The 72,089-nt window shown below is 38.6% G+C and overlaps 4 protein-coding genes and 3 non-coding genes across 7 annotated transcripts; 6 read left to right on the forward strand and 1 right to left on the reverse strand.

Moving 5' to 3' along the window:
• Positions 1-17,507: 17,507 nt before the first annotated feature.
• LOC111879750 (SNF1-related protein kinase catalytic subunit alpha KIN10) lies at positions 17,508-22,453 on the forward strand. The gene is made up of 12 exons (XM_023876187.3): positions 17,508-17,607; positions 17,742-17,815; positions 18,382-18,570; positions 18,649-18,833; positions 18,927-19,109; positions 19,199-19,330; positions 19,543-19,728; positions 19,809-19,898; positions 19,991-20,074; positions 20,771-20,905; positions 20,997-21,248; positions 22,036-22,453. Exons 3-12 carry the CDS (start codon positions 18,384-18,386, stop codon positions 22,147-22,149), a joined length of 1,548 nt encoding a protein of 515 aa, XP_023731955.1. The 5' UTR covers positions 17,508-17,607; positions 17,742-17,815; positions 18,382-18,383; the 3' UTR covers positions 22,150-22,453.
• Positions 22,454-43,205: 20,752 nt separating this feature from the next.
• On the forward strand, positions 43,206-49,441 carry LOC111879745 (ARF guanine-nucleotide exchange factor GNOM). Its single transcript, XM_023876180.3, has 3 exons — positions 43,206-43,416; positions 44,007-44,813; positions 45,603-49,441. The coding sequence occupies exons 2-3, from the start codon at positions 44,070-44,072 to the stop codon at positions 49,188-49,190; spliced, it is 4,332 nt and encodes a 1,443-aa protein (XP_023731948.1). The 5' UTR covers positions 43,206-43,416; positions 44,007-44,069; the 3' UTR covers positions 49,191-49,441.
• A 1,604-nt stretch (positions 49,442-51,045) lies between these two features.
• Positions 51,046-54,839, forward strand: LOC111879756 (vesicle transport v-SNARE 11). The gene is made up of 6 exons (XM_023876190.3): positions 51,046-51,204; positions 51,373-51,494; positions 52,597-52,655; positions 52,739-52,927; positions 54,213-54,383; positions 54,477-54,839. The coding sequence occupies exons 2-6, from the start codon at positions 51,401-51,403 to the stop codon at positions 54,627-54,629; spliced, it is 666 nt and encodes a 221-aa protein (XP_023731958.1). The 5' UTR covers positions 51,046-51,204; positions 51,373-51,400; the 3' UTR covers positions 54,630-54,839.
• A 7,150-nt stretch (positions 54,840-61,989) lies between these two features.
• Positions 61,990-62,062, forward strand: TRNAA-UGC (transfer RNA alanine (anticodon UGC)). Its single transcript has one exon. It is a non-coding gene; the product is annotated as a tRNA-Ala (tRNA).
• Positions 62,063-64,930: 2,868 nt separating this feature from the next.
• Positions 64,931-65,003, forward strand: TRNAA-UGC (transfer RNA alanine (anticodon UGC)). The gene has a single exon. It is a non-coding gene; the product is annotated as a tRNA-Ala (tRNA).
• Positions 65,004-67,926: 2,923 nt separating this feature from the next.
• TRNAA-UGC (transfer RNA alanine (anticodon UGC)) lies at positions 67,927-67,999 on the forward strand. The gene has a single exon. It is a non-coding gene; the product is annotated as a tRNA-Ala (tRNA).
• Positions 68,000-68,777: 778 nt separating this feature from the next.
• On the reverse strand, positions 68,778-71,661 carry LOC111879754 (pectinesterase 31). The gene is made up of 6 exons (XM_023876189.3): positions 71,234-71,661; positions 70,942-71,046; positions 70,787-70,864; positions 69,599-69,786; positions 69,323-69,496; positions 68,778-69,043 (listed from the first exon to the last, which is right to left on the reverse strand). The coding sequence occupies exons 1-6, from the start codon at positions 71,471-71,473 to the stop codon at positions 68,881-68,883; spliced, it is 948 nt and encodes a 315-aa protein (XP_023731957.1). The 5' UTR covers positions 71,474-71,661; the 3' UTR covers positions 68,778-68,880.
• Positions 71,662-72,089: the final 428 nt, after the last annotated feature.

A 72,089-nucleotide genomic window follows, 5' to 3' on the forward strand; every position in this document is an offset into this window, starting at 1 on the left:
AGCAAATGTTAAGTGTACAAATTGAAGTAATATGGTGGCTGCTCTTGATCACATTCCACCGGTTCAAAGGCGATGTGCTCCGATTACCACCATGGCTACATCCTCTGACGCCAATCCCCTCCTTATCTTGTTGATTCCTCTTTGCCCCTTCTAATGTTGGAATATCCCTCTTCTTGTATAAATAAAATCCTTTACACCATCAACATACACAATAAAGATAATAAAGATGATCTCATGCTTACCAATTTTGATGTTCCCGCTCACTAGTGTCTTAACGAAAACCAAATCAGGGTTCAAGGTTAACCTATATACAATGTTCAAAATTGTTTTTACTTAAAGTATTTGTGTTCTTGGTCTGATATCAATTCTCATAAAATTATCCATAAATAGTTCGGGTGAAGTGCAACCTAAATGGACCATGTTGGGTCGGGTCAAGTATATACCAAATAAGTTATGGACTTAGACACCTTATCCAACATATATATATATATATATATATATATATATATATATATATATATATATATATATATATATATATATATATATTTATGTCGACATATGGATGGTTGGGTTGAGGCTGCCCGCGAACAAACCATGTATGGTTGGGTTGAGACTGGAAGTCAACATACTTGGTGTTTTGGTAAAATTACACAAGTACTAATCAGCCAAATTGAATGAGAGGTTGTGATGTTCATATTGTATAATGGCAAGTAGTAAAAGAAAAATGAAACGATTGTTTACAAGGAAAGCCCTTGATCCTTGCTAGGATCTTCGGCATAAAACATTGGGAGGTGATAATGATCACCTGTCTTGATGATTTTATTGGTATAAAGTAAAGATTACAATGAGTTCTTAGTAAGAATGAGTAGAGAATTTCGTAGAGTAAGCTTAAGCTAAAGAACAGTGTCTTGTGTGCAGATTACAAGTGTCAATTTATAGTCTAATACAACCAACAAGATGTCCGATATTTTCGGGATCCTCTATGACCAGCTTCATGAACGTTATTTAACCAAGCATTCTGGGTCTTTAGTATAGTTGAGATGATTCTTCGTTAAGAATTGGTCTTCCCTTAACTACTTCTGCACACGTGTTAGTTAATAGACAAAATATGACCGTTATAAATATTGATAAAAATAATAACGGCTACCCTCGCCATACACCATAAGTACTCCCCCACTACGGTCTCGTATAGTCACCAACTGACGCTCGCAGTCGATAACAGCTCCAAATCGGCTCAATCAGTCCATGCCCACGATGACACAGACATCCCCTATCGCAATCGATACCAAATATATCGGGAACTCAACACCGAAAATCTCGAGTACACATCCTCGAATCACATTGGTAGCAAAAACTGCTCGCTCGTCAGCTATAGAAACTCGCAGAGGTCGACTCAACGCCTCTCATTGGATACTGATGTGCCGACTAAACGCTAATGACACGAAAGATCAACTCGCACCCGAGTCAAATAACACCAAAGCAGGTAAAGAGTTCACAAGGAAAGTACCTATGCATACTACAATATAAGCATAATATCTCAAACTCAGTATAAGTAAATAAAAGAATACATACCAGCCACGACATCGGGCGCTGCACGGACCTCTTCCGCTGTCAACCGAAAGGCTCTCCCGCAAGCCTTCGGTGCCTTGCCTTCGCTGGCCGGACCTCGGTAGCTCTAGCAGCAGGTGCAGATCCCTGTGCTGATCCCTGAAGCAGCTGTGGGCACTACGCCTTCCGATGGCCAGTCTGGTTGCAGTGAAAGCAAATCGTAAACCACTTGGGGTAATCCCTCGCGAAATGCCCCTCCTTGCCACACTTGTAGCACACACTCGCTCTACACACCCCCTCATGGCTCTTGCCGCACTTCCCACAAGTGCGACCCTTCTGTCCTCCAGATCTCGAATCAGCGGGCTTCGCCCGCTTGGCTGCCGGCTGAGACTGGACCGACTGCCTATCCCTACTCTGAGACTCGGCCTCCTCCCTGGCCTGAGTCTCTAACCCGATCTCCCTCTTCCGAGCATTTGCCTGGAGCTCGAAAAATTTATGGTATATCGAGTTCGCCACGAACTCACAAATGTCTCTCCTTAGTATGCTCAGATATTGGCTCATACGTGCCTGATCAGTCGACACGTGCTCAGGGAAAATTAACGCCCTCTCATGAAACATCCTCGTAATCACTGTCACAGACTCAGTTCCCTGCTTAAGGGACAAGAACTCCTGGGCCAAACGTTCCCTCTCCACAGGGGGAACATACTCATCTCGGAACATGGTGGTGAACCGCTCCCAAGTCACCGTGGTAAGCTCTACAGTAGTAAAGTCAGCCGTCACAAACTTCCACCAGTCCTTCGCTCCTAAGCGAAGCTGGTTCAGCGCGAACCGTACCCTTAGATGCTCCAGACAAGAACATGTGTAGAAGCATCCCTCAATGTCAGAGATCCACCTCATAGCGGCTATCGGATCTTGAGTCCCATTAAACTCTGATGGCTTTGTGTTGCTGAACTCCTGGTACAGCAACGAGTCACCCCCCTGTGGCCTAGCAGCGGCGATGGCTGCGGTGGCCGCAACAACAACAACATCGGTAAGAGCAGCGTACCGCTCATCAAATGTCTCAATCAACGTGGTCTTGATAGACCCAAATGTCTCTGATATCTCAGCTCGAATGGCTGCAACCACCTCATCATGAATCATCCTGCGAATTTCATCATCGCTAACACTGTTGCTCCCTGGAGTGTGGCACGTACTCACAATGATGTCTCCGAAACACAACACAAAAGAAATCAAAGACTCGCTCAAGTATTCTCGCACTCGATCACTCAACCCTACTTGTTCCTTAGTACCCTAAGGATTCTTACTTGGACTTCTCACTGACCTAGAGTTTCGAGTAGTACGGGCCTTATACTACCTTCCACACCACATCAATATTCACCCTAAGTCCTCTTCCTAGGATCCCATATCACAAGTACTCTATATCTTGCTGAAAGCAGGCTACCTCCAGTAGACCTCTCATAAGCTCCTCTCTGCTACCTACTCACACTCGAAGTAATTCACAGTAGCAGTAGCTCCTAGGCTAAGGCATAAAAAATCAGGCCACTCTAGTCCTAATTATGAATACCTAGCCTACTCTAGCATGCATAACACATTTCATAATATCTCATAACACATAACGTAAGGGTATTTTGGGAAATCACCGTTCGGGCGCTGGCTGATTGACACACTGCTCTTTTCTTCTCTTTTGAATCTTTTACTATTTTTAGAAATCGTTTCTTTTTTAAAACTTTTCTTAAATCCTCAGTTTGAGTTCAGAAATGCCCAAAGGTGTATCCGAATCCCTCAAACCAAGGCTCTGATACCAACTTGTAATGACGCGAAAATTTAAAACAATTTTTCATTTTTCAAACATAACATATCTCATATAAATCATTTCAAACTCAAGTGTATCAATGTTATCACGGTAAAACATATCCCAGAATCTCAATTACAAAATCCTCTGTCAGTGTGTACAAATCATGCCGGCACCTTCCCACGATCCTCGCTAGTACCTGAAACACATATCACATAACATGGTAAGCATAAATGCTTAGTGAGTTCCCCAAAATACCATATACAACACATAAGCCACTCGAGGTTATAACTTGGTAAGACCCTCCGGTCAATGTGTCTCAGTGGGACCCTCCAGTCCCGTAGCTCGTTGGACCCTCCATGTAACAACTCAAATTTTTCAAACAAATTTTTCATTTTTAAAACATAATATTTTCCATTAAAACAAGGCATAAATAGTTTAATTATTCGGTCAATACAATTATTCAAACTCCCAAGATCCTAAAACAATCTTCGGTGTGTATCGATCATGCCGGCGCCTTCCCACGGTCCTCGCTAGTACCTGAAATACATACATACACAACAACTGTAAGCATAAATGCTTAGTGAGTTCCCCAATATACACTTACACACATACGCCTTTCCAGGCCCTGACCTTCTGGTCCTCAATACAACGCCTTCCGGCCCATAACATAATCGCCTTCCGGCCCATAACATATTGCCTTCCGGCCCACATATCATACATAGCACATATAACGCTTAACTTACCACATATAGCATACATATCCATATAACACTTAACTTACCACATATAGCATACATATCACATAACATATTCGACCTTCCGGTCACACAGTCAAACCCTTCCGGGTACAGTATAGTGAGAAGACTCACCTCGTAAGTGCTGAAAGCTAGCAACTCCTGAAATCACTCGCGCACAAACCAACGAGCTACAACCCTCCTATAACATTACATAACTCATTAACACTCATATCAGCTAAGTGTGACTATCCCTAAGAAGTCAGACTTAGGTCAACTCTGGTCAACGGTCAACGGTCAACTCGACTGGACTCGGCGAGTACCATGGCGACTCGGCGAGTCTAGTCGTCCTCACAGATTCCTGAATATTCCCTTTCTACTCGTCGAGTATACCTCTCGACTCGACGAGGTCCTCGTGGAAGAATCGCGGGGCTACCCCGACTCCACTCACCGAGTCTGATGAACAACTCGGCGAGTCCCAGCACATCTTCAAGCTACTCGCCGAGTCTGAAGAACAACTCGGCGAGTCCATGCCATGCAGACGAGTAACTGCTTCCTGAGATAGGTCTCGTCCCGAAGTACACATGCATGGGACCTTCTGGACCTCTAAAGGTCCTAATACAAGACTATAATCGTGGGGTAACAAGGCATTTCTTCATCAAATCACTAAATGGGTTATATAAACCCTAATTTCATAAATACATCAAAATAACAGATTTGGTCCGAGTTATTACCTGGAAACGCACTCTCTGTGTCCCCCAAATCTCAGAACTCAATCCTCCTTGATATCCCTTTAGCCGAATCCCTCTTCTTCTTGCCTAACCAATTCTTCCAAGTTCCAAAGCTTTCTCCCTTGCCCTAGGCGTCCACAGCGATTAGGGTTTCTCTCAATTGACCAAAAGACTGAAAATGACGGCCTAAGAGGCGTTAAATACGATCCAAACTGAACGGTTAGGGTTTCTGCTGAACAGCGTCGACTCGCCGAGTCCATATCTGGACTCGTCGAGTCCAGTCGCGGACCCGCGACCAAGTCCGCGATCCTACTCGGCGAGTCTAGGCCCCAACTCGCCGAGTCCCCTCTTAAATCACCCCAAAAACATAGTTTTTAATAATACCTGAGATTCCGGACTGTTACAATTCTCCCCCACTTGGATTAGACTTCGCCCTCGAAGTCTCACTCTGCAAATAGTTCCGGATGCTGCTCCCGCATTTCGCGCTCCGGTTCCCAAGTCATTTCTGATCCCTTACGGTGTTGCCATTGAACCAACACCAGAGGTACTTCCTTGTTCCTCAGAACCTTGATCTTCCGATCCCTGATAGCCACTGGTCTCTCCGCGTAATTCAGGCTCGTATCCACCTGAATATCCTCCAATGGAACCACTGCCGACTCATCGGCTATGCACTTCCTCAACTGCGACACATGAAAAGTGTCATGGATTTGACCCAACTCCGCTGGCAACTCCAACCGGTAGGCTACCCGACCTATCCTTGCGATCACACGAAATGGCCCAATATACCGGGGCCCCAACTTGCCTCTCTTCCTGAACCGAATCACTCCTTTCCAAGGAGAGACCTTCAGGAGAACAAAGTCGCCGACCTGAAATTCAAGATCGGATCGGCGCCTGTCTGCATAACTCTTCTGTCGGCTCTGGGCAGTCAATAACCTTTGTCTCACTCGTTGAATCTGCTCTGTCGTCTGGAGCACAATCTCCGTGCTGCCCATCACTCTCTGTCCCACCTCTCCCCAGCAAATGGGAGTCCGACACCTCCTACCATACAATAGCTCGAAAGGCGGCATACCAATGCTCGAATGATGGCTGTTGTTGTAGGAAAACTCCGCCAATGGTAAATACGCATCCCAACTACCCCCGAAGTCTAACACACACGCTCGGAGCATGTCCTCCAATGTCTGAATTGTCCGCTCGCTCTGACCGTCTGTCTGGGGATGGTATGCGGTACTAAAATGCAATTTAGTACCCAGCTCCTCATGGAATTTCTTCCAGAATCTAGAAGTAAAGCGCACATCACGGTCTGACACAATCGAGATCGGCACCCCGTGCCGAGACACCACCTCTCTAACGTATATCTCCGCCAATTTCTCCGCCGAAGAACTCTCACTGATGGCGAGGAAGTGTGCACTCTTTGTCAACCTATCCACGATCACCCAAATTGTGTCAACTCCCCTAGCAGTCCTCGGCAATTTGGTGATAAAATCCATAGTAATCTGTTCCCACTTCCACTCGGGGATCTCCAATGGCTGTAACTTGCCATGCGGTCTCTGGTGCTCAGCCTTAACCCTACGGCAGGTCAAGCACCTCTCAACGAACCATGCCACGTCCCTCTTCATACAGGGCCACCAATATTCCTTCCTTAGATCCAAATACATCTTTGTAGTACCGGGATGGATCGAGAATTTCGATTTATGAGCCTCTTCCATCAACGTAATACGCGTACCGCCCACAAACGGCACCCAAATCCGGCCCTGAAACGTCATAAGGCCTCGACTATCCTTGACAAACTCTGAGATTAACCCCACAACCCGCTCTTTCTTCTGCATTTCTGGTCGCACAGCCTCAACCTGTGCCCTACGAATATCGTCCAATACAGAAGTCATCACGGTCAGTCTCAAGCACACATCTCGCAATGGAGTGCTCTCCGCCCTGCGGCTCAATGCATCGGCTACCACATTAGCCTTGCCTGGGTGGTACAGGATCTCACAGTCGTAATCCTTGACCACATCCAACCACCTCCTCTGACGCATATTTAGGTTGGGTTGATCCATCAAATACTTCAAACTCTTATGGTCCGTGTATATCGTACATCGAACCCCATACAAGTAGTGACGCCAAATCTTGAGAGCGAACACTACTGCTCCCAGCTCTAAATCATGCGTGGGATATCTCGCCTCGTGAGGCTTCAGCTGCCTCGATGCATAAGCTATCACATGACCCCTCTGCATCAACACTGCACCCAATCCCGAAATCGATGCGTCGCAATATACCACGAAATCTTCCATCCCTTCTGGGAGCGCTAATACCGGGGCTTCGCACAATCTCTGGCGAAGTGTCTCAAAGGAGGTCTGCTGCTCGGGCCCCCATGAGAACGTAACACCCTTCCGGGTCAATCTGGTGAGTGGCACTGCGATCTTGGAGAAATCCTTGATGAATCTCCGATAATACCCTGCCAACCCAAGGAAACTTCTGATCTCAGAGGGTGACTTCGGCACCTCCCAACTCATCACCGCCTCAACCTTGGCCGGATCGACCAATATCCCTTTCTGATTAACCACATGTCCTAGAAACTGGACCTCCCGCAACCAGAAGTCACATTTGGAGAACTTTGCATAAAGCTTCTCCGACCTCAATACCTCAAGGACCTCCCTCAAATGCTCCTCATGCTGCTCTCTCGATCTCGAATACACCAGAATGTCGTCGATAAATACGATCACTGACCGATCCAACATCGGCCTGCATACCCTGTTCATGAGATCCATGAACACAGCCGGGGCATTGGTGAGTCCAAAAGGCATCACCACAAACTCATAATGCCCATATCGCGTCCTAAACGCTGTCTTCTGGACATCTTCATCCCGTACTCTCACCTGATGGTAACCCGACCTCAGATCGATCTTGGAAAACCAAGATGCTCCCTGCAACTGATCAAATAAATCATCGATCCTCGGCAACGGGTAACGGTTCTTGACCGTTAGCTTGTTCAACTCCCGGTAATCAATGCACATCCGGTGTGAACCATCCTTCTTCTTGACGAACAAAATAGGTGCTCCCCATGGCGAACTGCTCGGCCGAATGAATCCCTTTCCCAGCAACTCCTGGAGTTGCGAAGACAACTCTTGCATCTCTGGAGGTGCAAGACGATAGGGCACTTTAGCAATAGGCGCTGCCCCCGGCACCAGATCGATACTAAACTCTACTTGCCTCACAGGCGGTACTCCCGACAATTCCTCGGGAAATACATCTGAAAATTCGCGCACCACCGGAACTTCCTCAACTGACTTCGGTTTCTCGGAAACCTCCCGCGTATCCATCACATACGCCACAAAACCTTTACAGCCCTGCCGTAGACACTGCCTCGCCCTAGCGGCCGAACAAAAAGCTGATCCCGAACGGGTACCCTCGCCGTACACCGAAAGAACTCCCCCTCTAGGGTCTCGTATAGTCACCAACTGACGCTCACAGTCGATGACAGCGCCGAACCGGCTCAGCCAGTCCATGCCCACGATGACACAGACATCCCCCATCGCGATAGGAATCAGATCAATTGGAAATCCAATCCCGAAAATCTCTAGTACACAACCCCGAAGAACCTCCGTAGCACAAATCACCTTCTCGTCAGCTATAGAAACTTTCAAAGGTCGACTCAACGACTCACGACTAACGCCGATATGCTGACTAAAGGCCAAGGACACAAAGGACCTACTCGCACCCGAGTCAAATAACACTAAGGCAGGCACAGAGTTCACAAGGAAAGTACCTACGCGCATAATAACATAAGCATAACATATCGACATTGAAATAAATACATGAATTACAACATACCTGCCACAACATCGGGCGCAGCGCGGACCTCCTCCGCAGTCAGCTGAAAGGCTTTCCCACGAGCCCTCGGGGCCTCGACCTTCACCGGTCGAGTCTCAGTAGTCCTGGCAACAGGTGCAGATCCCTGACGAAGCTGAGGGCACTCGGCCTTCCGATGGCCGGTCTGGTTGCAATGAAAGCAAACCATAAATCCCTTGGGACACTCCCTAGCAATGTGTCCCTCCTTGCCACACTTGTAGCAAGCACCGGTTCGACACGCCCCATCATGACCCTTACCGCACTTTACGCAAGTGCGGTTCTTCGAACCTCCCGTCCTCGAATCGGCGGACTTGATCCGCTTAGCTGCCGGCTGAGACTGAGCCGGTCGCCGGTCTGCCTGCTGAGACTCGGCCTCCTCCCTGGCCTGAGTCTCTAACTCGATCTCACGCTTCCTGGCATTCGCCTGAAGCTCAGTAAAAGTATGGTAAGTGGAGTTTGACACAAACTCCCGGATCTCCCTCCTCAGAACACCTAAGTACCGGCTCATCCGAGCCTGCTCTGTGGCCACTAGCTCGGGGCAAAACATCGCCCTCTCGTGGAACTTCCGCGTGATCGCCGCCACCGAATCAGTACCCTGCTTGAGGGTTAAGAACTCCTGAACCAATCGTTCCCGCTCCACCGGGGGAACGTACTCATCCCTGAACATGGTAGTGAACCCCTCCCATGTCACTGCCGCAGTCTCTGCTAAAGTGAAGTTCGCCGTCACGAACTTCCACCAGTCCTTAGCTCCCAGACGGAGCTGGTTCAAAGCGAACCGTACCCTCAGGTGCTCCGGGCATGAACAAGTGTAGAAGCACCCCTCTATATCTGCGATCCACCTCATCGCAGCAATCGGATCCTGCGTCCCATCGAACTCTGGTGGCTTCGTGTTGCTGAACTCTCGGAACAGCAATGAATCACCCCCCTGTGGCCTAGCAGCGGCCACAGCTGCGGTAGCTGCAGCGGTTGCAGCCTCAGTCAATGCGGCGTACCGCTCGTCGAACGTCTCCATAAGGGTGGTCTTGATAGACCCAAACATCTCCGGGATCTCAGCCCGGATCGCCGCCGCCACCTCCTCCTGAATCATCTGACGAATAGCCTCGTCACTCACACCGCTCGTACTCGCCCCGTGCCGCGGTCTAACCATGATATCTCTGAAATACAACATAAAACTATCAGAGATCCTACCGAGTATAATCGTACTCGACACGCAACCCTACTCAGTCCCAGATATCCAGGGATTCTTACTTGAGCCTCCCACTGACCCGGTGTCCTCGGTAGTACGGGCCCAATACTACCGACCACACCGCATCAATGTTCATCCCAAGTCCTCCTCCCCAAACTCCAGATAGTGAGTACTCTACTTCTGATATACTCTATCTACCCGCATACTGGCAAAGCATCACATATAGGCAACCTCCCTAGACTAAGGCATCACAAATCAGGCCACTCTAGTCCTATCATGAATACCTAGTCTTCTAGCATGCATAACAGTCCATATCATATAATATTGTAAGGTATTTTGGGGATCTTTTACCGTTCGGGCGCTGACTGATCGTACACACTGCTTCTTTCTTGCTTACCACAAAACCATTTACAAAAGTTTATGCCTTTATTTGAAAAGTTTCCTCAAATCCTCGGTTTGAGTTCAGTTACCCCCGAAGGTGCACCCGAATCCCTCAAACCAAGGCTCTGATACCAATTGTAACAACTCAAATTTTTCAAACAAATTTTTCATTTTTAAAACATAATATTTTCCATTAAAACAAGGCATAAATAGTTTAATTATTCGGTCAATACAATTATTCAAACTCCTAAGATCCTAAAACAATCTTCGGTGTGTATCGATCATGCCGGCGCCTTCCCACGGTCCTCGCTAGTACCTGAAATACATACATACACAACAACTGTAAGCATAAATGCTTAGTGAGTTCCCCAATATACACTTACACACATACGCCTTTCCAGGCCCTGACCTTCTGGTCCTCAATACAACGCCTTCCGGCCCATAACATAATCGCCTTCCGGCCCATAACATATTGCCTTCCGGCCCACATATCATACATAGCACATATAACGCTTAACTTACCACATATAGCATACATATCCATATAACACTTAACTTACCACATATAGCATACATATCACATAACATATTCGACCTTCCGGTCACACAGTCAAACCCTTCCGGGTACAGTATAGTGAGAAGACTCACCTCGTAAGTGCTGAAAGCTAGCAACTCCTGAAATCACTCGCGCACAAACCAACGAGCTACAACCCTCCTATAACATTACATAACTCATTAACACTCATATCAGCTAAGTGTGACTATCCCTAAGAAGTCAGACTTAGGTCAACTCTGGTCAACGGTCAACGGTCAACTCGACTGGACTCGGCGAGTACCATGGCGACTCGGCGAGTCTAGTCGTCCTCACAGATTCCTGAATATTCCCTTTCTACTCGTCGAGTATACCTCTCGACTCGACGAGGTCCTCGTGGAAGAATCGCGGGGCTACCCCGACTCCACTCGCCGAGTCTGATGAACAACTCGGCGAGTCCCAGCACATCTTCAAGCTACTCGCCGAGTCTGAAGAACAACTCGGCGAGTCCATGCCATGCAGACGAGTAACTGCTTCCTGAGATAGGTCTCGTCCCGAAGTACACATGCATGGGACCTTCTGGACCTCTAAAGGTCCTAATACAAGACTATAATCGTGGGGTAACAAGGCATTTCTTCATCAAATCACTAAATGGGTTATATAAACCCTAATTTCATAAATACATCAAAATAACAGATTTGGTCCGAGTTATTACCTGGAAACGCACTCTCTGTGTCCCCCAAATCTCAGAACTCAATCCTCCTTGATATCCCTTTAGCCGAATCCCTCTTCTTCTTGCCTAACCAATTCTTCCAAGTTCCAAAGCTTTCTCCCTTGCCCTAGGCGTCCACAGCGATTAGGGTTTCTCTCAATTGACCAAAAGACTGAAAATGACGGCCTAAGAGGCGTTAAATACGATCCAAACTGAACGGTTTGGGTTTCTGCTGAACAGCGTCGACTCGCCGAGTCCATATCTGGACTCGTCGAGTCCAGTCGCGGACCCGCGACCAAGTCCGCGATCCTACTCGGCGAGTCTAGGCCCCAACTCGCCGAGTCCCCTCTTAAATCACCCCAAAAACATAGTTTTTAATAATACCTGAGATTCCGGACTGTTACACTCCAGCCTGATCTAGCTCGTTGGACCCTTTAGTCTGGTCTAAATCGTTGGACCCTCCGACCCGGTCTAATATCACATAGCATACATAAATCACAATGCACGTAATCTCAAGCAAGCACATAACACATAAGACCCTCCGGTCTGCACATAGATACCACTCTAGGTAATTTATAGTGAGAAGACTCACCTCGTAAGATGTCTAGAAAACTCTCGTGCTCGAATCCCCGATCTAGCCTCCGCCTATCAAAATGATAACAACTCTAATCAATACACTCCTTACATTCTCCTCTCCAAGAATGGGTAGAAGACTATTCTACCCCTCCCCAACCTCTCTTAAATCAGTTTGACAAACCCTAAGGTCAACTGAAGTCAACTCAGTCAATGGTCCAACTTTGACCAGACTCCCTGAGTGCACTTGGGTGACTCGGCGAGTCCATGCGTGTCCTCTGACTCCTCCTAAGGCCTCACTCGACTCATCGAGCTAACCTCTCAACTCAACGGGTTACCATTGGTCACGAATCGTAGGGCAACCCGATCCGACTCGTCGAGTCCTCTCAAGGACTCAACGAGTTTCCTCTATGACATTACTCATTTGATCTTCTAGGGCTAGATCTGTTTCTCTAACTTATAGATCTGGCCTTCTAACACCCAAAAATCACGTAAAGGTCTGATCTTGGTGTTCATGCATGTTGTATCTTGCATTATATACCATAAAAACTGATAGCTTCATTTTATTTACTTCTTTTTATAGTTTATTTTAGCACATTTCATTCGCATTTTAGTTAATTTCCATGCATATTTTCCCTTTTGTTATTTTTATGACCATTTCGGGGTACTTTCTAGTTTCTTGAGCATTATTGCAGATTTTCTTGGAGACTAGCTGAGCGGGACTCTTGGGAGGCGATTGGGCTTGAAGGGAAATGGGGATTTCGTGCTTGATGGCTATGGAGGTGATTCATGGAGTGGACTTGTCAATTGCTTGAAGGCTTGGAAGTGTTGAACTTTAAATTTGAAAGGCACGGGAAAATTCTTGAGTGTGCAAGATCGATGTTTAGGAGTTTGCGGAAGTTCTGAGTGATGTGGAAAGACAAATTGGGCTCAAATTGAAGAAATATTGAAGAAAAATGGGCTAGAAGTTGATTGGACTCGAACTGGGCCAATGGATTAGTTGTGGGGGCCCAAGACTTGAAGAAGCCCAAAATACCCGTTAGAGCCCACGGCCCGCGTGGATTCCTGACAAGGGCAATTTCGGGATTTTGCTAAGAGCTCTATATTGGGAAGGTGGGTGTGCCTCTTTAGCCTGATCTTGAAGGTCCGAGTTTGACTTGTTCTCTCTTGGAGTTTGGAGTGCTTTTGAAGGCCAAGAACACCTCAAGAACATCTTGATTTCACCTCTTGATTATTGTAAAATGTTTGGTACAATTTTCTCTAACTTTGTTTCTTTGAGTTTAGCCATGATTGGCTAAACTAAACTTGGTTGACTTTTTGTTGAATCCTTTGAATTTTTGTTGAATATTGAAGAATCCATGAACTTGTTCTTAAATCTTTATGGAAATGTTTTGTGTTTTATCATGTTATCACTACTAGTATGTTTTCATTCATGAGTTTAAATGTGTTTGTGGTGATTAGTTGGCTAATTTCTTGATTGAGTAAAGGATCCTCAAATTAGCAAGCAACAAATGATTTTTGTGTTGTTTTTGCTTCGCACAATCATAAAAACATTTCCTCCAACATGGTGGTGAAAGCATTTGACTCCTCTTGGATTTGGTGACTTTTTGGTTCTTAATGCTAGTTGACTTTCACTAATTACATGCTATTTGGAATTAGTGACTTTGACTAAGGAAATTGTTATGAGTTTCTCTAGCCATTTCAACAATTAAGAAAAGTCTAGGTAATATCAAGCTCCTTGGATTACTATAGCCAAATTAAGGATTTAAATCAAAGTATTGCACCATTGGATTCTAATGATATGTTCATCAAAAGTCAAAGTGAGGAAACTTTAAGTCAACCATCTCTCCCTTATTGATTTTACATCAAACTCTTATTTTTGTTGCATTTGTCTATTTAAATCATAGTTAATTCTAGTTTGTTTCAAGTATTTCAAAACATCAAAACCCCCCATTTTATTTTTATTGTCATTTTACAAGTATTTTTACAAAGAGATTTTTCATAGAGTTATAAATTGAACCAATCTCCGTGGATTCGATCCCTTTACCACTATACATTATTTTAGTGTGTAATATTTAGGGTTATTATTTGTGTTGGCCTCGACAACCACCAGAAACCCCATTATTTCTTCCTAGCTTCAAACCCTAAGGTTTACTCTACTAAGGCTTCATACTTCGGGCTTTCTGGACCTAGAAGGGTCCAAATCTATAACATAAACTTGCAAGAGGGGTTTGAGGCACTCCAAACCCCAAAAATAAAGTGATTCAAGCCCTAATCCCAAAAATGGAATCCACACAATAGGGAAGAAAAGGGGTTCGATTTGATACCTCATAATGAAGCTCCTTGCTTGAATAACTCAGAACAACAACCTCCTCTGGTCCCTCTTGTTGGAACTCTTCTCCTCTCTTGCAAAATCACACCAAATAGCTCAAGATAGCTCTTTCTATCACTTTACACACTCAAGCTCGCTAGGGTTCTCTCTTTTGGAAAGGTAGTCGCAATTGAAGGCCAGAAGTGCCTTTAAATAGGGCTCGGGCCCGAAAATTTAGGGTTTCTATCAACAGCGCGGACTCGTCGAGTCGACTCACGACTCGTCGAGTTCATTCATTAATCTGAGTCATCAGTCTCGACCTTACTCGACGAGTTGAGGCGTCAACTCGTCGAGTCACTCTTCATATCTCAAAATAAATACTCAAATTGTCATACCTGGAAATCCGGATGTTACATGATGACGCTTGGAAAGAAAAAAATTTCTTCATGAGGCGCGATTCGGTTCCTAAGGGGGATTCCCTGCCAAGATCATGGGTTAAATTAGCTAGCCCGAATCTGCGGGTGTTACAAATTACATATATGGGACTTGTACCACATAGGAAGAAGAGAAAACCTTGTCCCACATAGGAAGAATAGAAAACATTGTCCCGCTTTATAAGATTTTTTCCTACTCATTTAATCAAATAGACTATCTAATGCGGTAAGCATCTTGGGTTTGGATTGTGGTGTTGGACTAGTCATATTGAGTTAGAAAAGGGTTGGATTTATTATATGTATTAATGGTTAAAGATAGGGCCTTGGAGCTCTTGGGATCTTCTTGAGTACATAATGTATTTTTGTTATTATAAATCTAAAATTAATTATTTAGTTAATTTTTATTTATTATATTATGTTAGTTAGTGAATTAACCGTGTGATAGTTTTAACAGTTATTTTCGGTTGGTGGTTTACAACCATCATTAGAAGCCCATGAATACATCAAGATTGACAGAATTCGGAGGCTAATGAAACACACATATACTCCACTTAAAATCATTTTTGATGCAAAATGGGAGCATGGTTGTTTTTGACATATTCAATATCTGTTCTGAGATGATTATGTGGATATACAGATCGTCAAAATAAGAGTCTGTATGAGAAAGTTATAACCCTTTGAAGTTTAGATAAAAGTATGTACGTTGTTGTTTTGAGAAAAGTCAACGAAAGTCAAAGTCAAACGGTTAAATCTCAAGTCAACACGATGAGGAGGATCGACTTACGCGATATGTAGGTAAGCAGAGTCACGAGACATGTATCAATCATTGAAGGACACATGGCGGAAGGAGAAGACACATGTCGAGATCTCGGATAACAGACATTTTGTGGCACGACTTGGAGCGTGCTGCGGTGCATTTTTCAATTAGTATATATAGTTTGAGTTTGTGTCATTTGATGAGTTTTGGCACGTACGATCGGGGAAGAGGCTTGGGAGGTGTTTCCGGAGAATTATTACCGTAGAGTCGTACTAGCTTATGGTGATACGAGGGTTGAGTTATGAGATTAGGTATCTTTTACCCCGTTATTACCTAATTACGTTTATGTGATATTTCGTAGAGGGTCTAACGACCATGGGTATACGTTATGGGATTTCGTGATATGGTGCTATTACGAACCCGAAAATTTGTTAAATGTTAATCTGGTCATTATGGGTTAAATATCCTAATTTAATGAGATTTTTCGATTGGGTTAACAACTTGCGGGGTTAAGTCGCTAGGTGATTGTATTTGAAAACTTGAATAATTTGGTGAAAAATGGTTACCGAGTCTGGTTAGTGATCAAGTATTTGATCATTGTGGTTGATATTAAACAGGTTTTAATGACCTTGATATATTGTCCAAATAGGTTTGGACAAGTGATGAATTGGAAGTCACAGATATAGATGCCAGAATAATAGTTAGTCTTCACTAACTAACCAAGTGAGTAACTTTACCTTTCTTTAGATTAATGATATATAGATATGTGATAATTATTTTGTATGTTCATGGTAGAGTATAATATCTGAATTATTATTTATTAATATTGTATGAGTCGAGGATTTGCAATAATTGAGAATTATAGTTGTCTCCTGCTATACAAGTCATTAAATAAAGTAATTGAAAATTATAGTACTTTATTACTATTTGAGTAAACAGGCGAGTATAACTGAGATACATAGTGAGGTAAAATATTCATTTAAATTAACAATTATAATTTCATATAACTAATATATATATATATATATATATATATATATATATATATATATATATATATATATATATATATATATATATATTAATAATTTACTTAAAATAATTTATCAATAATTATTAGTTTTTTTTGTAAAGGCTTAATTTATTTTATAACCCAAGGTTGTCAAGATCGGGATCCTATCTAGGATTGTTTTTGGGTTTGCAAGATCGGGATCCTAAGATCCCACAATAAGTTGATTTAAAAGTCGGTGTTCCTATTATGTTACTAAGAAATATCGATCAGAAAAATAGGTTATGTAATGGTACTAGACTTCAGGTGGCATCATTGGGTAATCGCGTCATAGAAACAATGGTCTTAACTGGAAGTAACATTGGACATCGAGTTTTTATTTCAACGTTGTCTTTAACACCTCCAGATAGCAAAATTCCATACAAGTTTAAAAGAAGACAATTTCCCTAAGAGGTTTTTTTGCTATGACCATAAATAAAAGTCAGGGCCAATTGTTGAAAAGGATTGGGTTGTTTTTGCGAGAATCGGTTTTCTCATATGGTCAGTTATATGTTGCTTTATCTAGAGTAAAGAGCAAAGAAAAATTGAAGTTATTGATTTTAGATAAATATAGTAATTTAACTAATAAAACTTCCAATTTTGTGTTCAAGGAAGTATTTTAAAATCTTTGTTGACGTTTTATGTTTATTTTTTTAAATCAAATAAAGTTGTACTTACTTACCATTCACAATCAAATGTTTTTTTACATTTATTAATTTTTTTGGTTTATATAAAATTTTTAACTTATTTCCTATGAGTTATAAGCTCGAAAATAAAACAAAAGGTTAAAAGTACTATTTTATATTATATGAATATGAAAACAGATAGTAATAGTATTTAATTTTTATAACTTGCTGACGCCATCAACTAATTTTAGGAATATAAATATAAATAATCGAATATTATATTGCAAGGTCTTTTTCGAGTGAAAAAGAGAACTGAATCTCTTCAATTATTCTCGTGTGCCCATTCACGAAGGTTTTCTTCCCCATCCCCTCTTTCAAACCCTTGCAGAGAAGGTATGAGAATCTTTCTCACTTTTCATGCATCCTTCTTTACAGATGTCATTATATGCATGATACTTTGTTGTAAGCAAAATGCATTTGAGGCATCTTTTCGATTAATTTCACATTTGGGTTTTTTTTTTTGACAGAATTCGCAGTTTGGATTGATCATCGGGAAAGGAAAACCCTAAGAATCGACGGAGCTAGGTTTTTTTCTCACTTGGTTAGTCTCTGAAAATTTCCTCTTGTTTTGTTTGTCTGCATGTCTAGATATATAATTTCGTTAGCGTTTGCTCTTATCTTTCGAGGATTTGCAAATCAGATCTTCAGAATTGGGTTTTTTTTAGTCGGCACAATCGATGAATTTCATTTTGCATTTGCTAATTTGAGGTTAAAGGAATCCTGCTTTCTAGACATGAGATTCCTTCGCGTGATGGTTTCAATAATATTATGTTTTCCATTTCAGTTTTAAGGGTCTATTGCTCGATGCATGTTTCTGTTTAACTTTAGACAGGAAAAATCAGCTTTTGTAGGTTTTACACAAGAGTTTAAAAGCTTACCTCGTAAGATGTTCATAAGAACACTCACTAATCACAAAATGTCCCAACAAATCTCAATATCACCAAAATTATGTTCTTGATTTATCAAATTTGCATTACATTCTCACACAACACACAACCTGCAACTTCCATCTCTACCATTTACAAGAAAACCAACATGTTGAGCTTATAGATTCTAGTTACTTTTCACAAATTGTTACAAATTACAACAATTTCTTGATCTGATTAGATATGGAGGGATCAGGCCATGGAACAAGCAGTGTAGACATGTTCTTGAGGAACTACAAGCTTGGAAAAACACTTGGGATTGGTTCATTTGGAAAGGTGAAAATTGCAGAACATGCTTTAACAAGGCACAAAGTTGCCATAAAGATCCTCAATCGTCGCAAGATAAAAAACATGGATATGGAAGAAAAAGGTAAATAACTAAAATTATTGTATTTACATCTCATCATCTTCAATATCTTTCTCACCATATAACAACATCTTTCTACAGTTAGAAGAGAGATCAAGATCTTAAGATTGTTCATGCATCCACATATCATCCGTCTTTATGAGGTTATAGAAACACCCTCAGATATTTATGTTGTTATGGAGTATGTGAAATCGGGTGAGCTTTTTGATTACATTGTGGAAAAGGGAAGGTTACAAGAAGATGAAGGGAGGAATTTCTTTCAACAGGTGAATTAAAACATTCGATTGTTACATACTTACATTAACTGTTTGAGTGTTTTCTTAATTTTTTATAGCATAATTTCGTTTTCTTTGAAGCAGATAATATCAGGTGTTGAATATTGCCATAGGAACATGGTTGTTCATAGAGATCTTAAACCTGAAAACCTTTTGTTAGATTCAAAATGCAATGTGAAAATTGCTGATTTTGGTTTAAGTAATATCATGCGTGATGGACATTTTCTTAAAACAAGTTGTGGAAGCCCAAATTATGCTGCTCCTGAGGTATGGATTTATGGGGTTTAAAGAAAATTAAGAAAAGTAATTTTTTTTTTTTAATGTTTATGATTTTGTGTTGTGTTTTTACTTTTTAGGTTATATCTGGGAAGCTGTATGCTGGACCTGAAGTTGATGTGTGGAGTTGTGGTGTTATTTTGTATGCTCTTTTATGTGGGACCCTTCCTTTTGATGATGAAAATATTCCTAACCTCTTCAAGAAAATTAAGGTACATTTATAAATTTATAACAGTTTATAAAAACACCTATAATAGTAATAGAATAATAGTAAAGCTTATTTATGCCACATCAGCTTCAACTCATCCAAAAACCTCAAGATATGTCCATTATAGTAAAACTTTTTTTTTTCTCTAAGCTTATTTATATCATTACAAATCTATATAATTGAAAATTTAAAATAAAAATAAAAATTATTTTCCAGGGTGGAATATATACCCTACCTAGTCACTTATCACCTGGAGCAAGAGATTTAATTCCAAGAATGCTTGTGGTGGACCCCATGAAGCGAATAACTATTCCTGAAATCCGTATGCACCCGTGGTTCCAAGCCCATCTCCCGCGTTATCTGGCGGTCCCACCACCCGATTCCATGCAACAAGCGAAAAAGGCAAAATTACAAAAATACCCTTTTGGTTCTTTATTAATTACATGGGCGTTTAAGTAATTGTGCGTTTTTACTTTCTACAGACGGATGAAGACATTCTTTTAGAGGTGGTTAAGATGGGATTTGATCGCGATACCCTCATTGAATCCCTTCGCAACCGAGTGCAAAATGAGGTATAAATTGTTATTTATTTATTTATTTTTAAATTTAATGGATATGATTTTTGTTTATTTATTTATTTATAGTTATTGTTTATTTTATGTAGGGTACAGTGGCGTATTATTTGCTTTTGGACAATAGGTTTCGTAACTCGAGTGGCTATCTTGGAGCTGAATTTCAAAAACCCTTGGTTAGTTTTTTTTTTTTTTTTTTTTTTTTTTTTTTTTTTTTAAGAATATGACAAAATAGGGCAGCTTGTACCTGGGGTTTAGACTGATGTCAATGAGACAAAAAGTACAAAATTTGTGGTCCCACCCAAAAAGTGGGGAAAAACTACAAAACTTTTGGTTCCACCTAAAAAATCAGACTGATGTCAATTGGACAAAAGCTTCAATTTTTTTTGTTCTACCAAAAAAGGTGGGACAGACAGATGTCAATGAGACAAAAATTGCAAATTTTTTGGTCCCACCTGAAAAGGTGCGACAGAAACTATTGCAAAATAAAAAAGGTGTGGATATTTACTCGTTTGTGTAAAAGACAAAAATGCCCTTCTCATAAAAAACATCCTTAAAAAAAGTGTCATGTTTTCTATAAAATGGGAAAAAAACTTTATTTACTCGTTTGTGTAAAAGACAAAAATGCCCTTCTCATGAAAAAAATCCTTAAAGAGCTTGTGGATATATCTTGTTTATGTAAAAGACAAAAATGCCCTTCTCATGAAAACCATCCTTAAAAAGCTTGTCATGTATTCTATAAAATGGGAAAAAAGCTTTGTTTACTCGTATATATCTATGGTCTATACACGTATCAATATTACATATATGATATGATATATCCAAAGTTTGTGAATTTACCGATTTGCCCTTTTGGCTCAACAAAAATACAGGATGGATTCAACCGCATGAGTTCAAACGAAGCTCCTACTTCTCCAATTATGGCACAACGCCCATCTGCTTACATGGATTATCAAGGAATGAATATCAGAAACCAAGTCGAAAGAAAATGGGCTCTTGGACTTCAGGTTAAGTTTCTTGAAACAATTAATTAATTAAAACATTTTTTTTTCTTATTGTTTTTGATTTTTTTTTTTTTTTTTTTTTTTTTTTTTACAGTCTCGAGCACATCCTCGTGAGATAATGACAGAGGTTCTGAAAGCTTTGCAAGAGCTGAACGTGTGTTGGAAAAAAATAGGTCATTACAATATGAAATGTAGGTGGGTCCCGGGTGTGCCAGGTCATCATCAAGGCATGGTGAATGATTCTATTTCCATGCAAAGTAATCATAATTATTTTGGAGATGAGTTGACTATTGTTGAAAATGATGGTGCGTTGACTTCCCCTAATGTCGTCAAATTTGAAGTCCAGGTAATATTTTTTATTTTTATTTCAGTTATTATTATTATTTTTTTTTGCATTAAGAATTATTTTGTTTGGTATGGTGGAATCGGAAGTATGGAATGGAATTGACCATTCCCAAAGGCATTTGAATTCTGATTCCTTCCATTTTGTTAATTTTCATTCTGTCCTGGATCGGAATGAAAATTGTAATATAACCCATTTTTATTTAAGTTTTTTTTAAGAATTTCATGATATTTAATTAAATGATAAGTTTCTTTTCTAAAAATAACTAGAAGGAATTATTTTTATTATTATCTTATTTGGGTTTTAATGAGCTTTTATTACAATTATGTTTTTTGTTTTGTAAATAATAAACTCTATAGCTATAATTAAATTGCATATTACTATTAAAAGTTAAAACCATATATTTATTTTATATATAATATAAAATAAAAAAATCATATGTAAAAGTTCATTCCATTCCTACAAGCCACAACCAAATCTTTTTTTCTTATTCGATTAAGTATACAAATCTTTTTTTGAGAATTTCACGATTGTAATTACAAGTTATAATTCTATTTTTTACAAATAACTAGAAAAAAGAATACTAATATATTTTATCATATTCTTGTTTGGGTTTTAACAAGCATTCATTATCTATTCAATATAATCCACAATTGGAGGGGTATGTATTTTTGTCTCTTAACAAGACAAAAGAACAGAATGGAATCTCGGATTCCGATTCCGAGGTTCCATCGGAATGGAATCTCGGATTCCGATTCCGACCTTACAAAATACCATTTCATTATTGCAGCTTTACAAAACTCGCGAGGACAAATATCTGCTTGATCTACAACGAATCCAGGGCCCACAGTTTCTATTCCTGGATCTTTGTGCTGCATTTCTTGCTCAGCTTCGCGTCCTGTAAAACCCTAAAAAATAAATATGAAGGAACACAACTACCTGCTTTCTCCTTGGAGTTGGACTCTTCCCTCCCTTGTGAAGAAAAGCTATTATGCTATAATAGACCACTGTAATGTAAATATCTCTCTCTCTCTTCATGTCTTTCTCATTTAGGTAAGGGTAGGCGACTCTTGTGACTTGTGAGCCAATCTTTTTGCTGACTCACTACGCCTCAAATACCAATCAACTTTATTTTCTTACTTTTTATATCAATGTAAAATGATAATACTTTTCTAGAGTCTTTATCATTATTAATGTTGTTTAATGCCTTTCTTTTTGTTAAATTTAATTTTATGAATGACTGATATATTGAATAGTAGTACAAAACTATTTAATGCATTTCTGTTTTCTCTCAACTTGATAACAATAAAAAGAATTGGAACAAATTTGATCAATTTTCTCATGAATAAGTTGTATTTGTGATAATAGGAATCTTGTTTTTTGATAATAATATGAAGAATATATCTATAACATTGCAAGCTAGCGTCACCATGACACTTCACGATAGATGGATAAAGCGGCTCAAGAATCATTTTAATAAACATTAAAATTTACATTACTAGACTTGGTATTCTGGGTATAGTCATTTTAGAAACATTTTTAATACGTTATTACACAGTGAAGTCTACTAAAAAACAAGATATAAGAATATCATCAATTAATATGAGGAGAATATTTATTGGAATTCGATCAATGACATAAGAAAGGAGGAATGTCAATTATCGGGTTCCGGATAATCCGGTTTTGAATTTCTTTTATATTGGAATCGGATCCGGGTTTTGCCATATCGGTTGGAGATTATTGGATTCCAGAAAACATAACACACTGAGGTGTCGTTTGGTTCGCTAGAATCCATTGGAATTAGATGGAATTGGAATTTAATTCCATCACTTTCCTTTGTTTGGTTCAAGCTTTCAAAAGGAATTGGATTTCTAAACGAGTCAAATTTTCCTTCTAACGAGGGAAAATAAATTTCATCTAAAAATTTAAGGAATTAAAATTCCTTTCAAATGAGAATGTTGAATGTTACCATATTATCCATTTTATTTTTAACACTACATATGAAACCTTTCTATCGCCGCTCCCACCGCCACCTCCTCCTCCACCACCCACCACCATCGCTACAAACCACCACCACCCACCATCACCACCACCGGCACCTTCGTTACCGGCACCCTCCACCCATTAGTACCGTCACCTCCACCACCGCCGACCACTCCACCGCTACCCACAACCTTATCACCACCTCCGCTACGACCACCACCTCCTCCACCACCACACATCACCACAGTTACCACCCGCTACACACCACCTCTTCCACCACCCACCACCGCCACAACCACCTAACACCACAACTATCACCACTACTCTCCACCTCCACCACCATCACCACCTCTACCACCACACTACCTTCCACCTCCACCACAACTCACCACCGTGACCATACAATCACTGCCACCACCACCGTCATCACCTCCACCACCAACACCAACACCTTCGCCACCACCTTCATCACCACCACCGTTACTACCACCATTGCCACCTCCATCACTACACCACCCACCATCTCCACCACTACTCATGACTGCCACCATCACCATCACAATTACTACCACCACCATCGTCATCACCTCCGTCACTACCTACCATCACCTCCGTCGCCATCATCATCACTATTTCCACCATCAACATCATTGGCACATTCTGCGAACCAAACGCCACTTGACTTTTTTTTTTCCGGATTTTGGATGGAAATTATAGGATTTTTTTTGGATAAAAAAACTATTACCAAAATCGGATTTCAATTTTCAAGGTATTTGATTCAAAAAGGTAGATGTTATTATCCGTATCCAATTCAAAACTGTCTAATCTTATTATTTGAACCCAGTTTTAAAAAAACTCGGATTGGATTGAATTTCAAAATTCTGAACAAGTTTTTTGTGTACCTACCTCAATGTTAAAGAATAAAGGAATAATTGTTTGAGATTTTATTGTTCATGAAAAATAGTAATGTATTCGGGCTTAAGAAAAAGACTAGTCTATATCCTTAATTGGAATTAAGACCGAAAGATAACTCATTAGTTAAAAGGAAAAATAGTTTATTTATTGGGAAAATCCTTAATTGGAATTAAGACCGAAAGAGAACTCATTAGTTAAAAGGAAAAATAGTTTATTTATTGGGAAAATACTGGCTATAGACATTTTTGGGGTTAAATTCCAAAATATAGATACAAAAAATTGGATTTCTGAGTATAGACATGGATTTCGCAGAGCTATGCTCTGAGGGCTCTGTGGAATCCCTGTAGCTCTGCGGAATGACAAAATCGTAAATAAATCAGAGTTAAAAAAAAAAAAGAAAAAAAAAACCTCAAGATCCATTCCGCGGAGCTACTTCCGAGGAATGAACTCATTCCGCGGAGCTACCATCGAGGAATGAACTCATTCCACGGAGGTAGCTTCGATGAATGGATCTTTAGAAAAAAAAACCACCTCCAATCAGTGACAGATCCAGCCCGGAAGTCAAGTGGGGTGCACATTGACCGTTGACCGAAAGTCAACTGGCGGATCCATGATAGTCCCTGTTATTCTATTAATCATATGTTATTCCTCTGTTTAAATTAGGAATGGCAATGGGTAGCGGGGCATGCAATCCCTTCCCCGGACCCAAAACTGAAAATTGTTCCCATCCAGGCTAAAATCTTCCCGGAAACCAGATTTCGTTACTCAACCAATATAGTAAAAATCAGTTAGAAAAACAAAATTTTATTGGTTAAAAACAATTTAAACTTAGTTTTTCAATCCGTCACCCATTTTTCTAATAACTAAACAGTATAGCTTAGAATTTATATAACTAATGGGTAAAACAAATTATACCTGTCCACTAATACAATCATCATCCCTAAATGTTTGTTTGCTGAATTAAACTGATAGTAATTATATTAACTAGTGGACTAAAATAATGAAGCGAAACATAATTGGATTTATATATAAGATATATGTTCGATATAGTGTACATGTCTATTTTACACAAGACCCATTTAGATATGTCCTTGCAATTAATCCGATTATTTTAAGCCCAAAGCCCAAGTAAACTCAATCATATAACATAAACCTAATTCCCAATTATGAAACCGAATCAAAGAAAATAAAGAGTGTACATCTCATACAACAACTTTTCCATCTCCGACCATGTTTTCCTTCACGGCGACAAAGTCTAAGTCGGGTGGAAAGCTTGACTCAAACACCTATGCGACTCCTCACCTACATCCATTTATTCGCCGGAGAAAGCCATGAGCACCAACAATAGGCGACATCCCTTCACACTGAGTTCGCTGGAAAGTTAGTGTTTATGTAACGACCCAATTTTCAAGACCAAAAATTTCATTTTTAAGTAATTGACTTGTAAGAACATTTATAAGAAAACACCATCTAATCATAACTTTTCGTAAAACCACAACTCATTTCTGAAAACCATTCACCAAAATAAGAATAATGTCAGAGTACAATCCCAAGAAACTCTATTCCACCCCCTACTGCTACTATCACATATATCATAACATAAACATATTATTAGACATATCTGGGGTGTCCGAACTACCCTTCGGTCCTAAGAACCGAACTTGGGGACTTTTCCCCTCCTACTACCACTATCACATATAACATATCATGCCAGCATATAAACATATCATCACATACTTTCAGACATATCTGGGGTGTCCGAACTACCCTTCGGTCCTAACAACCGAACTCTACTACTATCACATATAACATATCATGCCAGAATATAACATATCAGGTAGTAGCAAACCTAGATGAATATCACAAATACAATCATCTAACATACAACTCCTACTGGTGGGCCGACATTGTGGTCGTAGACCCACCGCTACCGGAAGGTAACTCACCTCGAACACGTAGCTACTGATAACGCGTGTGGGGAGTCTCTGTCTGCTGCTGCTCCAGAAATCCACCAGCTACAATCCCCACAAACACTTAGTCAGAAAGTGACATCTACTCTTAGGGTAAAATGACTATTCTACCCCCAATCAAGTCCAAGTCAAAGTCAACTTCAAGCTGACCCGACTCGCCGAGTTGGACCGTCAACTCATCGAGTCCCTAACCCTTTACTCGTCCTCACCCATGACTCGAATCGTTGAGTTTGGCGATGAATCGACGAGTTCCTCTTCTATAAGAACATCGAATGATCCTTCATCCGACTCACTGAGTTGTATGAACAACTCGTCGAGTTCATCTTCAAACTTAAGGAGATTGCCTTGGACTCGCCGAGTCTGCTCTAGCACTCGTCGAGTCCCATGAACTCCAGGTCTAAAACTAAGTCCAATGCGCTGGTTCACTCTTTCAGTCCTGCTACAACCCCTCTAACACCCAATTGAGTCCTTTTGACCCTCAACAGGTATGGGACCCAAAGCCTTGGACTCGTCGAGTCCCAAGAACGGACTCGCCGAGTCGATAACGTCCAAGCTCTATTTCCTCGATTTATGATGTACAACTTTTGACCAAAAGATAGATCCAAGCCCCTAAGCTTGATCTAGCACGTAAAGTTTCGAACTTTACGTGCACGCATGGGAATTTTGAGCCAAAAAGGCTCTAAAATGACTCTTGTGGTGCATGGGACCTTCCTTGGGTGCAAAAGCAAACCAAATTTTCTTTGTGACTCCTTCCAAGACTTAGATTCGAAGTCTTGACCCCCAACCATGTTTGCAATCATGGTTGGCCACCTCATCTGGCTTAAAAAGCCCTAAATCTTCCCCAAAAAGGGATCTAACAAATGAACAAGTAAGGTACAAACTTTATACCTTTCAAAGACTGCAAATGACGAACTAAACTCGAATCCTTCAGTCTCCTCTTGATCCTTCTATGCTCTTCCTTCTTCCTTGAGGTCAAAAACCACAAAAATCACTCAAAAGCCTTAGATCTTGCACCAAAACACTTAGGGTTCGCTATGGAGGGTCTCTAGGAGCATTAGGGACGAGTAAGGGCTGAAAGAGATGATTAAATAGGGTGCAAACCCTCATATTAGGGTTTTTGTCCAGCCAGGGCCTACTCGTCGAGTCCGGGACGCGACTCGTCGAGTCCATCACTTAAGTCCCGCGTTCTGTCCCGCTTCTACTCGGCGAGTTGGTCCTTCAACTCGCTGAGTCCAAGGCCAAAAATGCAAAATACTAAGAAAGAAATGTGTACCAAGAACCAGGTGCTACAGTTTATATCCAGAGACAGGTGTGTGTGGCGTCAGACGGTGGTGAGTTCTTGCAATTGGTAACTATGTTAAAAAACGAGAGATAAGAAACATAAAAGAGAGAAATAAATTGTTGGATAAAGGGTAAAGTGGGGACCAAATATTTCCAAGCGGAGACCAACGATTAATAAATAATAATAATATTTTCATTATATATTTATTACTAGTGGAAAATTTTTAAGTGAGGGCCATGCACCCCACTACTTCTTAACTGCATCCGCCACTGCCTCTAATGATTCTTTTATGTAAAAACTTCCGATTAAATGACCAATTTTTTCCCACCTCACATTTATTCCAAACATTGTCAAGAAAAATTCATACTATCACAATCTTTTTTTGAAAATAATTAATTAGGGAATGAGTATAAACCCCGAAGAATGGATGTGAAAAAATAAAATCTGAAGATCCATTCCTCAAAGCTACCTCCACAGAATGAGTTCATTCCTCGGAGGTAGCTCCGTGGAATGGATCTTGAGGTTTTTTTTTAATACCCTGATTTATTTACAATTTTGCCATTCCGCGGAACTACAATGGATTCCGCGGAGCCCTCATAGTTTACCTCCGTGGAATTCATGTCTATACCCGAAAATCTAAATTTTTGTGTCTATATTTTGAAATTCAACCCCAAAAATTGTCTATAGCCGGTATTTTCCCATGTTTATTTGAAAAACTAGTTGTTTAAGAACAAACATGCAAGATCATTAAGTAGGCACTAAATTACTATTAGCGGCATCGGCTAAGGAAAATGGAAATGCCCTAAATTTGATATGGTCTTCAATAGTAATATGTCGTTTCATAGCATAACACACCACATGTAACTCTTTTGAGGTGACTGTGTGGATCATCATCCTATAAGAAAAATAAGCCTAGACTTTCTTGGAGTTCTCTCCCAAGTTGGGATTATCGTCAGTCTTGAGCACATATTGGGTGTCCGACCGTACAGGACCTGTGTCGTTACAGATACTAAAATTTTAATATGTCACTAAATTGTCGATCTTCGTCGCTAATCCGTCATTGCTAATCCAAAATTTCAGGGATCTATTTTTTATTTTTGCTTAGGGCCTTTAAATCAATGGATCGACTCTAGTTGAGATTGTTGGTTATTTTCATAACCGAAACATAAACGCAGAAGCATAAACTTTGGATCTTTAATCTCGAATCTGATTAAAAGAAAGCTTAAACAATAAGAGCGATTATATACCTTGTTCCTTTGAGATTTTCGGATCCGGAGATTAGGATGAGTTTTCCGTTTGATCTCGAGAATCTTTCTAAAATCCCAAAACCCTAAAATAAAGTTTTTGTATGTATTTTCGTATATCGTAAATCTGCTTCTCATCACGTATTTATATAGATGGAGATATACCTGAATGTGAGAGATATTAGGGATTTAGGAGATCTTGAGTCAAACCGGGAACTCAACCTACAAGATAAACATGGTAAATGTGTATCTTTATTTATTAATAAAATCGGTTCACCAACAACTTTATATAATTTCCATAATAATATTAAATTAATGATAACATTATTTATATACATTTATTAGTGGTCCTAAAGTATCCAACATGGATATATTTGGATAACTACTGCATAAAGGGTGTTAGGAGACATTTGGTGTTGTTGACTCTCACATTGTTCTTTCATAGGCCACAATAAGTGTTGTGCATGGTGATTCAGTTTCTTACTTTCAAAATCAATTTTCGATGTGGTTGATTCATGTATACTTTGCTTGAAAATGAGATATCTTTCTAAATGTTGATAATAGCTTGTGACGATGATGGGGCAAAGGATTCGACGAAGCTTAACTCGTTTCTTTGGTCTCCTGGTTGATTTTTGATTTTCGTATCAACTTCAAGTAGTGCACTTATACGAAAATATCGCGACATAAAACATTTAATTGTTGTATCCCAACAAAAGTGTCAATTTATTGGATGTTAGATCCAACAAAGATAATAATAAAAGTAAACCAACTTATGCACACAAAATATTGTATGAATGGAAATAAGGCTCGTGTTCTCACAAATACAAAATAACATCCTCATGCTAAATCTGAAGACATTTTAAGGCCCGACGAGGCTCGACGAATCCGAGGTGGATTCGCAAACACCGCAACGCTACCTCGGTAAGCATTGTTCAGAGAGACGATACTTAACACCTTTCTACCGAGTTCAACACCCATTCTTCACCTAATGAGCTAACGGCTCATTTAAAAGAAAAAATAAAAAAAACTATAAGTACAACCCTACATTCCTTCACATACCACATCAAAACCTTATTCTCCACTCTTCTAAAAGTCATCTTCATCTTCTTCAGTTTCGCACCCGCTACTGTTACCTGGGAGCAGTTCAGGGACATGTTTCGCACCCGCTACGTTCCTCGTGTTGAGCGGGAGCGGCTTGCTCAGGAGTTCTTGTGTTTGAGACAGGATGGAGAGTCAGTGATGGAGATTACCCAAATGTTCACAGAGAGGGCTATGTTTTGCCCGGAGTTTGCGTCGGAGCAATCTCAGATGACCCATTATCTGAGTATGCTCAAGACGGATATACGACAGTTTGTGGCTACACAATGTTGTGATACCCTCCTGGATCTTCAGGAAGCCGCGAGGCGACATGAGTTGGAGATAGAGCTGCAGCTGAAGGAGCAACGTCAGGCACTGGCCCAGTCGCAGCCAGCGCCTAAGTGGTCTAAGACCGCTGATACACGATCTGGGGGTCAGCAGAGCCGCACTTGTGGAAAGTGCGGCATGGTTCATTAAGGGTTTTGTCGAGCAGGAGGTGGATGCCACAAATATGGCAAGGAGGGGCACTATGCCAAGGACTACCGTCAGTCCGCCCCTCCACCAAATATGAGGATTTGTTACCTTTGTTACCAGGTTGGTTACGTGAATACCAACTGTCCGCAGCTCGCCGGTAAGTCGGCGTTGGGATCTACTCCAGTTGCTGGGAAGATTGGTGATGGGAGGCCAGTCAAGGTGGAGCCTCCGAAGGCTCAGGGTCACGCCTTCCAGCTCACGGCCGAGGAGGCCAAGGCAGCACCGGATGTGGTTGCTGGTATGTTTCTATTCTCTATCTCAGTTATTGTATTTGTATTATGCTTATCGGTTGTACCTATGACTAGGTACGTTTTTAGTAAATTCTTTGCCTGCTTTGGTTTTATTTGACTCGGGGGCGAGTCGGTCGTTCATATCTCGGACTTTCAGTAGAGAGTTTAATGTGCCCATGGATGATCTTGAGTGCTCGTTGCGGGTTTCGATCGCCAACGCGTACAGGGTTTTTGCTTCTTGGGTTTACCGGGGGTGCGAGTTGGAGATTTTCGGGGTGCCCTTCCCGATAGACTTGATTCCTATTCCCATGAGGGATGTATGCGTGATCGTAGGGATGGATTGGCTTAGCCATTTTGGCGCCATGATCGACTGTGAGGGACAGCGGGTGGTGGTTCGAACCCCAAGTGGGGGAGAACTTGTAGTATACGGTGAGGGCACCAGGTTGGGATCAGGGTTCTGTTTGGCGGCCAGAGCTTGACAGTATATTCAGCACGAGTGTGCCGGTTATTTGGCATATGTGATAGATACACGGGATAGGGAGCATCTCTCTGTTTCAGAGGTCCCGGTGGTGAGGGAGTTTGCTGATGTGTTTCCGAAAGAGTTACTCGGGGTGCCTCCGGAGAGGCAGGTTGAGTTCAGGATTGATCTAGTGCCAGGTGCGGCCCATATCGCCAAGGCATCATACCGTTTGGCACCGACTGAGATGCAGGAGCTGTCATCTCAGTTGCAGGAATTGTTGGGTAAGTAGTTTATTTGTCCGAGTAGTTCCCCCTGGGGAGCGCCGATCCTCTTCGCCAGAAAGAAGGATGGTTCGCACAGGATGTGCATTGACTACAGGGAGTTGAACAAGCTAACGGTGAGAAACCGTTATCCACTCCCGAGGATAGATGATCTTTTCGATCAGCTGCATGGTGCATCTTGGTTTTCCAAGATCGATTTGAGATCGGGATATCACCAGGTCAGGGTGAGGGAGGAGGACGTAGAGAAGACCGCGTTTCGAACTCGTTATGGTCATTACGAGTTCGTGGTGATGCCGTTTGGGCTCACCAACGCACCGGCAGTGTTCATGGATTTGATGAACCGAGTCTGCAGACCGATGCTTGATCGCTCGGTCATTGTATTCATAGATGACATCTTGGTGTATTCCAAGACCCGGGAGCAGCATGAGGAGCATCTCAGGGAGCTGCTGGAGGTTTTGAGGCGAGAACGACTGTACACCAAGTTCCTGAAATGCGAGTTTTGGTTACGAGAGGTCCAGTTCCTCGGACATCTCATTAACCAAGAGGGGATTCTGGTCGATCCGGCCAAGGTAGATGCAGTTATGCAGTAGGAGGTTCCGAAATCCCCCTTGGACATCAGGAGTTTCTTGGGTTTAGTTGGGTACTACCGGAGATTCATTCGTGATTTCTCCAAGATAGTGGTACCCCTCACTCATCTTACGAGGAAGGGGGTGGATTTTCGGTGGGGTCTAGAGCAGCAGAGGGCATTTGAGACCCTGCGGCAGTGTTTATGCGAAGCGCTGGTGTTGACACTCCCCGAGGGAGTAGAGGATTTTGTAGTATTTTGTGATGCATCCATCACAGGCTTGGGGGCAGTCCTCATGCAGAGGGGACGAGTGGTAGCCTATGCGTCGCGGCAGCTGAAGCCGCATGAGACTAGGTATCCGACGCACGATCTTGAGTTGGGAACGGTGGTTTTCGCTCGCACGATTTGGAGGCACTATCTGTACGGGGTCCGTTGTACGATATACACGGATCACAAGAGTTTGAGGCACATCATGGACCAGCCAAACTTGTACATGAGGCAGCGCAAGTGGCTGGATATGGTCAAGGACTATGATTGCGAGATCCTTTACCATCCTCGTAAAGCAAACGTGGTTGCGGCTGCTTTGAGCCGCAAGTCTGCTGGGTCTTCTACCCTAGCCAGATGTATGATGATAGCGGTGGATTCCCCGTTGGTGGGTTTGGTCAAAGATGCTCAGATCGAGGGTATGAAACCAGAGAACTGGAAGTTGGAAAGGATTAAGGGCGAAAGCGCCCGGTTTGTTCAGTATTGCCGCGGGCTATTGACCCGATATGGTCGGGTTTGGGTTCCGATGACCGGAGGAGTTAGGCAGACAGTGATGGAGGAGGCTCATAAGTCTCGTTTTTCTATTCACTTTGGGGCTACCAAGATGTACCGTGATTTGAGTTCGAATTATTGGTGGCCTGGTATGAAGCGGGATATCGCTTGGTACATTGAGAGGTGCTTGACCTGTAGGATGGTCAAGCCCGAGCACCAGAGGCCGCATGGTAAGCTGCAGCCTCTGGAGATTCCCATGTGGAAATGGGAACTGATCGCGATGGATTTAACTGATTGCCAAGAACGGCAAAGGGATTCGACGCTATATGGGTTATCGTGGGTCGATTGACCAAAAGTGCTCACTTCCTAGCCATACGGGAGAGTTCGTCTGCAAAAAAGTTGGCCGACCTATACGTCCGCGAGATTGTCTCTCGCCACGGAGTCCTGGTTTCCATTGTTTCAGATCGGGATGTCATGTTTACTTCACGATTTTGGCAGAAGGTCCACGAGGAACTAGGTACGAGGCTGCATTTCAGTACGGCGTTCCATTCGCAGACTGACGGACAGAGTGAGCGTACCATCCAGACCCTCGAAGATATGTTGAGGGCATGTGTCATTGATTTCGGTGGGAGTTGGGATTCCTACTTACCGCTTGTTGAGTTCGCCTACAACAACAACTACCATTCCAGTATTGGCGCCCTGCCTTTCGAGCTGTTGTATGAGCGAAAGTGTAGGACCCCAGTCTGTTGGGGTGTAACACCCAAAGTTTTGAAGGCCGAGAAAGGAAAGAAAACCTTAACTTTAAAGGGGGACTCGGCGAGTCCAAGGAGGAACTCGGCGAGTCCAAGCGGGATCCGGGTCGGGGAGTAAGTGACCGACTCGGCGAGTCGGCCAAGGAGACTCGGCGAGTCAGGTCTGTTCAAGGAAAACCCTAAATTTGGGACTTGGGGCCTATTTAAGCGCCTCATTCTCTTCCCTAGGGTTCCTTTACTGCCTCTCTAACCCAGAATGCCAAACCCTAGCCGCCATATCCATTGATTGAGTCAATTGTTGTCTTGAGGAGTGCATTAAAGCTTGGAGAAGGAATAAGGATCTTGAAGGTGCAAGGAGGGGGCTATAGATCTGAGATTGGGAAGATATTTCTGAACATCTGAAGGTATTAAGTTGTTTCCCTTCTTTTAGATCTATTTTGGTTGTGAGTTTTGGGGCTTTTAGCCATGAGTAGTGATCCATTTGAGTTAGAAGCCGGATCTGGAGTTGCTACTTCAGATCTAAGTATATTTTGGTCTTGGAAAGCATAAAGTTTCAGCCCTTGAGTTGATTATGGAGCCTCTTTGCCTTAAACCCTAGTTTATGGTGTATTTTGCCTAGATCTCCTTCTCTACATGTAAAGTTTGCAACTTTACGTGAGGAATAGGCTTGGGAAGGGTAGATCTACAGTTTGGAGTCCATGCATGACTCAAAAGTCCTCTGCATGTATAGAGATCTGAATAGACTCGGCGAGTCCTTTGAGTGGACTCAGCGAGTAGCATGAAGATGAGGAGGAACTCGACGAGTGGGATGAACAGCTCGTCGAGTCAGATGAAGTTGGGCAAGAACTCGACGAGTTGGATGAACAACTCGGCGAGTCTGTTGAAGGTTGTCTTGGACTCGGCGAGTCTGTTCTTCGCGAAACCCCCCAAACCCTTCGAGTTGAGACTCGAATCAGTGAGTCGAATGGAGACTCGGTGAGTTGGACAGGTCAGCACTTGAAAATTGGTAGACTCGGCGAGTCATGGACTGACTCCGTGAGTCGAATCGCGAATAGAAGGACTCTGAACATATGAACTCGGCGAGTCAATAGGGTGACTCGGCGAGTAGGGTTGACCTGGAAGGTTGACTTTGACCAGGACTTTGACTTTGACCAGAGTTGACTTGGTTGTCTTTCGGGGGTCAGTTAGACTCAGTATTGCTTTGATATTGGTAGCTCGGGGAGCGAGTGGTGCAGGAGTTCAGAGAGTTGCTGGGCAGCAACTAGTGGGTTCATCATCCAGTTCAGCCAGTGCAGGTGAGTTTCCCTTTGTATGAATGGGTCTACGGCCACAATGCCGACCCATGTAGTTACGAGTAGAAGACCCGGGGGTTAGCCCTAGGCACAATATGCTAGTATGATTTTCGGGACGAGGTCCAATGATAGAGGGCGGGTGCCCAAGGAATGGTTTATGAGATAGTTTATACTTGTTGTCTGTGTGATACTTGTATGTGCGTGGTAGGGAGGTGAGTGTGGGCGAGGTCCCGTATCTCACCAATAGCAGAGTGTGGATGGTGTTCCATATCTCAGTAGCAGCAGATTAGGGGCGAGGCCCAAGTTAGGGAAGGAGTGAGGATGGGCTGGACCCGTACCTCACTAACAGCAGGAGTATGGACGGGGTTCCATGACTCATCAGTAGCAGGACAGGGGCGGGGCCCAGAGATAGGCGAGGCCTTAGGACAAGATCCGTTAGTATGTGTTTAGCTTATGTGATGTGATGTGATATGTTTATGTGCTATTATATGTTAGTGGGCGAGGCCCTGTGACAGGCGAGGCCTAAGTGAAACAGATCTGTATCCGAGCGGGGCTCGAAGCCAGGCGGGGCCTGGAGTGGCGGGGCCGTTGTAGCGGGCGAGGCCCGAGGTAGGGGGCGAGGCCCAGAAATAGCAGGCGTGGCCCAGTACGTGCAATATGTGGTTATGCATGGTATGTGGTAGGGTGGGGGACTCACTAAGCTTCATGCTTACGGTTTCCATTTTTGGTTTCAGGTACTTCCGGTAGCGGAGGGAAGAGCTCGGGGTGATCGCATGGCACACACCATAGATTAGACAGCCTGGGAATGTTTACTCTGATAACGAACATGTATTTTGGAAACTAATACTCTGTTTATGTTTTGAAATGATGAATTTGCTTAAAGTAATATTTTATTAAAAGAAATTTTTAGTCTTGAATTTTGGGACGTTACATGGGGTGAGGTTGGGCACAGGGTGATAGGTCGGACAGAGGTAGTTCTGCAAACTACCGAGATGATACAACAGATTAGACAGCGACTGCAGACCGCTCAGAGCCGGCAGAACAGTTATGCGGACCGGTGCCGATCTGAGCTGGAATTTCAGGTGGGTGACATGGTCCTCCTGAAGGTCTCACCCTGGAAGGGTGTGATCCATTTCAGGAAGAAGGGAAAGTTGGGTCCCGCTATATTGGGCCGTTCAGGATTGTTGCCAGGGTGGGGAAGGTGGCTTATTGGTTAGAGCTCCCGGAAGAGCTTAGCCGGATCCAAAACACATTTCATGTTTCGCAATTGTGAAAGTGCGTTATGGACCAGGAGGCAGTGGTGTCGTTGGATGACATTCAGGTCGACGGGCGCTTGAACTATGTGGAAAGGCCTGTGGCGATTTTGGAAAGGAAGAATAAGATTCTGTGAAATAAGGAAATACCTTTGGTAAAGGTACAATGGGAACATCGGAAGGGAACCGAGTGGACGTGGGAGTCGGAGGCAGAGATGCGCGAACATTACCCGACATTTTTTATCCCAGCGGACTTCGAGGGCGAAGTCTAGTTCAAGTTGGGGAGAGTTGTAATGCCCCGACTCTCAAGTAGTACTTTAAATAAAATATATTTTTTAGGTTTTGGCCCTACTCGTCGAGTAGCAATGGGTTGGATCGCGAATTAAGGGATCTACTCAGCGAGTCCTTTATGGGACTCGACGAGTAGAAGCTAGAAAGTGAAACCCTAATTCCTGGGGTTTGCACCCCTATTTAAAGAAGCTCAAGCCTCTTTCAGTTCCTTTGCATCCCCCTTTTCATCTCTAACTCGTGTGTGTGTGTGTGTTATTGTGTGTTGAAGCTTTGTGAGAAGATTTTGGTGTAGGAGTTTGGGAAACAAGTGATTGAGGCAAGGAGCTGGGAGGAGACCCGAATTCTACTGTTGTGGACATCTCTTGGGAAGGTATTAAACCATTATCCTTAATTATTTCAGTCTAGATCTTATCTTTGAATGAGTTTTAGGGTTTTATAAGGGTATCAAGTTCGTATGACAATCTATGGGCTAGATCTGAAGTTGTAACTTCAGATCTGGATCCTCCTAGGATTATACAAGCATAAATTTCTAGTTTTAGTCGAGATTAAGGTTCCCTTGGTCCATGAACACCCATTAAAAGTTTGGTTTTGGCATTAAGATCTTGTAAAGCAATGCATGCAAGTAAAGTTTGCAACTTTACGTGATAAGCAGACCTAAGGAAGTTGGATCTGCAATTTGGGGCCTTGCCATGGCTTAAAGACGTCTGCATGTTAAAATTACTAAAGGGACTCGGCGAGTCATATGAAGATGTGCATTAAACTCGACGAGTTGTTTGAATAACTCGGCGAGTTAGATGAAGATGTCCATGAAACTCGATGAGTTGAAGAATAACTCGGTGAGTCGGATGAGTTTTAGCTAAGGATATGGTTGCGTGTATACCCATCAAGTTGCAAGGAGGAAACTCGACGGGTGGCCTTAAGGTTTGATCGAGATTCGAAGGAACTCGACGAGTCACCCCGATGACTCGGCGAGTTGGAATGTGCTCCAAGGACTCGGCGAGTGGCCGAGTATACTCGGCGAGTTGAGGTCAACATGGACTGTTGACCTTGATCGAGGACTTTGACCTTGATCAGGAATTTACTAGGGTATTATGGAGTGCCTTATAAGGTTAAGGACTTATGAGTATATTGTGCTATGGTTATAGGTGGTGGAGCCTGTGTCAAGTGATTCGATAGTTGGAGTTTACCTTTCGAGTTGACATCTGCGAGGTGAGTTATCCTCACTATATCAGTAGGGTCTATGGCACCAAGGCCGACCCTTTGATTGTTATTGTTATGGTATGCTGCATGTGATTATGATTTGTTCCATTGGAATCAGGGTAGACAATATGATATGCTCTTATGATCCTTAGGGATTGGTATGTTAGTGACCTGTTAGGTCAATGCTCTAGTTAAGAGTGAACTCTATGATTGATGGCCAGTGAGATAAATATGTTTGCTATTTGTATATGCCAGTATATGATAGTATGCGTACATGGTTATTTGCTTGTTGGTTGGGTTGAGGCGGTCCTGCTTTGAGCGGAAGGCCAACACACCCTCTGAGCGGTCCGGGGAGACTGTAGGCCCATGTAGCGGACCAATCATGTCGAAGGCTCGGGATAGTTCGAGACAAAATGTAGGCCCATTAGGGTGGACCAGTCCGGCCGATGGCCCAGTATGTATGTTGTTTGATTGATCGCTATTGTTATGGTTTCTGCCAGTGTGGTATTGGTATTTTGGGGGTAGCTCACTAAGCCCTCGGGCTTACAGTTTTCAGTTTATTGTTTCAGGTACTTTAGGAGATAGAGGGAAGGCGAAGGCGTGACCGTACCGCTCCTCATCCTCATGATCTGTTTTGGGACACTCTGATGATAAATGAATTGGAAATGTTTTGTAAAAACAATTACTATTTGGTTCTTTTGTTAATATCAAAAGTTTAAATTTGGCGCAAATTTTTTGGATGTTACAGCATGTCCATATTTCCAACGACATGTAAATTCTAGATGTGCAATTGTGACAACCCAAGTTGTCCCGTTACATTTCCCCGTTACCGTTAACGGAATATTCCACTATATAAAAGTTCCGTTAATTAGAGGGCGTCAATTTAATAAATATTCCATTTGGTTACATTTAACATGCCGTTAAGTCGTGATAAAAAGGAAATAAAAACACAGGACACACATTTCCATTTATTTGGAAAATGTTAAGCTTTATAGTTACGACCACTAAAGCGGGTGCGACCAAAAGCCCCGTTTAACGGCAGTATCGGGTAAAATTCCACTGAGCCCCGACTCGGAACCCTATATAAGGGTGAGTGGAGTCCATTGGAGACTTTTTACACTCTCTCTCTAGACCCGTTTTCACCCCGAATCCGCAACCCAACGCTTCCAAATTGTAAGTCCGCTTACCCTAGCTTGTTCTAAACATTACTAGCTGTAATTATAGCCCAAAAACCATCCAAGAAGGCATGGGATAAGGAGTTTACGGCCCAGGAACACTCTAGGGCCGTAAACCCCTAAAATGGTGCCAAACATGCCTTTAAACTTGCCCTTAAGCTTGGAAACTAATTAGGGATCTAGCCTAGGAGTGTTTAAACATCAAAACACAATGATTTAGGGCATAAAAGTGAGTTTACGGCCCAAGCACATGCTTAGGCCGTAAACCCCTCAAAACCTTGTCAAAATGCCTCCAAAACACTCCCAAACCACACTAGGGCTTATCACATAAATTAGGGGCTTATTCTCTTGGGTTTAGATCACTTAAACAATTAGAATTAGAGGATTAATAGGAGTTTACGGCCCAGACATGTGTCAAGGCCGTAAACTCCCCAAACCAAGCCAAAATGTTGGTTTTTGTCCCCCAAATGACCTTAGACTATTTCCATAAAATACTAGGAAGGATTTAAGGACTTAAACACATGAAATGGAGGGGTAAAAAGGAGTTTACGGCCCAAGAAAGTGTCTAGGCCGTAAACTCCCCAAAACACATCCAAATGTTAGATTTAATCCCCCAAAATAGCATCACACTTCATTAGAAATTGCTAGAAAGGTAATAGGGGCTTGAAACTTCACAAAACACTAAGGGTGAGAGTTTACGGCCGTAAACTCCCTTAGGAGTGTCCCTAGGCCGTAAACTCCTAGTTAATGCCCTTAGAGACCTCAAAACCACTCATGCCTTTTATGAAAAGTACTTAGAATAATTCCATGAGCAAGCTAGAAGCCTTAAACACCCTAGAACCCATCACCATGAGTTTACGGCCGTAAACTCATGGTGAGATGTCCCTGGGCCGTAAACTAGTTGATAAGGGTTTATTCTTGGAAAGTAAACTCCATTCCTTAGCCATACACACCCTTAAACGCTACCCGGGACACCCAAACACTTAGCCAAAGTGTTTTCCGCTCCTATGAGCGCGTATATGTGTTTAATTAGTATTATATATGCTAATTGTATGTGAACATATGTTATCATATGTTAAATAGGTCATTGTGTGTGTTCGAGTCCTTGCGTGACACCGAACGCCCAAACGACACCTTCGTCGGACCTACTTACACCAAGTGAGTTCATACCCCTGAATGAACCTTTTAAATGTTTTTACATGTTTTATAGGGGGGGGGGGAATACAAGTTAAACATGCCAGTTATCATATCAATCACATGTGATTGATAACCCGCATGCACAAGATTTTATGATACTGTACACTGTTTTTACTGAGTAGGACACTATAATGGTTTTCTAAAAGATTTTCATTTAGTTCAAAACTCTTACTTGTACTGTTTTATCTAAATTCATTCTAAACTGGTTTATGAAGGATTTCCAAAGGCTTTCAAACATGTTTTTACAAAATAATACAAATTGTGATTTTCCCGAGTATAAAGGTTTTTCATCAAATATTCCCTTTTCGACGTATACTTTACTTGTTAAATACTGCTGCTTCGCTTATACTTATTTTATACTCCTACTCTGTAACTCTTTCACTTATACTTGAAGTCACTTATACTTGATGACGCTTATACTTATTCACACTCTTACTTAGTGATACGATTCTACTTCACTTATACTTGATATCGCCTTTACTTCACTTATACTTGATACGCTCTTACTTCACTTATTGTCGTCTCTACTTCGTGATACGCTTATACTTGTTCGACACTCCTACTTCACTTATTAGACACTCCTACTTCACAAGAATCACTTCTACTTGATACACACTCAGTCGTAGTTAGATGTATGTATGTGCTTGTATAAATGCATATAGATAATGATTGAAGGACTTAGGAAGGCTTGTCCGCCCTATTTCCCTTTCTTCGTTGAAATGTGGTCTGGTGGGATCGGATGTCCATCCGAAGGTCGTTTGATTCATTACTTATATATTATGTACACAAGCATAGACATACGGGTTTACTTCAGTCAGTTCAGTTAAGAGTCTCTACCTCTAGTTTACACTTTCATTAGAAACCCACTATTTGGAAGTCTCTACCCACTATTTGGGATGCATCTTCAGGACACAGCCTTCTCCGTCGTCTAGTTGGTAACCAGAGTCTCCTGTAGGGAGAGCGGACATTGTGTGTATAGATCTATACGGGATTGACAACCCCGCACCCAGACTGCTAGCTACAGTCCCGGCCTACCAAGCCAACGGGTGACAAATGTCACATCTTATAGACGCTTGTAGGGCGTCTGGTACTCTAGTCAGTATGGTTACGAGTATCCCGGGTTACCTTATAATTCATTGGCTTTAAGGTAACGGTATTTCGCCAGCAATTTACACTGTATGCTGGTAACTCATTTTCAGAGTCACACTGTTTTGAACTTACAAGACGTATCTTTCATTTGATGCTGTCTGGGGTCTGTCTCCACTGTATTCACAGAATCCACTGTGTTCACTGTGTTCACTGTTTTAGACCTCGCTAGACGTATCTTTCATTTGATATTGTCTGCGGTCTGTATTCACTGTTGTAGACCTTACTAGTTGTACCTTTCATTTGGTACCTTTCATTTGGTACCTTCTGGGGTCTATGTCTCCACTTGTTAGACTGAACCAGGCGTGTCGTTCGTTTGATACTTTCCTGGAGTCTATGGTTCCTTGCCTTAGTCAGCAGTCCTCATTGCTGAGGCATATGATATCCCCTGATGTCGTTTGCTTTCCTCAATAATCAAATTCAGTATTTTGATAATGATAGCAACTTACGGAAAACTACTTTTTACCACACATCACTGACCAGTCTTGGTAGAAGGCTGCTATTATTAAAGAAAATATAGGATTTTCTGGAAAGGACTCTAATACACTGAAATCTCTTAAACTACTACTTTCATTAAAGTTATTTGAATGAAAATGTCACTAAATGCTTATGAACTCACCAGCATTTGTAAAAATGCTGATACTCGCTTTTCAAATAACTTGTATTCTCAGGTTAGCATTAGACAGATACATCCCAGGAGTAGTTAACGAAGATAGCTTATTACCTTTCTATACTTATTATATTTGTCTGTATTACCTTGTTGTATTGTAATGTAACCATGTAAAAATTATTACTATTAATGCAATGTTTTGTTGTACTTCGATTACTATATGCATGTGTTGTGATACTTGACATGACGTCATCCACCCCAAAACGTTTCCGCCGTTCCGGTTTTGGGGTGTGACAGCAATTGATTTTACCCCCTTACAAAATGCACCGCCGTACTTCATCAACTACCATATGTCACTTTCCCCAATGCACTAGATGGGAATTTTAGGATGTCCGGATGTACTGCATGACAAAACCTTCACAAATTTTGTAAGTATAACATGAGATTGTATTGTCCACGATATTTACGCAAACCTACTTGTAGTGACATCCAACAATCATATACTCATCATTCGAATGTGACGACTTCCCTGGAATGTTAGTAAACCTAGATTGTCTCCACTAGGAATGGGGCAATTGCCTGAATGCACATCAATGGCAATACACCCGATATGATCATGGTTATCCAACTATCATATTTGAAGCAGTGGCCTCACATGATTTGTGGATATGTCACACATTCTTTGGTTCTGTTGGTTCTCTGAATGACATAAATGTGCTTAACATGTCTCCGTTATTCAACGACATGTATAACGGGACCGCATCAGATTCTTCGTTTGATGTGCGTGGACATTATATAGGTACGAGTATTATCTCGTGGATGAGATATATCCGAAGTGTTCTTGTTTTGTGAAGTCATTGTCTTGTCCTAATGATCGAAAAAGGTTAAGTTTAAGAGAGCTCAAGATAAGACAAGGAAGGATGCTAAACAAGTGTTTGACTCTCTTAAAAAACGTTGACATATATTTAAATATCATTCACTTTTTGTTGACGAGAAGAAAATGAGTGAGATGATGTATACTTGTATCATATTGCATAATATGATTCTCAAAGATGAAAGAAATGAATATGTGAGTATAATGGAAACGAGATCGTTCCATCGACACAAACATTTGAGGTTGGAAGCGACAAGTACTTGTCGAGCATGCATACTTCAACAAACCTAGAACCAACCCATTTTATAAAATTACAAGCTTAAAACATTACTTATCCTTCTAACCGGTTTTACTTTCAACTATCTACTTATAGACAATCCGATTTAATTTCACAAATCCAATGAATAAAAGAAAAAATCATTAGCTAAAAAGAAAGTATGTCACATGAGGTGAATGGTTAAGCAAACTGAAAGCATTTGAATGTATTTTTGATGCATTAAGTTATTTATATTTTATGTCAAAATATTCCAAATTAAGTAAAGTTTATTTACCAAATGGCTTGTAGCCTAGCGGTATCAGATGGTGTTCTCCCTCTTTAGGTCGAGGGTTCAAGTTCCGTCGTGGACATAGGTGAAATAAATGTTGTTAGTTTAGGAGTAGATTAGAATTGCCGGTTTAAAAAAAAAATAAATAAAGTTTATTTGATCGATTGGGTTTTATGGGATCCGATCCGAACCATAAAGCCTTTTTGTAATCTAAAGACCTCTTTAATACACTCGAGCATCAAGGTTTGCGTACAAAATGTGTGAGATTTATATTTTATTTTAAAATAACAATAATTTAAAAATAAAATTAAATAAATAAAAAATAAAACCCAAACCTGAACGACAATGGGCTTCGATGCCTCATTCGGAGAAGACGTTCAACCCCCTTTGTGAATTGTTGATCTTCGATTTCCCCAAATAATTCCCAAAAATCGACAAAGTGAAAGGAAGCAAGATCATAACTCAGAAGTTTGTCACCTCTGCTAGTGCGCGAGGTCCACGACGGACGACTCTCGCCTTGCCCGGAGGATGCGCAAAAGGTAAACTTTGGTTTTTTGTTCTTCGATCTGGTTCTTCCTTAATCTACTAAATTCAATTATGCATTCCATAAATCGGCATCAGATTCTAAGTTGCTTACAATTCCATCTTGTTTATCCGATTTGTAGGTTACCGTTTCTTCGGATTCTGTAACGATTGATGTTTGTTTGATTATTGAAATGAAATGAAGTCGATTTAAGCTCAATTGTGTATACATGAGGTGTTTTTGCTCTTTTTGAACTGATGAAGATTGGGATCTGAGATTTTAGTGTGACATATTTCAGGATTTAATCTGCCTGTTTAACTCAACTTCATGAATTGTAACAACTACACGAAGAATTCGAATGTTTTTACTATCATAAACACGATTACACCTAACCAGCAATTCAGATTTTTGTTTCCCTCTGATTTTAAAAGAGTTATATACATGAAAATCTGATTTACAAAATCCAAGTGCATTGTGCCTAAGAACCCTATATTCTCCCCCAATTTCTAACAGCAACCTTATGCAGTTATGCCATTGGTTTATTGAGCATATACATTTGCATACAATGTTTATTGATTTTGTGATGCTCCATTTCTCTTTTTGAAGGTGGTTATGATCTGCCAAGATCCAATCTGATAAAATCTATCAACAATTTGCTCTGATATAAACATGGGGTGCCCGAATCAACTACCCGAAGGAGTAACAGCTGCCCGAGACACCAAAGATTGTTCCCCTTCCTCCTCCTCCTCCTCCTCCTCCTCCTCCTCCTCTTCTTCTTCTACTTCTTCAGCATTCATGGTGAATTCAGAAATCGGTGCAGTTTTAGCAGTTATGAGAAGAAACGTTCGATGGGGTGTTCAATACATGGACAATGAAGATCAATTAGAACACCCATTAATCAAATCCTTCAAAGAAATTCGAAAAAAAATCTTCTCATGGCAACATCAATGGCACACCATAAACCCTATTCTTTACCTTCAACCCTTTTTAGATGTGATTCAATCGGATGAAACAAGTGCTCCAATAACCGGTGTTGCATTATCATCACTTTACAAATTCTTAACCCTTGAAGTTCTTGATCTTGACACTGTGAATGTATCTGATGCATTGCATTCGATTGTTGATGCTGTTACAAGCTGTAGATTTGAGGTGACTGATCCTGCTTCTGAAGAGGTGGTTTTGATGAAGATTTTGCAGGTTTTGTTGGGGTGTATGAAGAATGAAGCTTCGGTTAAATTGAGTAATCAGCATGTTTGCAATGTGGTGAATACTTGTTTTCAGATTGTTCATCAAGCAGGGGCAAAAGGGGAATTGTTGCAAAGAACAGCTAGGCATACTATGCATGAGTTGATTAGATGTGTTTTTATGCATCTCCCAGATGTTGTGAATAAGGAAGATGAGGTTACTCATGAGGTAAGTTGACTTTTTTCTTTCTTTTTTGACTTGCTTTTTTTTTTTTTTTTTTTTAGTTTTGTTTATAGATTAGTAATTTGCATATTTTGTTTCCCATTTTGCTGTTTGATAATGCTTTAGGTCCCTGAAATTAACACAATTTGTTTTATGTTATAATCACTAAAAATATAAAGTGGAGGGCAAAATGGTCATTTTGACTAATTTGCATATTTTGTTTCCCATTTTGCTGTTTGATAATGCTTTAGGTCCCTGAAATTAACACAATTTGTTTTATGTTATAATCACTAAAAATATAAAGTGGAGGGCAAAATGGTAATTTTGACTAATTTGCATATTTTGTTTCCCATTTTGCTGTTTGATAATGCTTTTGGTCCCTGACACTAACACAATTTTTTTTACTATATAATTACTAAAAATATAAAGTGGAGGGCAAAATGGTCATTTTGACTAAAACAAACGGTGTTAGTGTTGGTGTTGGGGAACAAAAGTACTTTGAATCACTGGAATAAGGACCAAATATGAAAAAAGATTTATTTTTGGACTGAAATGGGAATGATCAGTACATTATATCGATTACAAAAATCTACCAAATTATAATATTGTACTCTCAATTATTTATTATTAAGATATTAAACTTTTGAAAAATATACCTGTTGTATTTAGATGACATTGCTAATATTTAGTAGATTTTTTCATTTCTTTCTATTATTTTTTTTTCTTATTAAGGCATTGTAAATTGAAAAATCTCCTTAATTGACTAATTTTTGTAATTTTATTCGTTTGACTCAGGTCAACGTGCCCAGTAACGAACAATCATCCACTAGTAACGGCTACACCGGTTCAAAAATCGAATCCGTCGGAGGTTCTTTAAATCTTTCCGCCGTCGTACCGGAAGTCAAAATGGATGAAACTTCCGGCGAGGTTGGTCAAACTAAAAACCATGTTGTTACAGAGCCTTATGGTGTTCCATCAGTGGTGGAAATCTTCAACTTCCTTTGTTCACTTTTAAACGCGGTAGAACATTCCGGAATAGCTCCAAGATCGAACTCATTAGCATACGATGAAGACGTTCCTTTATTCGCCTTGGGTTTAATCAACTCCGCCATTGAATTAGGCGGCGCCGCCCTCAGCCAGCATCCGGAGATTCTCGCCCTAGTGCAAAACGATCTGTTCCATAGCTTAATCCAGTTCGGATTGTCTCCAAGTCCGCTGATTCTTTCAACAGTTTGCAGCATCGTTTTGAATCTCTACCATCTCATGCGAGTTAAACTGAAATTGCAGCTCGAAGCGTTCTTCTCTTCTGTTCTCATGAAGATTGCTCTGAATAAACACGGAGCTTCGTATCAACAACAGGAAGTCGCGATGGAAACTCTCGTTGATCTTTGTCGGCAACCGACTTTCATCCACGAAATGTACGCGAATTACGATTGCGACATATCGTGTAGCAATGTTTTCGAAGATTTATCCAATTTGTTATCAAAAAGCGCGTTTCCGGTGAATAGTCCGTTATCGGCGATTCACGTTCTTGCCCTAGAAGGATTAATCGCGATGATAAGCGGCATGGCGGAAAGCATCGGCGATGAAGCGCCACCGCTAGAACCAGATCCATCGAGTATTGAAGATCACGAGTCGTTTTGGAAAGTGAAGTGTGAGAATTTCGAGAATCCCGATGCTTGGGTACCTTTCATTCGTAAAATGAAGCATATCAAGAAGAAATTAGCAATCGGGTCGGATCATTTCAACCGGGACCCAAAAAAAGGTCTGCAATTTCTCCAAGGAATGTATTTATTACCTGAAACACTCGACCCAATCAGCGTAGCATGCTTTTTACGTTACACTACTGGACTCGATAAAAACCTCGTCGGTGATTATCTCGGGAATCACGATCAATTTTGCATCGATGTTCTTCAAGAATTCGCCGGAACTTTTGATTTCAGGGACATGAATCTCGACATCGCGCTACGTGTTTTTCTAGAAACCTTCAGATTACCAGGGGAATCACAGAAGATTCAGAGAGTTGTCGAAGCATTTGCTGAAAGATATTATGAACAGTCGCCGGATATTCTCGCAAACAAAGACGCCGCCTTGTTATTATCATATTCTTTAATTATGCTCAACACAGATCAACACAACGCTCAGGTGAAAAAAAAGATGACGGAGGAAGATTTCATCAGAAACAACCGGAGAATCAATGGTGGCAATGACCTCCCCAGGGAGTACTTATCAGAGCTTTACAGATCAATCAGTGAAAACGAGATTAAAATGACACCTGAACACGGTGTCGGGTTTCCGGTCATGACCCATGATAACTGGGTCGGGTTGATCCATAAATCCCGACAAACTGCTCCATTCATCGTCTGCAATTCAGGCGACAACTCTGGTGACCGGATTAACCATGAAATGTTTGCGATTTTATCCGGGCCCACCGTTGCCGCCTTATCTGTTATTTTGGATCTTGTGGAACAAGAAGATGTTTTACAAGTTTGTATCGATGGGTTTCTTGATGTTGCTAAAATCGCCGGGAGTTATCATCTTGATGATGTTCTAGACGGGTTGCTTGTGTCTCTTTCCAAATTCACAACGTTGCTGATTCCGATGTCGATTGAGGATTCCGTTCTTGCGTTCGGTGACGATTCCAAAGCCCGGAAAGCAACGGTTGCGGTTTTCACAATCGCGAATTCATACGGCGATTACATACGATCGGGCTGGCGAAACATTCTTGATTGTATTCTAAGTTTACACAAATTAGGGCTTTTACCCGCCCGATTAGCCCGTGATGCCGCTGATGACTTCGATTCCGTTTCCGATCCTGATTCCGGGAAATCAACAGTCACCCCGGTATCAACAAAACCCGCGTTACCCCCGTCCCGGAAACCATCCGGGCTTATGGGGCGCTTCAGTGAGTTTCTTTACTACGATACCGAAAAACCCGCCCCGCAACCCTCCGAAGAACAAGTGGAAGCTCGGAATCGGGCGATGGAAACCGTTAAAGATTGTCATATCGAAAACGTGTTCACGGAAAGTAAGTTTCTTCAATCGGAATCTCTTTCGAGTCTGGCCCGCGCCCTGATGCTGGGCGCGGGCCCCTCCGGAATCAGTAATTCCGGAGACGATGAAGACGCGGCAATCTTCTGTCTGGAATTACTGATTACTGTTGCGTTGAATAACCGCGACCGGATTATGATTCTATGGCAAGGGGTGTACGAGTACATTGCGAATATTGTTCAATCCGCAGTGATGCCGAGTGCGTTAGTGGAAAAAGCGGTTTTCGGATTAATCCGAATTTGTCGAAGGCTTTTACCTTATAAAGAAGATTTAACCGATGATTTACTAAAATCCCTTCAATTGATTCTAAAACTCGACGCCAGGGTGGCGGACGCGTATTGCGAACACATAACACAAGAAATCATGCGGTTGGTCAAAGTCAACGTCGGTCAAATAAAGTCTCACATGGGGTGGCGGACAATCACCTCGCTTCTATCAATCACCGCGCGACATCCGGAAGCTTCCGAGCCGGGATTCGAAACCCTAGAATTCATCATGTCGGACGGGGCCCACTTGTTACCCGCGAATTTCGTCCTATGTGTCAACGCGGCTAGGCAATTCGCAGAGTCGCGAGTGGGTGACGTGGTGAGGTCGGTTAAGTCGGTTGATTTGATGGCGGGGTCGGGTGTTTGTTTAGTACGGTGGTCCCGAGAAGCGGAGGAAGCCTCCCTACAAGTATACGAAGATATCGGTGAAATGTGGTTGAGATTAGTTCAAGGGTTGAAGAAAGTTTGTTTGGATTCGAGGGAGGAGATACGGAATCATGCGGTTTTGATGTTACAAAGATGTGTGACGGGTTTAGACGGGATTTATCTTGAAGATGAGATGTGGTTGCAGTGTTTTGAATTGGTGATTTTTGGTGTTGTTAATGATTTATTGGAAATTGTTGAGGAGAAATCGGTGAAAGAATATAGAAACATGGAGGGGACGCTTGTTTTATCGTTGAAGCTTTTATCGAAAGCTTTTTTGCATTCGTTGCCGTGTATTTCGAGGTTGGTTTCGTTTGAGAAAATTTGGGTCGGGGTTTTGAATGGGATGAAGCGGTATATGGAGGTTAAGTTTAGAGGGAAACGGAGTGAGAAAATTTACGAATTAGTCCCTGAGCTTCTTAAGAACACTTTGCTTGTCATGAAAGCGACCGGAATCCTTTCGTTGCCGGATTCCGATTCCGGTGGGGGTGGTGATTCCGGTGGGGTATGGAATCAGACCTGGGTACATGTGAAAACGCTAGCACCGTTGTTGCAGTCGGAGGTGTTCCCGGATGAGGAACCGGAACCACGAACCGTGGGTGCCACCACACCGGTTCCCGAGGCTAATTTGTTGGTTCCATGAAGTTTTGAGGGGCAAAATTGGAAATTGGGAATGGGGAGTTTTAGTTGAGGTAAGGACTAAAGAGGTTTTCATATATTTGTATACTTTTAGTACATTGTATAATTGTTGGTCGGAGGTGAACCATGAACAAGTTTTTTTGTTTATTATTATTTTGGTATTTGGTTGACTTTGACATTGACATTCACATTGACATTTGTTGACCTTTTGATGAGTCAAAGGGATTTATAGAGGCACATATAGATTCTCCTCAAGCATGTTTTTTTTGGTAGCCAAACTTATCTATCACTTAAACGTCATTGTTGTTTACCATATAAATCAGATATACATACTATGTTACGAAATTTTTATTGAGTTTATAGAGTAATGTACATATAATCATGATTTTGTAAATAAGCTAACAACCCCCAAGTGTGCTCGTAGGAAAATTTACTTGATAAATAAGAGCATTTAAATATAATTTTAGGAGGTGATATCTATTCATTAAGATTGGAAAGAATAGTATAATTTTAGGAGGTGATATTTCCACTTGTATTTTATGTATTCATTAAGATTGAAAGGAGTGGTGTTACTGATACCAAATGCCAAGCTCCACACCAGATTTCACCTCAACCATGGAGAGCTTTGCCACTCCCTTCTCTCTCCGGGTTAAAAAAAGATGGTTTGATTTTTGTATCTTAGTTACAATTCTTTTTGTCCAATTGAAAGATATAAAAATTAAAACATCTTGTTTTTAAATGTAAATGTACGAGTAAAAAACATAAGTTAAAATATCACCTCCAATTATTTGAGCTTTTAAATCTAATATTTTTTGCTTTAATTTTAAAGCTCACTATTAGATGTTTGTCATTATTTTAATTATAGTTTTTTCTTTTATTCTATTAGTTATAAATAAGTAAGGTTGTGGGATCCTAAAGGAAACTTTGTGAAATTTTCTTGTACCATCACATAGATAACTCAAGGTTAGTGGTTTGTTAAGTTGAGATTGTGAAATGAAAAGTTTATTGAAAAAGCTTTTTACCGGTGAGATTATATTTGATGTTTGTTTAAAAAACATTTTTTAAATATTTTTTCCCCTCATTTTACACCATTTCTTTTTAAAATCTTGTTCCATCTAACACTTTATATTTGTATTTAGAGGTGAGTATTTGGACTTTTGGACCTAACCGGCCTCAACAGGTCCGGTCCAAGGTCCACCAATTTCTACAAAACCGATCTGATCCGGTTGTGTCAAATTACTCACCCAACAATCGAAATAAATAAATTAATTTTTGATAGATTTCAATGAGTTGTACCGAATGCACATAAAGTTTTATCGATACAACAGATACAAAAACTGGAAAATCCGGACTGGACCGGTCTCAACTGGTCCAGTCCAAAATCCACTAATTTCTGTCAAATCAGTTTGGTCCAAGAGTGTTGTCCGGTTTAATTCGGTCAAAATACTTGTCCCTATTTTTACTAGGTAATTTCTTTGTGCTTTGAAATTGGTTTTTTATATCATAGTAAAAACATCAAATATTCTTTTCATGTGTTCGGCATTTCAAATATCAAATTGCAATTTAATATTATGAATCAATAAAAATCCGTAGATTTCTTTTTCTTGGAAAATACATAACTTAATCATCAGTTATAAAGTTGATGAATAATTTATGTAAAAAACCTAGAATATGAATATTATCATATTATGTTAAAAGGATCTTTCCATGTATAACTATTTCTATATTTTTATTTTATTTCTTATTAAATATATCTATCCAAAAAGCATTTATCCCAAAAGTTCTTAACCAAAAAAAAAAAAGAAAAACAAAAACAGGTTTAGCATCGAACGGATAAAATTGGGCTTCCTTTGGGATAATGTCAACGTGCTGTTGCTTTATCATTTGCTTTCATCCCATTAACAAGCACTACAAAAAAACCATCGATAAACTTCCAATTACAACTATATTGCCACATCAGATCCACCGCCGGAAACCGCCTAATTTGCCGACCACCGAATTTCTTCCGATCAGATCAGGTTCGTTATCTTCATCTCTATGCGTTTATTATTTGGATAAATAAATCTTACAGGAAAGCTATCCGTATACACCTGTTGACAGATGAATTGTGGTTTGATTTAATTTTGATTTCGATTCTAATTTGTCTGCTCTTTTTAATCGGTGCAATCGGTATGTGATCGTTGTAGTTTTATTTGAGGGGTTGTTTCCGGAGAGATGAGTGAAACATTTGAAGGTTGCGAACGCCAATACTGCGAGCTTTCGGCGAGTTTGTCGAAGAAGTGTACATCAGCTACTTTACTCGATGGAGGTGAGCCAAAACCCTAATTCGGTTCAATAGCTTTCAAAACTATGTGTATATGTTGTTATTAATCTGATGTTGCCATAGATTAAAGATATTCTAAAGGATTTAGAAACAAACATGATAGAACCTTGTTGATTTACCTTACATTGATGTTGTCTATGTCATCTGATTCCCAAATTAGAATTGTTCAGCATCCTTTTGGTTCAAATCAGGACAGGAGTCAGGAAATTAATTTATGATCTTATACTCTAAGTTTTAGAATGCTGTAGATTGTGTCCTGATGCCTTTTACCTATCCTATTTCTGTATTATCAATGCTCCATTGTACCCAAAAACAAATCTAAATTCCTTCTATTGCTTCATCTCCTACAAGTCAGCTATAATCTGACTTTTGTTGGCATGGTTTTGATGCCTTTATTATCCCTCAATTTTATCACATGAATTTCTGCTGAAACTTTGGTGTTTGTTCTTCCAGAAAGAACAATGGCTAATATGTTGAAATTGGAGGAGGTGTTTGGTGTTTGATGTTAGGATTTAGCATTTGAGACACGTGGATTTGAGAAATATTGATTTACTTTAGACAGTTGGGTGAAATAGTCATTTATTTTCATTCATGAGTTTATTCAGTTAAAAATAAAAAGAAACTTTTTTTTGTTCATACATACAGACATCACTTAATTAGGAAAAAAGAAAGAAAGAAAGAAACAGATCCTTAAATTGTGTGTCTGTTATCACTTTATTCAACTTTAATAAACCTTTTTAATGTTGAAAAAATAAAAGTTTGCGAGCTTCATCGGGCATGAAAATGTTTATATGGTTAAAAAAAAAAAACTAAAATAAGATTCTGTTAAAATCCCACCTTAGATTTCACCAACTAAAACATTATGCTTGGGTTTTTTCTTCGTAATATATACATATTTTTAATTTCTTGAGGCCTCGTTTATTTTTAACTTCTAAAATAGACTCTCCATGTCTCAGCCGTACAAAAGACGTAAATACCCTCATTGTAAATAACCCTCGAAAGCTTCTCTAGTCCCATGTAACAAACACAACCTAAATCTTTTTCCGTTCTACATTATCAATTTATGTTTCTTATTTATTCGTTTCAGAGCAAAAGAAGCAGAAAATTTCTGAAATAAAAGCCGGAATCGATGAAGCCGAGTCTCTGGTATCGTGTCAATCCTTGATTCCATTCCATTATTTATCTCATAACACATTTTTCTTTTTAATAATAATAAAATATAAATTCAGATACGAAAAATGGACACAGAGGCAAGAAGCCTACCACCAAATGTAAAAGCTGTTCTTTTGGCGAAATTAAGAGAATACAAATCGGATTTGAATAATTTGAAAAGTGAAATTAAACGAATTGCATCATCCAATTTAAATCAAGCTGCCCGAGATGAATTATTGGAATCAGGAATGGCAGATGCAACTGCGGTATGTATGACTTATATCCATCATTTTATTATGACAAAACTGCACAAATGGTCCCTGTGGTTTGCTCAAAATTGCCACTTTGGTCCAAAAAGGCTTGGACTAGCACTAGAGGTCCAAAGTTTTCATTTTGTTGCTTGTTTGGTCCAATCTGTTTTGATTTTTTTCAAAATGACGAATTTGCCCCTGTTAATATGATTTTCTTTTTTTCTTATTTGTTTTTCTGATTTTATATTTAAAAAAATAAAAAATAAAAATAAATCACTCTCTCTCTCTCTCTCTCTCTCTCTCTCTCTCTCTTATTTGTTTTTATTTTTCTGATTTTAGATTTAAAAAAATAAAAAAAAAAAAAATAAATTACATTTTTGGTCCCAAGAAGTTTTCTCTTGCAATTTTGGTCCTTATTTGGGGTTCTTGTAATGTAACTGGTCTGTGTTTTAAGTAAATGACTATTTTTGGTCCCTTAGTATAGTTGATTTTTGCAATTTTGGTCCATCATTGAGATTCTTGTAATGTTTTTGGTCTTTGTTCCAAATAAATGACCATTTTTGGTCCCCAAGTATAGCCAGATTTTATAATTTTCGTCCCAAAATGTTTTTCTTGCAATTTCAGTCCTTATTTGAGGTTCTTGTAATGTTTTTGGTCTGTGTTTCAAGTAAACTGACTATTTTAGTATTTTTGGTCCCTACATGTAGCTGATTTTTGCAATTTTGGTCCTTATTTGATGTTCTTGAAATGTTTTTGGTCCTTGTTCTAAGTAAATGACCATTTTTGGTCCCCAAGTATAGCCAGATTCTACAATTTTGGCCCCAAAAAGTTTTCTCTTGCAATTTTGGTCCTTATTTGAGGTTCTTGTAGTGTTTTGGTCTTTGTTTCAAGTAAATGATCATTTTCAGTCCCTGAGTATAGCCAGGTTTTTCAATTCTAGTCCCAAAAAGTTTTCTCTTGCAATTTTAGTCCTTATTTGAGGTTGCTGTAACGTTTTTGGAAGTAAAACGATTATTTTTGGTCCCCAAGTATAGTTGATTTTTTCAGTTTTGGTCCCAGAAAGTTTTCTCTTGCAATTTTGGTTCTTGTAACTTAAAATGACTATTTTTTGGTCCCTGAGTATAGCTGACTTTTACAATTTTAGTCCCAAAAGTAGTCTTTTTACTTGAAACAGTGACAAAACACGTTACAAAAATCTCAAATAAGGCAGGAGAAAATGTTTTTGGACCAAAATTGAAAAACAAAAGGTATACTCAAGGACCAAAAGTGTAATTTAAAATTAGTGGTGTGAATGTGACAGGTGTCAGCAGACCAAAGAGGAAGGTTATTAACGTCAACAGAAAGATTGAATAAGTCAAGTGACAGAGTTAGGGACAGTAGAAGGACTATGCTTGAAACTGAAGAACTCGGTGTTTCACTTCTACAAGATCTTCATCAACAGCGAGAGTCTCTTTTACGTGCCCATGGAACCGTAATTTAAATGACATAAATGCCCCTTGTACTTTCCACCTTATTGTTCATTTACCCACTTGATTACTTAATACTGGTTTTTGTATGTTTTCAGCTTCATGGAGTTGATGAGAACATAAGCAAGAGTAAAAAAATAATGACAAATATTTCAAGAAGAATGGGGAAAAACAAGTGGATAATTGGCTCTGTGGTTGCTATTCTTATCATTGCCATCATCTTGATTTTGTACTTCAAGTTGAAGAAGTAGAATCCCAAAATTCAAGCCTTTTGTGTTTTGTTGGTTTTGCAAGTGTGTCATTTATTGTGGGCTTCTTCTTCTTCTTTTTTTTTTTTTTTTGAAAAAATGTTTGATTTATTTTGAGCAAAAACACATATTTCCAAGTGTTGATCTTTGTTGTGGTTTTTGGGATCTTACATATGCATGAAAATAAACTTTTTGTGGCTTGTTTATGATGCATCCTATTGTCAACAAACTTAGCAATCTTTAGGTAAGTATGTTGCACTGTGTTTGGCATCGTGTTATTTTTTTAGAACCAAAAAAAATGTCAATCATGACTTTTGTGAAGCAAGCAATGAATATAAAACAATACAAGAGGAGTTTCATTTTCATCGAGTTTAAGTTTTTTTTTATTTTGGCATTATGTAATTTATTAATGATATATATATATATATATATATATATATATATATATATATATATATATATATATATATATATATATATATTTCCGTTAAAAACGGTCCCTCTCGGCCTAAAATATATTTGGACCGGTTCTAATGGAATACGTTCGTACTCAATATAAATCAAGTATACAATTTACCAAAGGATTTATGTCGTCTACACTCTACACCAATAGGATAAGTGTACTATATCCACACGAAATTTACTGATTTCATAATGGGATATATGTAGAAAAACACATTATATATACATATATTATATATACATATGTATATGTAGAAATTTATTTATATTATTTTTTATGTTCAGAAAAACCTTTATATTATTACATATTGTTTCAAATAAAACAAAATTGCAAATTTTTAAAAGAAATGACATGATAAAAATGTGATACTCCCTTTCGTCCCAAAACTATAGTCCATCTTTCATTTTTTGTTTGTCCCAAAATAATAGTCTATTTATAAAAATAAATAACATTTTTACTAGAACACTCCATCATTATTATTTAACCAACTAAATATTTAATAGAACATTAAATGCAAAGTAAATACAAAACTGTCATTTTATTATATAAAGTTAGTGGTAATTAATGGTTTCTTAATTTGAATGTTTTTTTTGTCTGTGGACAATAATTTTAGGACGAGGGAAATATGACATGCATACCTCTGAAATTTCTTTGATTGTAAAACATGTCAAAACCTATATTTATTTCAATTACTTTTGTTCGACTGTCTTCTCCGTATGGAATTATACGACTGATTTTTCATTCCTTAACTAATCATTTTTATCATAATTAACATGATGTCGTATTAAAAAAACAAAAATGTAAGCAACATCATATTTGTAGTCGTCAATTTCTCTTAAAAACCCGTATTTTGGTCTTTTTCGAAGGATAACTATTAATATAAGGGTTTTTTCTAAACCTAAAAATAATATAAGGGTTTTTCTGTACATACGTGTATAATTCGTTGTGTTTTCTGCATATATCCCTTATAATGTTTATAATTACATTGAGATTCTATATATAATATTATGTATTTGACTTAGACTACAAATCAGCCGGACCTACTTTTCTTTTTCTTCTTAGGTCGATTTCGATTGATTAATATAAGATACACAAGCAATCCGATTGCACAATACAACAAAGAGATGTATTGATAATTTGGTATGTAGAAGCCTTGTCTATATGTCTTTAACTGTAAGATGCATAACGAACGTTAAAGATGCAATATTTGTTGACTATTGTCAATGAGATAAATATGCATTATGCATAAAAAGGTTGTCATTTAGTCAAAAATGTTGTCATGTGTTGCACATTAGCTCTAAGTCAAATATGGACCATGTACTATATTAATGTACCTTAAGGCAATGTTTGACACATGGACAATATGAGACAAAATTGAACCGAACATAGTTAAACTAGATTGAACAAGATTATATAATTATTTTTATAGCGTTTGTGATTACAACAGAACACTACAATATAGTAAAATTATTAGATTGTACTTTTTTCAGTTTTAAAGGTGCCTAAAGTCGTGATTAATTTTTTTTGGAGAGTTTAAGAATTCGTTTCTTTTGGGGTGCGAATGATAAAGAGAGAAAGATAACTTGGGTCAAGTGAGACAAGGTTCTTAATTCTAAGGAGAAGGGTAGAGTTGGAATTGGAAGTATGATGGCTTTTAATATTGCTTTGTTGCTTAAGTGGAGATGGAGATTTCATATTGATTCGAACTCTGTTTGGGCTAATATCATTTGAAACATCCATGGGTTTAATGGGGGGTTTTGGACATCTAGGTCAAATACCGAAAAGGGTCGAGTTTGTGGATTTCGTTGATCAAACTTTTTCATGCAATTCATGAAAAAAAATATTGTCTAGCATTTTTATTTGAGAAAATGTATTGGTAATGGTTAAGAAACTCATTTTTGGGATGAACATTGGCCGATGGACGGTTTACTTAGGGATAGATTCCTCATGTATATGTTATGAAATCTAATAAGAGTTGTTTGGTTAGTGATAGATGGCGCGACGGTGATTGGGTTTTGGAGTGGATATGCCTTTACAAGATGGGGGTATCACTGCTTCCTGATTCTTGGCTTTGAAGGGTAGTCTCGCGCAAGTGCAAATTACAGATCGGTTGGATAGATAAAAGTGAGATTTAGGCCCAGATGGTGTTTTCGTGGTTAATGCCATGAGATGTTATATTGATGATATTTTGTTGTAGAGAGGTGGAGGTGTTACGCGTTGGTGTCGCTTAGTGCCTATTAAGTTAAATGTGCTCTTATTACGTGTTTTGATAGATAGAATTCCTACAATGGTGAAATTGGTGGACCAGAATGTAGATATTTCTTCGGTGCTATATCCTTTGTGTGATGTATATGTGGAGGACTCCTATCACGTTTTTGTTCTGTGTGAAGTGCCTAGTGAGGTTTGGAGGAGAGTCTTCAATTGGATTGACTTACCCTTCCCTTTGTTTTCCAATGTGGCAGATTTATGCAATTGGGTGGATTCGGTTATCATGAACAGTCCTAAGAGGAAGGTGTTGGAGGTTATTGTGCTCACTGCAATTTTGATGTATCAGAATGGTGTGTTCCAGACTATATGGATGAAGAGAAGTTTCATTTTTTATAACATTGTTTTGCATTCTTTTGATTGGTTCTCAAATATAAGTAGTAGAAGTAACATAATGTGGACTTTGTGGTTACAAAACCCAATGCTCCAAAACTCTTTGTAATTGCTTTGCTAGTTGGTTTCTTTTTATATAGTTTTCAACCATTAAAAAAAAGTATAATTTTCATCTAATTCATATGAATCGGTTGTTAAAAAAACCCAAGTTAAATCAAAGTTTATGGAACAACATGAATATTTTCTACCACATCTATAATTCTTTTTTATGTGCAATCAAAGAAGTTATTTTTATTGTAATTAAAGAAGGGAAAATATATCAAATGACCACAAAAGGAGATGTGGTTGAAGAAAATGATCAAGAAAATGCAACTTTCATAAAATGACCATGAGTTTCAAAGAAAGGGTCTGTGCGGAACTCGTTCAGCTCTTAGGAATTGGAAAAACTCTAAGGAAGTGATGTAACAGGGGTAAATACGTAAAAGCACAAAGAAAACTTAACAAAATTGAAAGGGTGCTGGTAAAAAATTGTGTTTGAACTTATCAAAATCGAAAAAATTGTGTTTGAAATCGTTTGAAAAAATTGTGTTTGAAATCGAAAAAACTTACCAAAATCATTTTTTGGCCATGGTTATGCGAAGAACAATTCCTCATAGACATGTGTTTGAAGAACAGTTCCTCAAAGGGCCCTCTGAGAAATTGTTCTTCAAAAACATGCCTCTTAGGAGTTGTTCTTCGCATAACTATGACCAAAAAATGATTTTGATAAGTGTTTTCCTGTTAATTTAACGAGGTTTCACCATTTCGCACATACCATTAATTCAATATAACAAATTAAATTATAAAAGTACGTTTCCAAAACAATTTTTTTTCGTAGCACCCTTATAATCTTGTTAAGTTTTTTTTTGTGTGTGTTTTTACGGATTTACCCTTGCCAAATCACTTCCTCAGAGATTTTTCAATTCCTTAGAGCTGAACGAGTTCCACAGAGACCCTCTCTGTGGAAATCGTGGTCATTTTATGAAAGTTGCATTTTCTTGGTCATTTTCTTCAACCACGCCTCCTTTTGTGGTCATTTGATCATGTTCCCATTAAAGAACCTCGATGCTAGAATGATAAGGAACACCATAAGTTTTTTTCTTTTTTTTTTGGTAAAGTAAGTATCGAAGTGTTGATTTTTGTTTCCAATGAGAGAGATAGAGTAGTAAGGATTTTTCCCATCAAAATCCATTGTTTTACTCTTTAGTGATACAAATATGTTTGAAGCCCTTCACGAAACATGGCAGAAATATGAGAGACGAGAGAATCAAGAGATGGGGGGGGGGGGGGGTTGTCAAATATGTTTTCTTCCATCGAGTTCCGCCCTTTTGGGTGGAACTAAAACCTAACAATTAAAATAGTGTTGTTAATTTGGTTAAAATTTTATATTGTTCTTTTCCATTCATGCCGAATACTACTTGATAGCAATGAGGAGGCTAGGTATAAGGAAGGTGGGTCCAAGGACCCACCTATTTTTTTTTTTAATTTATCTAAAATTTATTTAGGAATTTTTGAGGGACCTATCTTAAAAAAAAAATTTAGGACCTACCTTACCTATAAAAATCTTTGAATTTGTATAGAAAAATGTATATAGAAAAATAAGTAAACCATATGGTTTTCTATTCTTGGCTCTATTCTAGACTCGCCACTGCTTGATAGCCTTGTTTTATTATATCATAGTCTCATATTTTACCTAAGGGTTTTAAATCATACAACATATATACAACTTAAAATTACTTCTCTAATAGCTAAATGCATCATCATGATGAACATACAATTGATTTATTATTAGGCATTCTACGATTTCAATGGATAGTAAAGAAGTTTCCAATTTCTTGATTTATTTCAAATATCCAAAACTTGAACTAAATTGTGTATTTATTACTTTGTTCGGATGCTAAAAACCTAAAACCCAAAATTCTATGTATGAAATCGGACATTAAAAGTACAAATGCATGTCTTTCCTCTAGCCACTTGCATGCACATTGGGCACCTTAAAAATCCATTCACATACACATCAATCTGTCGCCAGAGCACTTTCAGATTTCTTTATTGCCAATCAAAAGTCAAAATTGACTTGGGGGGGGGGGGGGTTGTCAAATATGTTTTCTTCCATCGAGTTCCGCCCTTTTGGGTGGAACTAAAACCTAACAATTAAAATAGTGTTGTTAATTTGGTTAAAATTTTATATTGTTCTTTTTCCATTCATGCCGAATACTACTTGATAGCAATGGGGAGGCTAGGTATAAGGAAGGTGGGTCCAAGGACCCACCTATTTTTTTTTTTAATTTATCTAAAATTTATTTAGGAATTTTTGAGGGACCTATCTTAAAAAAAAAATTTAGGACCTACCTTACCTATAAAAATCTTTGAATTTGTATAGAAAAATGTATATAGAAAAATAAGTAAACCATATGGTTTTCTATTCTTGGCTCTATTCTAGACTCGCCACTGCTTGATAGCCTTGTTTTATTATATCATAGTCTCATATTTTACCTAAGGGTTTTAAATCATACAACATATATACAACTTAAAATTACTTCTCAAATAGCTAAATGCATCATCATGATGAACATACAATTGATTTATTATTAGGCATTCTACGATTTCAATGGATAGTAAAGAAGTTTCCAATTTCTTGATATATTTCAAATATCCAAAACTTGAACTAAATTGTGTATTTATTACTTTGTTCGGATGCTAAAAACCTAAAACCCAAAATTCTATGCATGAAATCGGACATTAAAAGTACAAATGCATGTCTTTCCTCTAGCCACTTGCATGCACATTGGGCACCTTAAAAATCCATTCACATACACATCAATCTGTCGCCAGAGCACTTTCAGATTTCTTTATTGCCAATCAAAAGTCAAAATTGACTTGGGGGGGGGGGGGGGGGGGGTTGTCAAATATGTTTTCTTCCATCGAGTTCCGCCCTTTTGGGTGGAACTAAAACCTAACAATTAAAATAGTGTTGTTAATTTGGTTAAAATTTTATATTGTTCTTTTTCCATTCATGCCGAATACTACTTGATAGCAATGGGGAGGCTAGGTATAAGGAAGGTGGGTCCAAGGACCCACCTATTTTTTTTTTTAATTTATCTAAAATTTATTTAGGAATTTTTGAGGGACCTATCTTAAAAAAAAAATTTAGGACCTACCTTACCTATAAAAATCTTTGAATTTGTATAGAAAAATGTATATAGAAAAATAAGTAAACCATATGGTTTTCTATTCTTGGCTCTATTCTAGACTCGCCACTGCTTGATAGCCTTGTTTTATTATATCATAGTCTCATATTTTACCTAAGGGTTTTTAAATCATACAACATATATACAACTTAAAATTACTTCTCAAATAGCTAAATGCATCATCATGATGAACATACAATTGATTTATTATTAGGCATTCTACGATTTCAATGGATAGTAAAGAAGTTTCCAATTTCTTGATATATTTCAAATATCCAAAACTTGAACTAAATTGTGTATTTATTACTTTGTTCGGATGCTAAAAACCTAAAACCCAAAATTCTATGCATGAAATCGGACATTAAAAGTACAAATGCATGTCTTTCCTCTAGCCACTTGCATGCACATTGGGCACCTTAAAAATCCATTCACATACACATCAATCTGTCGCCAGAGCACTTTCAGATTTCTTTATTGCCAATCAAAAGTCAAAATTGACTTGGGCACCTTAAGAGTGAGATTGCTCAGGGTTTCTTTTATTTGACGATGCAATTGCAGATCAAGGGCTGATTCAAGTCGATTTGAGGCCCCTGACAAAATAAAAAAAATAAGACCCTTTTATGCCTCTACATACGGCCACTTAATACCCAAAGCTTTTCTATTTCTAAAATAATATAAACAAATGCTTAAAAATGGGCCCGAAAATTTGGAGGTCCTAGGCCATCGCCAATAGTGCCCAACTCTCTGATACGGCCAGATCTCACATACAAAGCAAGAAATTGATATAATTATCGTTGAATTTACTATTACAATGTTTTCTTTTTCAGTAAAAGAATAAATGATTCAACCTACATTTTAATTAGGTAGTTGGATGGAACTCGTCAAGTGATAATAATCAAATACCCAAAATACCCTTGATAAAGTATAGTTCGAATCACTTACGTACGTAATGATCTTTAACAAATAAATAAATTTACAAACAAAATACATAAGTGTTGTATTTTATCTGAAAAAAGACTTTAGTTCGAAAATTTATTTATAGTCATAATTTATATTTACAAAGAAAAACAACGGGGATGTAGCTCAAATGGTAGAGCGCTCGCTTTGCATGCGAGAGGCACGGGGTTCGATCCCCCGCATCTCCATCTGTATCTTATTTTAGTTTTGCATCTCCATTATTTTGGACAAATTCTCATGAAAAATGTATTTTTCATTCATTTTTTTAAAACAATATTCTTAAAGTTAACGTTTAGCATTATTCTTACAATAAGTGATATATAATAAAATAAACGATATGATTTCCTCAATATTGTTGGACTTATTAGTAATGCGTTTTTTATTTGATAACTAATTTCACTATAAAACTTTTTTTCATGGGCTCTTTAAACACTAGCTTTGGAAGTATTGTTCGTTCTGAAACAAAGTGCATACAGAATAAACATACTATTTGGTCTAAGTTCTACTTTAGTCACTTATATATATGAGAAAAAATCGACTAAAATATGTTTATTTAAGGAAATATCTTAGAAAACCCGACATATTATTTAATGACGCCGAAGAAAATTGGTTGAATAGTGTGCATGGAGTTAATACAATTACATGACATTTTTCTTTTTTCTTATTTATTTATTTATTTATTTATTTATGAATGGTGGTTTGGTGCAGTATGCACATCCAATATGACAGTAAATCATTACACCCAACGAACCAATGTTCGATCCCTCCCCGAAGAAATAACAACAACATCCTTTGCAACCTAATTTCCCATTAGGAGGCTTTATTCATTTGGACACGGATAGAACTTGACCAAACAACCATTTGATTTATTTATTGGAAGGAAAATGAGAGAAAGGAAATGAAGATTTATGTCAATCTTACTTAGAAACTATGCTCCTAAATCGAGAGGAATTGAAGAGAAAGGAAATGAACATCAATCCTTTTATTTTCTCTTGTTTTTTTCTTTCCTTTAGTAAACTCGGGAGCAGAGCTTTAGAGTCGGGCCTACCATGCAATCTCCTTACACCGTCTATTAACAAATCCTTGCCAAATCATAATCCAAAATATGCTCCAACGGTAAAACACTAAACCACATCACCTCATCTTCCTTGTCTTGATGGATCTAAGAAAAGAGTATGATAAGAATCAGGGCTACCGAGCTTCATAAGATTTGGGGATTCCAGTCACTACCAAAAACACGATCTCCTAAACTGCTATGTATGTGCTATTTTTTTTTGAACGATTAAATTTTTTTAATAACAACACTAGCAAGAAGCTAGTGAGAAAAATAAATTACAAAGAGTCGTACATAAGAGGATTTTCATCTGTTGGAAACAAGAAAACTTTCATCTACTACTCCTATTAGAAAACCAACTAAAAGCATTGATAACAATACTTTAAAAAATTTAACTCGTACGCATCTTAACTAACTAATGATACTGTTCCGATATTGCCATATCACCCATATGACCATGATAACTATTCAATCCAAACGAACAACTCCAAATCTCCAACACATCATTGAACAACCAAAATGGGAGACAACCACTTAAGAACCTTACCCCAAATCGGCGAGGAGCACTATGTATGTGTTAATAGGCTGTGCATGAGTCGGTTTGAGTCGGTTTTGGACCCCAACCCAACCCAACCCAACCCATAAATGATCAGTTTCTGGTTTTCAGAACCCAATAGGGTCGTTTTTTTCGGTTTCTGATATCAGTTTGGGCGGTTTCTCGGTTTCTTGGGTTCAACCCATACACTTACGGTTTCTGGGTTTAAACCCATGGGTTTTGGGTTTGAACCCATTTTCCAGAAATGTAACAATTAGTTAAATAATTAAAAAAACACCCAAGCTTCTTTTATTTATTTTTATTTTTTTAATATATATATATATATATATATATATATATATATATATATATATATATATATATATAAAATAATTAGTAAAAAGCATTGGGTTTGCGGGTTTGCTGGGTCGGTTTCTCGGTTTTAAAGAAGGGTCGGTTTCTCGGGTTGTTGGGTCGGTTTTTGGGGGCAAAACCGAAACCGAACCCGGAAAGTCGGTTTTTACAAATTTAAAACCCACACCGTTGGTTTTGATTCGGTTTCGGTTTCGTCGGTTTTTGTCGGTTTCTCGGTTTCTTGGTTCGGGTTTGCTCACCCCTGTGTGCTATAGACGCAAAAAAAAGTCTACAATTTGATAAAATTACTATAGAAAGAAAATTTAACATACAACAAGAATAACAAACATATTTTATCCACAATTTTACTGAAATAAATACAATGTCACTAGAAAATATGTTAAAAACGTTAATATGAACACTTAACAAAAATTTATGTATTTCACAAAATGAAAAATTGTTTATGTTTTCCGAAGCATAAAATTGAAAATGTTAATATATATATATAGCCACTTTGCGAACCAATTTAGATGTCCAAGAATTGGTTCTTGTTTGGCAAACTTATTTATAAATTCAACTAAGTTTTATAACACAGTCACAACCAAATACGCATAAATTTTTAACAAAAAAAGTACATATATTTTTTTCCATAGTTATTCAATCAACTATAGTATCAGTAGAAAATACGTTAAAATAAAAACTTTAACTCAAATAACTATGTGAGAAATTGAAGAAATTATATTGATAACTTCGTGAAGCTTTTGTTGACTGTATTTTTCATAATATAATTACATATTTTAGAAAGATGATTGTTCTCAAGCTGTAGTGGTTTTAAAAGAGATTTGCAAAAATAGGCAAGAAAAATAAAAACTGAGAAGCAAGTATTTAATGTGGGGAACATTTGTGTCCGTTTCGCAAGTCATGAAATATCATTTTATATGTTTAATAATTAAATAAACTCATGTACGAAGAGTTCACAATTATTTGACTTGTTATAGCTCTATTTTGTCAACTTTCAAAATATAGAGAATTGAATAACTAGATATCTTAAGGTGTAAGTTTAATAGATAGATTTAATTTACTAATAGTGACTATGAACCAAAAAGGCATCATGGGGATGTAGCTCAAATGGTAGAGCGCTCGCTTTGCATGCGAGAGGCACGGGGTTCGATCCCCCGCATCTCCAAAATTTCATTCCTTTTTAAAGTTAAATTCTGACTTCAAATGTATAGATATAGAACTACAGTTAATCATATATTTTTGCATTTACTTTTGAAGTATAAAACTTTGAATTTGATTATTTCAATATAAATGGATTAATGTAGCTTCAAAAAAAAGATCAGATTTGATTACACTTAAAAACAACTGTATAATATAATGTTATACATCTAATTTCATGTATTAGGCTTTCACCCTAATACATGCTAACAAGTGGCTGTATTAGTGTATCTGTATTTTTAGAACACACTCATTGCATGTTTCCAATGGTGATTTTATCTTTACAGGAATAAATCAAATCATAATAAGATCAAACAGTTATTCTGCATATGATTACAAAAAAAATGTCTCAATACTCACGATGTCTTGAAAGTGTTTAAAATGAATCTCATGGTTTACATGAATAATGGATTAGGGGAAACATTTGATTAGATAGTTGATCAATCATTCACATGAACCATTGCCATCGTTTCTTCATGCAAGGTCTATGCTTCTCTTTCAAGAATTATTGTGGGTTACGGGTTGCCCATACCCATCACCAACAAGGGTAAAAATAACATATTACAAACTCCTTATCGAGTTATCGTGCTCTCTACCTTCACAATATTCTAGTCACACCTTAAATACTTAGAAACTTAATCTTTGTTAACAAATTTACCCGTGATAACAAAGTTTCTATAGAATTTAACGATTTTGGGTTTTTTTTTTTTGTTTTTTTTTTTTTTTGTTTTTTTTTTTTGTGAATGATTTAAGATCAAACAAACTCTTCTCCATTGTGATAACACCAAATATCTCTATCAAGTCCGATCCACCAAGTCAAGTAAATTCGTTTTGCTTTCTTCAAGTCTTATCATGTGGCATCAAAGACTCCGACATTTTGGGAATGAAGTGCTCAAGTTTTGTCTAAGTTTATTTAAGGTAATAAGACGAACTCGAATTTCCTTTGTCATGGTTTTCAAGTTGGGGAACAAGCCAATCTTCCTTTTTCTAGGTCTAATACTAATGAGTCTTCTTTTGATGTAATACATTCCAACTTGTGAATTCTCCCATTTCAAGTAATATTGGTTTGAAATACCATGTCATCTTTCTTGATCATTACTTATTTATGGGTCTATCCCACTTGTGGAAATGTGACACATTATCCAAATCCATCCATTCCACTCTTTTGTCATGATATTGAGATTGATAACGCCGCATCACATACCCTCTTTCACACAAATGACATACTTTTTGGTTTCTCATGTCCTAAAACCTCCATACAACATGGTAAATGCAAACGCATGATCCGATCCATTAACAATTCCACCAACAATCTCCTTTTCCAAGCTCATCTACCCCCAACTTATTGTGTAGAAGCTCTTCACACGACTACCTACCTCATAAACACGATTCCCTTAAAACCTCTCCAAATTGCCATTCTATTCACCAAATTATACAACAAACCTCCATCCTACTCCCACCTACATATTTTCGGTGTCTATTCTACCTTCACGCTCATACCTCTCATAAACTCGAACCACATTCCACTTTGTATCTCTTTCTTGGATACCCACCTCACCATTGAGGCTATAAATGTCTAGATCTCTCTACCAAAAGTATCATCATCCTTTGTCATGTCATATTTGATAAGTCTACTTTCTCATTCAAATCCATGACACCAAACAACCTTCCATCTTATTCCCTTTTTGACTCCACCACTGCAATAAATGTCATTGTTAATTGTTTTGTGCGTCCTTGGTCACACCCACTATGACTGAACCCCTACCCTCCACCAGTCGTACATCACCTGGCCCTAACACTCATCTAGCCAAGACATCACCCGACCTCAACACCACCCATCCCCACCCCTCGATGTTAACTGAAATCCTAACAACCCCTGTCCACCTTTCCGACAACCTCTCATTGGGCAGTGTATAATCAAAATTCATAATTTGATAAAATCACTAAGAAAATAGAATTTAGCATTCAACAAGAATAAAAAGCATATCGTTTCCATATTTATCGAAATAAATACAATATCACTAGAAAATATTTTTAAAGGTTAATATAAACACTTCACAATAAATTCAAAGGTTCTTGTTTTGCGAAACATAAAATTGAAACACTACTCTATTTTTAACACATAATAATAAAAATAGATATTTTATGTCATTACAAGATACGTCAAAATGTTAATATATCGAATTTGCGAAAGAATTAGATGTTCACAAATTGGTTAATGTTTTAAAAATGTGAATAAATAGTTGGTTGGTACTGTCTTAATTTTTTTCACGTATTAGTTGACCGAATAAATATGAAAAAAAGAATGTGTATTTGGTTGTTACTTTGTCTTAAAATATACTAGTCAACTAATACGTGAAAAACATTAAAACAAAGTACCGACTCACTAGTTATTCGCATTTTTAAATACTACTCCACTTCAAAATATTGTATAAAGAAAATATGCATATTGTGCACACTTTTAGTCTAAAAACTATAATGTTACTATAGACTATGTACAAAAAGAGTTGTTAAAATGATAACTTGAAATGTATTATCAACATTAAAACGATCACAGAAAGCTCCAAGGATGAAGTGGTTTCAAAAGAATTTATGAAAATGGGCAAGGAAAAAAGCCGAGAAGCGAGTTATATATATGGGGACCATTTGTTTCCTTTCCGTTAGTAGTGAAATAAGTTTCATCAAATATGCTGTCATATAGTACCTCTCATAAATAAACAAATTTCTTTACAAAAGTTCAGAAATATTTGGTTTGTTATTACTCTATTTTGTTTGCATCAAATTTGCCTTCTTTGAAAATAATCAGATTTAGATAATTACATGTCTTATGGTATACGTTAACCAGAGAGATTTAAATAATGAATTAGAGTTATGACGAAAATTAACAAAACGGGGATGTAGCTCAAATGGTAGAGCGCTCGCTTTGCATGCGAGAGGCACGGGGTTCGATCCCCCGCATCTCCAAATCTCTTTCTTTTTCAAGTCAATTTCTGACTGTATTATTACACACTTTGATTCTTTATATATTAAATGGATTATTTTTAATGTCAGCTGATTATTATTACAAATACAAACAATTGGATTATGTTACATCCTGCGTTTTTGGCTTTCAATCATAATACAAGTTAACAAGTAAGGTCCAAACAAGTCAAACTACTCAGGATCAACTTATTAAAAACTCAATTCAAGATCGATTTTAAACAAATCTAAACCAAAATCGAGCCTAATATTATGCTTGTTAATTAAACCGGCTCGAGCCTATGTAATTAAGTTCGATTAAACTCGTGAGCCTAAACAGACCTACATATATATAATAAAAAATTATTTTTACTTTTTATATTAAAATAAAAAATTATTTAATAAATATCATTTTAAGAAATTAGAATATACAACATACAAACCAATCCCAATTCGGTATAAATCTTTATGGGACAAACAAGAGCTCTATACCATAAGGCTCGAAACGAGCCAAGCTCAAACATAGTCAAATTCAAGCTCAACTCGGCTCGTTTGAACCCCTATTAACAATTGGCCGTGTCTATATTTTTAGAATGATTATTACGGTTTAAATAAGTAAAATCAAATGCGTCTAAAATGACTTTCTTACAAAAGTGTTTGCTCTTATTATGATTTTTTTATGCTTTTAATGATAAAATCATCACCGAAACAATGAGTGTAACACTCATTGTATTGTATTTTTCCTGTGATGATTTTATCATTAAAAGGATAAAAAAAATCATAATAAGAGCAAACAATAATTGTTCATTAAGCATAATCATAATTTATCAAACAACCATAAATAAAACATGCATCAAAACTATTGTTACAATTAAAAAAAAAAAAGACTAAGCAGAATAAGGTATCCGAAGTGCCATTTTTTGTGCAAGCCAAGGCCTCTCTGGAGTTGGGTCGATAAAAGAATGCATCAGAAACTCTTGGGCTTCCTCCTCCATCAATTCTCTAGCCCATGTTACACGGTTTTCTGAACTACTTCCCGGCCCATAACATCTGCATATATTCTTTTTTGTCAGATGATTTTTACACATAATAACAATATTCTTTATGAGAAGATATATATATATATATATATATATATATATATATATATATATATATATATATATATATATATATATATATATAAAGTATGTTTCCATTATGAGTAAAAAAAATACATTGTTATTATGGGTAAAATTATACAAGTATGTTGCTCTTGTGAGTAATGAATAAAAAGTATTGTTGTTTCACACATAATGATAAAATGAATTCTTGTATATAATTATATACCTATACTCATAAAAGCAAGCACTTCTTTCATTCTCGGGTTTCCCCCAATTATGCCAACCATCATGCTTTACGCATGCATCCATGTATGTGTATGCATAAACTACCCGACCGAATGGTCCCCATGGCCGCCCAAGATACGCATATGCTGCCCCTCCATTCCCCGTTATCACACATCTACATTACAAGAAATAGCAACTTACTTCCATTTAAAATAAATCCCATTAATTGACTTGAAATATTTAAATAAATAAATATCAAGAGTAGTTGAATGCAAACCTTAAAAACACATAACCTGTCGACTCTTGACAAGATTTTCTACTTTGTGCAGTTATATAGCCACCTGATTTACAGTGTATGTGACAATTCTCCATCAACGCAGTGCTATTTCCAAAAATGAAATCCACACTTCCTTCAATGTAACAATCTTTCAGGTATTGCTTTCCATAGTGTAAATAAAGGGTATCCTGTAAAACAGTTGAAATGTTCAGAAACATTTTATCAAAGAGCTGTTTACGTTTTGATAACAGCGATAAAAGCATCTCCACCCACACTCTATTTAGGGTGTAAAATAGAGTTTAAAGACTCAACTCTAAAATCTATTTTACACTCTATAAATAAAGTGTAAAATAGAGTGAGAGATGGTATAATTTACGTTCAACGAAGTATACGTGTAACGTTTGACGGAAAGTTCGTTTATGTTCGTTTATTTAGTAAATAAACGAACATAAACAATATTGTTTGTTCGTTTAGTTAAACGAACAAACATGAACATTGGTGTTGTTCATTCATTTTACGTTCGTTCGTTTAGGTTTGTGTGTGTGTGTCTTTATATATATATATATATATATATATATATATATATATATATATATATATATATATATATATATATATATATATATATATATATATATATAAAATACTTGCTATAATACATGTATTTATGTATGGTTTCTTTGTTTGGATGTTAATGACCGTTTATCTTTTTTTTTTTTTTTTTTTTTTTTTAAATCTTCGTTTATGTTCATTTAGATCTTTTTATGTTTGTTCGTTTATGTTCATTTATGTATGTTAACATCCATTCATTTATGTTCATTCATATTTGTTCTATTATATTCACTTAGCACCTTAATGAACGAACATCAAGGAACATGAACAAAGTAATTTCTTCAACGAAGAAACATGAACATGAAAATTTGTTCGTGTATGCGTTCATGTTCCTTCATTTTTTTTTTTTCAGTTAATCTTAAACGAACGAACATGAACAAGCATCATTAATGTTCGTTTGGTTCATTTACAACCCTAATTTACACTTTAAATTACACTCAAAATTTAAAGTGTAACTATTTATTTCTTTATTTATAAAGTGTAAAATAGAGTTGGGTTGGACCATTTACTCTATTTTACACTCTAATGACAAAAATAGAATGGGGTTGGACTTTGGAGATGCTTTTGAGTTCTCACCTGCCACCCAAGAAACCTGCAATTATAGAAAGCACAACGATCCGCTGTTACTCTGATAGCCACTGCTTGGCCTGAACCCTAGAGTCGAAAAAAAAAATCAGAAGAATAGCGAAAGATATGAATTATGATGAAAATTATTGAAAAAGAAAGAACACCTCAGGGGCAGAATTCTCAAACGTGATGTTTTCACTAATGAAATCTTCTCCTTCAACAATTACAGTCCCACATCCGAAGGTTCCTGTTCCTATCAATCGCGATGCCTGTTTATACGAATTAACTCGATTTTCATACCCGATTGTGTTGTAGATAAATGATAGTTAGAGATGATTAAGGTTAAGGTCTGGATTGCTTCAATTTCATGGAAACTGATTAAATAAAACGGAACCTAATTGATTTGTAGGATATGAACAAGATATTTAGGGTTAGGGTTGAAGGAAGAGAACTGACCTGATGGTGATCGATTTTGTTGGCGGTGTTATCCCAAGTGATAACAGTGATCTCACGGCTTAATCCGGCGAGAGTGATGAAATTTTTAGTCTTGGCGACGTAAATAGGCTGTTTGTAAATCCCCGGAGATACACGAATCACAGTCCGGCAATTGTTGCCGAGTGGTACGTCGTCGATTGCTTCTTGCACCGTCCGGTAGTCACCGGCTCCGTCCTGCGCCACCGTCACTACTCTTGCCATATCTTCTTGATTGTATCAGTTACTGTTCGTAAAACAGGTTGGTAATGGAGTCGGTGATGTTGAGTTAAGATCAATCACTCGATATTGTCGGTTTTTGTCAGTGGAAATGAGATCAAGATATAGTGATATAATTCTATGAGTTTAATCCCAACAAAAATGTACCCAACATTTCATTTATCGTTGATGTTTATGTAACAGCCTTTTATTTGGATATAACAAACTATATAGGATTATGTATATATTTCATTTTAAATAGGCTAAACTGCACAGATGGTCCTGTGGTTTGTTTAAAATTGTCACTTTGGTCTAAAAAGGTTTGGATTAACATAAGAGGTGCAAAATTTTTATTTTGTTGTTTGTGTAGTCCGATATATTATGATTTTTTTTTCAAAATGACGGATTTTCCCATCTTAATATGATTATTTTTTTCTTAATTGTTTTTTCTAACTTTCAGATTTAAAAAAATAAAAAATAAAAATAAATCTTTCTCTCTCTCTCTCTCTCTCTCTCTCTCTCTCTCCAAATACCTGTCTTCTTCTTCCTGAAAATTGTCCAGATGAACAAAAAAACACCAAAAACAAAAAAAACACCTAGGAAAAAATTGTTGAACTCGTCG

This window comes from Lactuca sativa, chromosome 3, assembly GCF_002870075.4.
Source record: "Lactuca sativa cultivar Salinas chromosome 3, Lsat_Salinas_v11, whole genome shotgun sequence".
In the NCBI taxonomy this organism is placed as follows: Eukaryota; Viridiplantae; Streptophyta; class Magnoliopsida; order Asterales; family Asteraceae; genus Lactuca; species Lactuca sativa.

Excerpts from the sequence above, each read along its gene's own strand:
- LOC111879756 (XM_023876190.3), top strand. The coding sequence starts at position 51,401 with ATGAGTGAAACATTTGAAGGTTGCGAACGCCAATACTGCGAGCTTTCG. Across the intron at positions 51,495-52,596 it reads AGCTACTTTACTCGATGGAG|AGCAAAAGAAGCAGAAAATT; the intron begins GTGAGCCAAAAC and ends TATTCGTTTCAG. Across the intron at positions 52,928-54,212 it reads GAATGGCAGATGCAACTGCG|GTGTCAGCAGACCAAAGAGG; the intron begins GTATGTATGACT and ends TGAATGTGACAG.
- LOC111879750 (XM_023876187.3), top strand. The coding sequence starts at position 18,384 with ATGGAGGGATCAGGCCATGGAACAAGCAGTGTAGACATGTTCTTGAGG. Across the intron at positions 18,571-18,648 it reads CATGGATATGGAAGAAAAAG|TTAGAAGAGAGATCAAGATC; the intron begins GTAAATAACTAA and ends ATCTTTCTACAG. Across the intron at positions 19,331-19,542 it reads ACCTCTTCAAGAAAATTAAG|GGTGGAATATATACCCTACC; the intron begins GTACATTTATAA and ends ATTATTTTCCAG.
- LOC111879754 (XM_023876189.3), bottom strand. The coding sequence starts at position 71,473 with ATGGCAAGAGTAGTGACGGTGGCGCAGGACGGAGCCGGTGACTACCGG. Across the intron at positions 71,047-71,233 it reads ACAAAATCGATCACCATCAG|GCATCGCGATTGATAGGAAC; the intron begins GTCAGTTCTCTT and ends TCGTATAAACAG. Across the intron at positions 69,497-69,598 it reads ACAGGTTATGTGTTTTTAAG|ATGTGTGATAACGGGGAATG; the intron begins GTTTGCATTCAA and ends CTTGTAATGTAG.
- LOC111879745 (XM_023876180.3), top strand. The coding sequence starts at position 44,070 with ATGGGGTGCCCGAATCAACTACCCGAAGGAGTAACAGCTGCCCGAGAC. Across the intron at positions 44,814-45,602 it reads AAGATGAGGTTACTCATGAG|GTCAACGTGCCCAGTAACGA; the intron begins GTAAGTTGACTT and ends CGTTTGACTCAG.